Source organism: Bufo gargarizans, chromosome 4 (genome assembly GCF_014858855.1).
Source record: "Bufo gargarizans isolate SCDJY-AF-19 chromosome 4, ASM1485885v1, whole genome shotgun sequence".
NCBI classification, from domain to species: domain Eukaryota; kingdom Metazoa; phylum Chordata; class Amphibia; order Anura; family Bufonidae; genus Bufo; species Bufo gargarizans.
The window spans coordinates 421080701-421152789 of NC_058083.1; the positions used below are offsets into that span (position 1 = coordinate 421080701).

The 72089-nt window shown below is 45.1% G+C and overlaps 1 protein-coding gene across 1 annotated transcript; it reads left to right on the plus strand.

Annotated features, from left to right (window-relative positions):
- Positions 1-3659: 3659 nt before the first annotated feature.
- Positions 3660-58449, plus strand: SOD2 (superoxide dismutase 2). Its single transcript, XM_044291721.1, has 5 exons — positions 3660-3790; positions 7730-7923; positions 50020-50136; positions 52253-52432; positions 57622-58449. Exons 1-5 carry the CDS (start codon positions 3762-3764, stop codon positions 57765-57767), a joined length of 666 nt encoding a protein of 221 aa, XP_044147656.1. The 5' UTR covers positions 3660-3761; the 3' UTR covers positions 57768-58449.
- Positions 58450-72089: the final 13640 nt, after the last annotated feature.

Consider the following 72089-nt stretch of genomic DNA (forward strand, 5'->3'; position numbering starts at 1 on the left):
AGAAACGGCCCTGCATTGCCATATGTAGAATATGTGGGCAGAAGGTAAAGCGTGGCCAGTCTGGCAATGTTGGCATCACAGCCCTGCGTCAACATATGCAGCGTCACCATATGTGGTAACCTGATGCTGCTACTGCCATCTCCACAATATGTCACCTTGCCACTCTGTGGTATCCTCCTGATGCTGCTCCTGCCGCCACTTTAAATGGTGGTGCATCATGTGATTGGACCATGTGATATGACGTCACCACAGGTCCTTTAGCCGGCAGCTCATGATTAAAGAAGAGACCGGCAGCTACACGATCAAGAGGAGAAGGTGAGTTGATTATTTTTTTATTTTTTAACCCTCAATTGACCACCTACTATGCATTCTGTATTAAAGAATGCTATTATTTTCCCTTATAACCATGTTATAAGGGAAAATAATACAGTGAATAGACTGTCATCTTAGCAACCATGCGTGAAAATGTCACCACATCCGCACTTGATTGCGGATGCTTGCGATTTTTACTCAGCCCCATTCACCTTGCGTTGCGTGATAAACGCACAATATAGAGCATGCTGCGATTTTCACGCAACACATAAGTGATGCGTGAAAAACACAGCTCATGTGCACAACCCTATAGGAGTTAATGGGTCCAGATTCAGTGTGGGTGCAATGCGTTCAATCTCGCCCAAACTCAGCCTTAGGCCTCTTTCAGACGGGCGTCCCGGGAAACCTGCCCGAGTGCGCAAACGATTTCAGCCAGTTTTGACTGCGATTGCGTTGTTTAGTTTTTATCGCACGGGTGCAATGCGTTTTGCACACACGTGAAAAAAAACTGAATGTGGTACCCAGACCCGAACTTCTTCACTGAAGTTCAGGTTTGATGTTGTGTAGATGTAATTATTTTCCCTTATAACATGTTTATAAGGGAAAATAAAAAGCATTCTTAATACAGAATGCTTACTAAAATGTGTCATGAAGGGTCAAAAAAGAAAAAAAATAACTCCCCTCATCCACTTGATCGCGCTGTCAGCATCATCTTCTTTTTTCTTCTTTGAGGACCTACAAAAGGACCTTTAATGACGTAATCCTTCTATTTTCATTCAGCAGGACCTGCTCTGACGTCACAGCGTCCACCACGTGGTGAGAGCCATTACGTCATCAAGGGTCCTTTTGTAGGTCCTCAAAGAAGAAGAAATAAGATGATGCCGGCTGCGTGATCAAGTGGATGAGGTGAGTTAATTTTTATTTTATTTTTTAACCCCTCAAGCAACATTTTACTAAGCATTCTGTATTAAAGGGAGTCTTTCACCTAATCTGAGCATTTTAGACCGGTTATAGACTCTTTGACCCTCATTACAAATGTTACCTTTGTTTTATGTGTCCCTCGTCCAGATATTGAAAAAAAAAACACTTTTTAAACGTATGCAAATGAGCTTCTGAAGGTGCCCAGGGGCGGCGTTACTGTCAACCAAAGACAGCCAACCGGCGCATGCGCAATATGAAAAGCTGTTTTTCTGCCCATTATGGGCAGAGCAGTGTGCAGGTGCGGGCCAATTCTCTGACTTCTTCTCTTGCCGCTTGTGACATCCGCCCGCTGGTGGCAGAGGAGGCGGTAATAATAAGACAGAAGAGCGGCGGGCCAGAGGGCTGAAAGAGGTGTGTTTTTCTGAGCACATCGCCCAGTAACGCCCCTGGGCACCTTCAGAAGCTCATTTGCATACGTTTAAAAAGTGTTTTTTTTCAATATCTGGATGAGGGACACATAAAACAAAGGTAATATTGTAATGAGGGTCAAAGAGTCTATAACCTGATCTGAGCGGTCTAAAACGCTCAGATTAGGTGAAAGACTCCCTTTAAGAATGCTATTATTTTCCTTTATAACCATGTTATAAGGGAAAATAATACAGTAAATTGACTTTAATCAATTTACTAACTTCATCTCCTAGCAACCATGCATGAAAATCACATTGCATCCGCACTTGCTTGCGATTTTCACGCAGCCCCATTCATTTCTATGGGGCCTGCGTTGCGTGAAAAACGCAGAATATAGAACATGCCGCGATTTTCACGCAACGCACAAGTGATGCGTGAAAATCACCACTCATCAGCACAGCCCCATAGAAATGAATGGGTTCGGATTCAGTGCGGGTGCAATGTATTCACCTCACGCATTGCACCCGCGCGGAATTCTCGCGCGTGTGAAAGGGGCCTTAGGCCTCTTTCACACTTGCGTTGTCCGGATCCGGCGTGTACTCCACTTGCCGGAATTACACGCCGGATCCGGAAAAACGCAAGTGTACTGAAAGCATTTGAAGACGGATCCGTCTTCAAAATGCTTTCAGTGTTACTATGGCAGCCAGGACGCTATTAAAGTCCTGGTTGCCATAGTAGGAGCGGTGAGCGGTATACTTACAGTCCGTGCGGCTCCCGGGGCGCTCCAGAATGACGTCAGAGCGCCCCATGCGCATGGATGACGTGCCATGTGATCACGTCATCCATGCGCCTGGGGCGCCCTGACGTCACTCTGGAGCGCCCCGGGAGCCGCACGGACGGTAAGTATACTGCTCTCCCGCTCCCCACTACACTTTACCATGGCTGCCAGGAATTTAGCGTCCTGGCAGCCATGGCAACCATTCAGAAAAAGCTAAACATCGGATCCGGCAATGCGCCGAAACGACGTTTAGCTTAAGGCCGGATCCGGATCAATGCCTTTCAATGGGCATTTATTCCGGATCCGGCCTTGCGGCAAGTGTTCAGGATTTTTGGCCGGAGCAAAAAGCGCAGCATGCTGCGGTATTTTCTCCGGCCAAAAAACGTTCCGGTCCTGAACTGAAGAAATCCTGATGCATCCTGAACGGATTTCTCTCCATTCAGAATGCATGGGGATAATTCTGATCAGGATTCTTCCGGCATAGAGCCCCGACGACGGAACTCTATGCCGGAAGAAAAGAACGCAGGTGTGAAAGAGCCCTTACCTATAACCTTATTCTACAATACAATTGAACTTTTTGTTTTTCCAGGATTTTTATTTCCATGTTGTAGTGTCAGCCACATACACCCACCTCCTTCCTCACTTCGCATGTGATACAATTATACAGATGTGGTATATAAGGCTTTTTAGCCCCAGTCATGAGTAAGGATCATATTATGATATCTTGTTTTTATTTAATTTTTTTTACATATATGGACTATAATCTTACTGAACCATAGAATAATGTGTCTTTTTCAGAACATAAAAAACGCCACCATGTAAGGCTAGGGCTACACGACGAAATGTGTGGCGCAACACATTAAACACAACTGCGCTGCAACACATGTCGCACAACAATTTTTATAACGATAGTCTGTGGTGTCGCAGAGAAATCTATCTTGGATGGATTTTTTGCCACTGTCCTGTCGCAGTCACAGCATGTCGCAGTGCGACTGCGACACCATAGACTATCATTATAAAAATGTCATCGTGTAGCCCTAGCCTAATACTAGATGGCCCCTGAGACAACCCCTTTGATCTAGGCTGCACAAGGCATGTAGTGGCAGTTAAAATGACATCATACACATTATGCACTACTAGTTAATGCAGCTACAGACACGATAGTCTCAGACTCTCCGTCCGAATTGTACACATTACTGCGCCTGCGCCAAACGTGAAGAGAGAAAGGGGCGTGGTTTCCGCACGGCCCGGAACTATATTCCGTCCAGTGGGAGGGGCCGCGGCAAGGACAGACTGTCCCGCTGACACAAGCAGTGAGGAGCCGCGTCTTACAGTAGTAGTCATGTTGTGTAGGCTTAGCGTGTGCGCCAGGTGAGTGACCCCGTGCTGTGCGCCAGCTTCTCGCTCCACAGACGTCGTGCCTCTTACGCCCCTCAGGGCTGTCTGCCTGTACTGAGGCACTGCTGGCAGTTATGTAAGTGTGGACCTGTGCCCCTCTGCAGTCAACCTGATTGTGGTGGGGGAGGTTTCCTGTGACAGGAGTGCAGGATTTTCCTCGTGCACGGCACGTGACTGCTGTGCCAAAAGAGCCACAGTGAAGACCTGTTCTTGCCTGTCTTCTGTCATGTTTTGCACATTATGGAGGTTGCCCACCATGATCCAGCCTGGGGACCCGGCTCCTACATGTATGGAGGGATCGTCTAGAGGTGGTATCGTCCCACCCTGGCTGCTGATTTGCTAAGCTGGCATTCTGGAGAGTAGTTGGAATGGTGGTGGGGTGGATCAGTGAGGTTGGCTTCTATGACTGTGAGCCAAGTATAGAAAAAACAAATACCACTGGACAACCCCTCTAAATACATGGTCATTCATTTCATCAGTGGTGGCGTCTGGGGTAATGAGCAGCCCACGGTAACTCTGGGAAAATTGACAGTTTGCTCCAGATCTCAAAAGCCAGATTAAGTGTACTTTCACACTTGCGTTGTGAAGATCCTTCTGGAAAAACGGATCTGGTATTTTTTTTTTTTTTCATTTTTAAAGGTATGCGCAGACTGGAAAACCGGATCCATTTTGCCAGAACACTTGGTGCCGGATCCGGCATTAATGCATTTCAATGGAAAAGAATGCCAAGTCCGGCAAGTGTTTGGAATTTTGGCCAAATACCGTACAGTGACTAACCTGATGCATACTGATCGGATTGCTCTCCATTCAGAATGCATTAGGATAAAACTGATCAGTTCTTTTCCGGTATAGAGCCCCTAGGACGGAACTTGATACCGGACACTTTGTCCTTAAATTTTAAAGGGGGTTGTCTATAGTGAGATGATCCCTTTATTGCTAGAACCTGGATCTAAGTACATTGATTAATCGCCCCCAATAGCTGCACGTTGGGCTTGTATGTACACCGAGGGCCTGGACACTGCTGCCGATAGTGGGACTATAGATGGGTGATTTCAATGAACCTGCAAAGAAAAGGGGGTTAGTTAGCACATCCCAATGCGCAGGTGCACGATACCATGGCTAAAAACAGAAAAAAAGACAATGCAACAGCACTCTGCAAACCAGATAAAGTACCATAAAAAATGTTATAGTGCTAAGGCTACGCTTAATTATAAAGTGAGATGCTTGGCAAATGCATTTTGTACAAAACCATCTGAGCCCGTCTGCCGTACGTCAAGGCGAACTTGTAAGACAGGTCCTAACACTAAATACTACCTGTTATGCGCCATAATGGCCACCATAAAATTCAGGAAGTGTTGGTTCCACATGCATGCTTGATCCACTCTGCCTTTTACCATTTTTGGTGCCAAAATGGCCTCCATTACTTCCAAGGGATGCAGGTTACAACATGCATGCTGAGTCCTGCACTCCTGATTAGCCTGTCTGCCCCATAGACTGATTTTAATTAGTTTCAGTATAAAGCTGTAGCCTGCTCTTACTACATTCATTGCATGTTGGTACCTGCATTTTGGCACCAAAAACGGTAAAAGTCAGAGTGGATTAGGGTTGTTGCAGGTATCGACATTTCGATACCCATTTCATACTTTTGTCCCGGTGATTTCCATTTTTTTTCGATAAACACTAAACATAAGCGTGCTGCTATCTGCGCGCTCATGTTCCCTCCACAGCACAGGGGAGAAGGAAGCAGGCTCCCTCCCCCTGTGCCGCTGCCACCAATAAAAGGAGGATTTTAAATGGGTCCGGACTTTAAGTTACCAGGCTACATAGAGCGGTGCCCAGGGATCTCCCTGCACTTACTATTATTCCTGGCCTCCGCTCCGTTCGTCCCGCTGTGCCCCATTACTGTCTCCTGCTCCGTATAATAATTACTACTATTGAAGCAATGGGCAGGAGACATCAGCATCTCTCCCTGAGCGTTCCTTCTCCCTGCTGTAGCGCTGTCCAATCGCAGCTCAGGATGTCACAGCCAGGGAGAAGGAACGCCCAGGGAGAGAAGCTGATGTCTCCTGCCCATTGCTTCGAAAGTAGTAATTAGCATACGGAGCAGGAGACAGTAATGGGGCACAGCGGGCGAACGGAGCCGTGCCCAGGAATAATAGTAAGTGCAGGGAGATCCCTGGGCATTGCTCTATGTAGCCTGCTCATGAAAGGTTGTCTTTAACTTTTAATACAGGAGGCAGGTGTCGGCAGCAAAATCACATAGCCGACACCCTGCCTCTGACGGAGAGCTGCGATCAGCGGCAGTTAACCTCTCAGGTGCGGCACCTGAGGGGTTAACTGCTGCATGCACCTGCCTCCTGTATTGAAGGTTAATTATCATTGGTGGTGCAGTGCGCCCCCCTCAACACCCCCAGTATTAAAGTCATTGGTGGCAGTGGCCACAGGGTCCCCTCTCCTCCTCATTGGTGGCAGTTTCTGATCGGAGCCCCAGCTGTGTAATCCTGGGGCTCCGGTTACCATGGCAGCCAGGACGCTACTGAAGCCCTGGCTGCCATAGTAAGCTACCTGCTGCTGTGTGTACTATGCACTGGGGAGCAGGGAGAGTGTGAAGTCCTATTCACCCTGATAGCACTCTATCACGGTGAATAGGACAAGGGATTAAAAGATCCCAGGTTCTAGCCCCTAAGGGGGGGAAATGGTTATTAAATAAACTGTTAAAAAAAAAACTAAAAAACACTACAAAGTATAAATCGCCCCCTTTCCCAATTTTACATATAAAATATATAAACAATAAATAAGCATATCACATATCGCCATGTGCAAAAAGTCCAAACTATTAAAATATTTAAAAAAATTATGCGGAGAATGCCGGAACAGGAAAAAAAAACTCAGCGATTCGACATATTTTTTAAAATGCGGAATGCACGTGGCTTTTTTGGTGTTTTATTTTTTTCGCGTGGTATCACAATACTTTTTTTATGGTATCGAAACTGAATCAAAAATTTGGTATCGCAACAACTCTAGAGTGGATCCAGCATGCATGTGGAACCAACACTTCCTGAATTTTATGGTGGCCATTATGGCGCATAACAGGTAGTATTTAGTGTTATGACCCGTCTTATAGAGATCGCCTTGACGTTTGGCAGACGGGGTCAGATGGTTTTGTGCAAAATGCATTTGCCAAGCATCTCATTTTATAAATAAGCGTAGCATTAGCACTATAACATTTTTTGCGACTATGGCATCATTGTACTTTATCTGGTTTGCAGAGTGCCGGTGCATTATTTATAATGTCAGCGTGATGCTTAACCCCTTCAATACATGGTGACCTTCCCTTTTTAAAATTTTTTTTTTTTTTTTTTTTTTTTTTCTCCCTGCCTTCGCAGACACATAAATTATTATTATTTTTTTCTAGTCTCAGACAGCTAACAGTATGCCTATGACCTCTACAGTGATGGAAAATCTGAATTCCATAATCCTTTGCAGGGAAATGTAGTAATTCCTTGCAAACTCCCTAAATTACAGCATCTTTTCTTGGAATTTTGCATTATACTGCTCCTCTGTTATTCCTTTTGGAAATGTCGATAATTTGAAATTCGGGGGACACTATACCCCTTGTCAGGGGTGTGCGCGCCACTATAGTGTCCAGTCAGAAAGAGCTTGCAGTGTCTGGGCATGGGGGGCACCCTCTGCTGACAAGGGGAATGGAAGCACAGCGTTGTATGAATTCATTTTTTTAGGAGGAGTAACAGTGCACTGTCACATCTCAGAGCACTCCTGAAGAAACGGACGCCAAAGTAATGCACGGACTGACAAGTCGTTGTGTGCCCTCCTTCCTCACCCCTAGTGTGTACATGGGGTTGCCTTTATGATGCTGTAATCTTAATACTGAGCTGTGTGGTTTCCTTATAGGACCAGTCTTAGACTTGCACCTGCTTTGGCCTCAAGACAGAAGCATACGTTGCCAGACTTGCCCTATGATTATGGTGCACTGCAGCCCCATATCAGTGCTGAGATCATGCAGCTTCACCACAGCAAACATCATGCCGCCTACGTGAACAACCTAAACATTGCAGAGGAGAAATATGCCGAGGCCCTGGCAAAAGGTAAGAGGCCTAGGCCAACCCTAGACCTCGAAATGTGGTGATGCTGAGAATCGCCACAGCGAAAATTGTGGTTAAGGCTACTTTCACACTAGCGTTTTAGTTTCCGGTATTGAGATCCATCATAGGGGTTCAATCAGGGGTCAAGTCCTGGGAAAAAGTGTGGGAACTCACCCAAGATCCACTGCAACCCCCCCCCCCCCCCTCCAAAAAAAAAAAAAAAGCACAGAAAATCTAGCACACTGTAATTTGTGTAGCTGCGGACTGAGCCAAATATACACATTGTGATCAAAACACAATATCATAGTGCCATCCTCTCCCCCTGTCCCCTAATGTGCCAGTATCAAGTTCCTCTCTCCTACCCCCTTCATGTGCCAGTATCATGGCGCCAATAGCCCGCCTCCCCCGTGGCAGTAAAGTAACAGTCCGGTATTTAAAAAAAAAAAAAAAAAAAAAAAAACACTTTTAGAAAAGTTTGTCATGGGATTCGAACTCATGACCCCTACACATCAGAGGCAAGGCATATGCCCTCACAGCTATGAAAGCTGTCTAGCTAATAACTTAAAAAAAAATATATAAGACTTCCCACTGTGTATGGATGTAGCAGAGCTGGGTGTGTTGGGGCAGCTGTCATGTGTATGGTTGTACACTAGGTATCAGTACACTAGGTATCAGTAGGAGTCTTAAAAAAAAAAACACTTTTAGAAAAGTTTGTCCTGGGATTCGAACTCATGACCTCTACACATCAGAGGAAAGGCATTTACCCCCACAGCCATGAAAGCTGTGTAGGTAGTTGCTTAAAAAAAAAAAATAAGACTTCTACTCATACCTAGTGTACTGATACCTAGTGTACAACCATACACATGACAGCTGCCCCAACACACCCAGCTCTGCTACATCCATACACAGTGGGCAGCTGTCATGTGTATGGTTGTACACTAGGTATCAGTACACTAGGTATAAGTAGAAGTCTTATATTTTTTTTTTTTTTTAAGCAACTACCTAGACAGCATTCATGGCTGTGAGGGTAAATGCCTTGCCTCTGATGTGTAGAGGTCGTGAGTTCGAATCCCAGGGACAAACTTTTCTTAAAGACATTCTAAATGATCTCAGCTGACTGAACATACTCGCAGCGTATTAGGCCGACAGAAGAAGTGAAGGAGATGATGTCAGTAGGGGGCGGGGCGGGGCGCCATGAGAGGAGTCACAGACAGCAGCAGCACTGCACAGACAGCTGTGAAGCCGCTTAGCCTGCCCTGCACAGTGCGCTTCACCCCCTGATTTCAGCCGCGTTCTCCTGACTTGAGGCTTGAAAGGGAACGGCGTTCCTGCCATGAAAAAAGTGCAGGAACGCCGTTCCCACGCGTTCCCCCTCCACTCGACCCCTGGGTTCAATACCGGAAAAAAATGCTTGTTTTGTCTTCAATTATTGTCAATTGGGACAAAACTTAACGGAATGCTCCAAAATGCATTCTGTTTTGTTTAGTTGCGTTCCCATACAGAAGTGCCTTCATGGGATCTGGCATGACCCCCAATGCAAGTCAATAGGACGGATCTGTTTTCTTTGACACAATCTGCCACAATAGAAAATTGCTCCGTCCCCCGTTGACTTTCAATGGAGTTCATGATGGCTCCGTCTTGGCAATGTTAAAGATAATGCAACTCGATCCGTACATAACAGACGCAGATGGTTGTATTATCAGTAACGGAAGCGTTTTTGCTGAACCCTGCCGGATCCAGTAAAAACAATAGTGTCAAAGTAGCCTAAGCCGCATGTTGGTGACAATTTTTTCTTCTAGCCAGGTGTCATTTGCTTGCATCCTAATGTAGGATTATAGGGTATGTGTTATCAGACTGGCCATGTAATGGTACTGACCCTATGAAGTATGGAATCACCACGACAGGGCCCAAAACAATGGGGTGATTTACTAAGTGAAATGCGCCAAAATTCTTACTTGATATGCGCTAAAAACTCACTGTACATAGTTACACCACTTTTTATTATGCTTTTTAGACACTTTTTTTGTGTCTTGCTCAACAGGAGGTATGGAAAGAGTGGCTTAAGATGTACCGTTTTGGTGCAAAATCTTGATGCAACATAAGCCAGCTAACAGGTGGAGTAAAATTAGACAAAATTGTTCAAAGATGCACCAAATATGTCATCCAGCATCATCCACTGTGATAAATCTGGAACCTCTTTAGGGCCCATGCACATGGCCGTAGCCGCTTTTGTGGTCTGCAAATTGTGGGTTCGCAAAACAATGCTACCGACTGCTTGCCGTCTGCATTTTGCGGAACAGATTGTCCTACCCTCTAGAGAACTGTCCTATTCTTGTCCGGAAAACGGGCAAGAATAGGATGTTTTCTATATTTTTACGGATGCACGGAATGGAGGTACGCATGCAGACAGCACTGTCTTTTGCGGCCACATTGAAGTGAATGGGTCGGCATCTGACCCACAAAAAATGTGGATCGGATGCGGACAAAAAATACGTTTGTGTGCATGAGCCCTTAGTTTTCCTCAATGTTTAATGGCTGGCATTGTGAAACATACCTCAAACAAGTGAATGTAAATTATTTTAATTAACCACTTAAGGACCACAGGTTTATACCCCCCTAGTGACCAGGCCCTTTTTTACAAATCGGCACTCCACAACTTTAGCGGTTTATTGCTCGGTCATGCAACTTACCACCCAAATTAATTTTACCTCCTTTTCTTCTCACTAATAGAGCTTTCATTTGGTGGTATTTCATTGCTGCTGACATTTTTACTTTTCTGTTATTAATCGAAATTTAACGATTTTTTTTGCAAAAAAATGACATTTTTCACTTTCAGTTGTAAAATTTTGCAAAAAAAACGACATCCATATATAAATTTTTCGCTAAATTTATTGTTCTACATGTCCTTGATTAAAAAAAAATGTTTGGGTAAAAAAAAAATGGTTTGGGTAAAAGTTATAGCGTTTACAAACTATGGTACAAAAATGTGAATTTCCGCTTTTTGAAGCAGCTCTGACTTTCTGAGCACCTGTCATGTTTCCTGAGGTTCTACAATGCCCAGACAGTAGAAACCCCCCACAAATGACCCCATTTCGGAAAGTAGACACCCTAAGGTATTCGCTGATGGGCATAGTGAGTTCATAGAACTTTTTATTTTTTGTCACAAGTTAGCGGAAAATGATTATTTATTTATTTTTATTTTTTCTTACAAAGTCTCATATTCCACTAACTTGTGACAAAAAATAAAAACTTCCATGAACTCACTATGCCCATCACGAAATACCTTGGGGTGTCTTCTTTCCAAAATGAGGTCACTTGTGGGGAAGTTATACTGCCCTGGCATTCTAGGGCCCCTAATATGTGGTTAGTAGTTTGAAATCAAAATGTGTAAAAAATGGCCTGTGAAATCCGAAAGGTGCTCTTTGGAATGTGTGCCCCTTTGCCCACCTAGGCGGCAAAAAAGTGACACACATCTGGTATCGCCGTACTCAGGAGAAGTTGGGGAAAATGTTTTGGGGTGTCATTTTACATATACCCATGCTGGGTGAGAGAAATATCTTGGCAAAAGACAACTTTTCCCATTTCTTTTATACAAAGTTGGCATTTGACCAAGATATTTATCTCACCCAGCATGGGTATATGTAAAATGACACCCCAAAACACATTGCCCAACTTCTCCTGAGTACGGCGATACCAGATGTGTGACACTTTTTTGCAGCCTAGGTGGGCAAAGGGGCCCACATTCCAAAGAGCACCTTTAGGATTTCACCGGCCATTTTTTACAGATTTTGATTTCAAACTACTTCGCACACATTAGGGCCCCTAAATTGCCAGGGCAGTATAACTACCTCACAAGTGACCCCATTTTGGAAAGAAGACACCCCAAGGTATTCCGTGAGGGGCATGGCGAGTTCCTGGAATTTTTTATTTTTTGTCGCAAGTTAGTGGAATATGAGACTTTGTAAGAAGAAAAAAAAAAATAAAATCATCATTTTCCGCTAACTTGTGACAAAAAAATAAAAAATTATAGGAACTCGCCATGCCCCTCACGGAATACCTTGGGGTGTCTTCTTTCCAAAATGGGGTCACTTGTGGGGTAGTTATACTGCCCTGGCATTCTAGGGGCCCTAATGTGTTTTAAGTAGTTTGAAATCAAAATGTGTAAAAAATTACCTGTGAAATCCGAAAGGTGCTCTTTGTAATGTGTGCCCCTTTGCCCACCTAGGCGGCAAAAAAGTGACACACATCTGGTATCGCCGTACTCAGGAGAAGTTGGGGAATGTGTTTTGGGGTGTCATTTTACATATACCCATGCTGGGTGAGAGAAATATCTCTGCAAGACAACTTTTTCCATTTTTTTATACAAAGTTGGCATTTGACCAAGATATTTATCTCACCCAGCATGGGTATATGTAAAATGACACCCCAACACACATTGCCCAACTTCTCCCGAGTACGGCGATACCAGATGTGTGACACTTTTTTGCAGCCTAGATGCGCAAAGGGGCCCAAATTCCTTTTAGGGGGGCATTTTTAGACATTTGGATCCCAGACTTCTTCTCACGGTTTCAGGCCCCTAAAATGCCAGGGCAGTATAAATACCCCACATGTGACCCCATTTTGGAAAGAAGACACCCCAAGGTATTCAATGAGGGGCATGGCGATTTCATAGAAATTTTTTTTTGGGGCACAAGTTTGCGGAATTTTTTATTTTTATTTTTTTCTCACAAAGTCTCCCTTTCCGCTAACTTGGGACAAAAATGTCAATCTTTCATGGACTCAATATGCCCCTCACGGAATACCTTGGGGTGTCTTCTTTCCGAAATGGGGTCACATGTGGGGTATTTATACTGCCCTGGCATTTTAGGGGCCCTAAAGCGTGAGAAGTCTGGAATATAAATGTCTAAAAATGTTTACGCATTTGGATTCCGTGAGGGGTATGGTGAGTTCATGTGAGATTTTATTTTTTGACACAAGTTAGTGGAATATGAGACTTTGTAAGAGAAAAAAAGAAAAAAATATTTCCGCTAACTTGGGCCAAAAAAAATTCTGAATGGAGCCTTACAGGGGGGCGATCAATGACAGGGGGGTGATCAGGGAGTGTATATGGGGTGATCACCCCCCTGTCACTGATCACCCCTCTGTCATTGATCACCCCTCTGAAAGGCTCCATTCAGACGTCCATATGTTTTTTACGGATCCACGGATCCATAGATCGGAACTGCAAAACACATACGGACGTCTGAATGGAGCCTTACATGGGGGTGATCAATGACAGGGGGGTGATCAGGGAGTGTATATGGGGTGATCACCCCCCTGTTAGGCTCCATTCAGACGTCCGTATGCGTTTTGCGGATCCGATCCATGGATGCGTGGATCCGTAAAACACATGCAGACGTCTGAATGGAGCCTTACAGGGGGGTGATCAATGACAGGGGGGTGATCAGGGAGTGTATATGGGGTGATCACCCCCCTGTCACTGATCACCCCCCTGTAAGGCTCCATTCAGACGTCCATATGCGTTTTGCGGATCCGATCCATGGATGCGTGAATCCGTAAAACACATGCAGACGTCTGAATGGAGCCTTACAGGGGGGTGATCATCCCATATAGACTCCCTGATCACCCCCCTGTAAGGCTCCATTCAGACGTCCATATGCGTTTTGCGGATCCGATCCATGGATCCGTAAAACACATGCAGACGTCTGAATGGAGCCTTACAGGGGGGTGATCAATGACAGGGGGGTGATCAATGACAGGGGGGTGATCAATGACAGGGGGGTGATCAATGACAGGGGGGTGATCAATGACAGGGGGGTGATCAATGACAGGGGGGTGATGACCCCATATAGACTTCCTGATCACCCCCCTGTCATTGATCACCCCCCTGTAAGGCTCCATTCAGACGTCCGTATGCGTTTTACGGATCCGATCCATGGATGTGTGGATCCGTAAAACACATACGGACGTCTGAATGGAGCCTTACAGGGGGGTGATCAATGACAGGGGGTGATCAGGAAGTCTATATGGGTGATCACCCCCCAGTCATTGATCACCCCCCCTGTAAGACTCCATTCAGACGTCCGTATGCGTTTTGCGGATCCGATCCATGGATGCGTGAATCCGTAAAACACATGCAGACGTCTGAATGGAGCCTTACAGGGGGGTGATCATCCCATATAGACTCCCTGATCACCCCCCTGTAAGGCTCCATTCAGACGTCCATATGCGTTTTGCGGATCCGATCCATGTATCCGTGGATCCGTAAAAATCATACGGACCTCTGAATGGAGCCTTACAGGGGGGTGATCAATGACAGGGGGTTGATCAGGGAGTCTATATGGGCTGATCAGTGGTTTATAAAGGGTTAATAAGTGACGGGGGGGGTGTAGTGTAGTGTAGATGTGTTTGGTGCTACTTTACTGACCTACCTGAGTCCTCTGGTGGTCGATCCTAACAAAAGTGACCACCAGAGGACCAGGTAGCAGGTATATTAGACGCTGTTATCAAAACAGCGTCTAATATACCTGTTAGGGGTTAAAAAAAATCAGATCTCCAGCCTGCCAGCGAGCGATCGCCGCTGGCAGGCTGGAGATCCACTCGCTTACCTTCCGTTCCTGTCGGCTCACGCGAGATGACGCCTATTGGCGTTAGCGTAGCCTGGGAGAGCCGCCGCAATGACGCCTTTCGGTGTTAGCACGGCGGCAAGTGGTTAATGACATGTTTTCAGTTCAACTTGAGCTAAAAAACAACGTATTTTTCGATTTATAAGACGCACTTTTTTCTCCCTAAAGTGGGAGGGAAATGTCAGTGCGTCTTATAAAGAGAAGGATACATCGCCGGCTGCTATGTATCAGAGCTCTATCACGTGGGGTGGGAGGAGGCACTGGAGGCTGGCAACTGCTGTTTCACTCATGGCGGGGCCTGGTGCAGTCACTGTACCCCTTTACACTGGGCCCCGCTCACAGCAGTCTTCATATGTAAAGATTAATAATCCTCAAGTGGCTCAGCTTTGTTAAATTACCTTAAAGGGGTTGTCCCACTTCATTAAATAGGTTTTATCTAATTTATTTACCCCCACAGAACATATCTTCCTATCTATGTCATAATCAAAAAGCTACCTTTCTTACAAAAAAATCCTGTTATGCGATCCCTTTGTTGATTTCGGTATCCCATGAATACGGCCTCTTTCGTCCGGCCGCATCGCTGTGCCGCGCCTGCGCACAACAGCTGAGCAAGTTATCGGGCCGCCTCTCCATTCCTACGAGTACGCGCACGTCCGCATGCGCAGATACAGGAGGCGGGTGCCGGAATCAAATAGCCGGCACCCGACCTCCTATGACAGGGAGCGGCACCTTAGGGGTTAACTGCCGCTGATCGCAGCCCCCTATCATAGAGGTCGGGTGCCGGCTATTTCACTCCGGCACCCACCTCCTGCATTTGTATTAACATTGGTGGCGCAGTGCGCCCCCCCCCCCCCCCAACACCCCGGTATAATAAACATTGAGTACGGCGCCCCCCCCCCCCCCCCAGTATAATAAACATTGGTGGCGCAGTGGGAAGTGCCAATGAGGGTTAAAAAAATAAAAATAAATTAACTCACCTCCACCAATTGATCGCGCAGCTGCCGGTCTCCTGTTCTTGCTTCAGGACCTGTGGTGACGTCACTGAGCTAATCACATGGTCCATTACCATGGTGATGGATCATATGATGTACCATGTGATGACCACAGTGATATCACCACAGGTCCTTTGACAGGTCCTAAAGAAAGAGCAGGAGACCGGCAGCTGCGCGATCAATTGGTGGGGGTGAGTTAATTTTTTTATTTATTTTTTTAACCCTCATTGGCACTTCCCACTGCGCCACCAATGTTTATTATACTAGGGGGGGGGCCGCACTCAATGTATATTATACTGGGGGTGGGGTGGGGGGCCGCACTCAATGTATATTATACTGGGGGTGGGGTGGGGGGCCGCACTCAATGTATATTATACTGGGGGGGGGGGCGCACTCAATGTATATTATACTGGGGGGGGGGGCCGCACTCAATGTATATTATACTGGGGGGGGGGGCCGCACTCAATGTATATTATACTGGGGGGGGGGCCGCACTCAATGTATATTATACTGGGGGGGGGGCCCGCACTCAATGTATATTATACTGGGGGTGGGGGGGGGGGCCGCACTCAATGTATATTATTACGGGGGATGGGGGGCGCACTCAATGTATATTATACTGGGGGGGGGCCCCGCACTCAATGTATATTATACTGGGGGGGGCCCCGCACTCAATGTATATTATACTGGGGGGGGCCCCGCACTCAATGTATATTATACTGGGGGGGGCCCCGCACTCAATGTATATTATACTGGGGGGGGGGCCGCACTCAATGTATATTATACTGGGGGGGGGGGGGCCCGCACTCAATGTATATTATACTGGGGGTGGGGGGGGGGCCGCACTCAATGTATATTATTACGGGGGATGGGGGGGGGGGGGCGCACTCAATGTATATTATACTGGGGGTGGGGGGGGGGCCGCACTCAATGTATATTATACTGGGGGGGCCCCGCACTCAATGTATATTATACTGGGGGGGGCCCCGCACTCAATGTATATTATACTGGGGGGGCCCCGCACTCAATGTATATTATACTGGGGGGGGCCCCGCACTCAATGTATATTATACTGGGGGGGGCCCCGCACTCAATGTATATTATACTGGGGGGGGCCCCGCACTCAATGTATATTATACTGGGGGGGGCCCCGCACTCAATGTATATTATACTGGGGGGGGGGGGGCCTCACATATATTGTCGGCTCAGGATGACTCATCCACATGAACGAGCACGCAAGGACTGAGCTCTCGGGGTGAGGCATGAGGAGGCGTGGCCGGCCTTCACTCAACTACAGGAGCCAAACCAGGAAGTTATCAGGACATCTACTGCTGGTAAGATTGAAAAAGCAAAGTGGGACAACCCCTTTAATTGTCTGTAGTAGTACTCACTATCAAGCTAGCCAGGTGTCATTTGCTTGCATCCTAACGTAGACTGAGGTTACACTGCCTGCCTGCTAGCTTGATAGTGAGTACTACTACACACGATTAAGGTAGTTTAACAAAGCTGAGCCACTTGTTAAGGATTACATGACTAATCTTTACATATGAAGACTGCTGTGAGCGGGGCCCAATGTAATGGGGGTCATTATTTACACAGGGACATGAGAAGACAGAGGGGACCAGCATAAAATACTATATACCCTCTGTGTCATCCACATATCCCCCCCCCATAGCAGTAACCTGCACAGATCCCTCATAAGAGTGCGTCATGCACAGATCCCTCATAAGAGTGCGTCATGCACAGATCCCTCATAAGAGTGCGTCATGCACAGATCCCTCATAAGAGTGCGTCATGCACAGATCCCTCATAAGAGTGCGTCATGCACAGATCCCTCATAAGAGTGCGTCATGCACAGATCCCTCATAAGAGTGCGTCATGCACAGATCCCTCATAAGAGTGCGTCATGCACAGATCCCTCATAAGAGTGCGTCATGCACAGATCCCTCATAAGAGTGCGTCATGCACAGATCCCTCATAAGAGTGCGTCATGCACAGATCCCTCATAAGAGTGCGTCATGCACAGATCCCTCATAAGAGTGCGTCATGCACAGATCCCTCATAAGAGTGCGTCATGCACAGATCCCTCATAAGAGTGCGTCATGCACAGATCCCTCATAAGAGTGCGTCATGCACAGATCCCTCATAAGAGTGCGTCATGCACAGATCCCTCATTAGTTCAAAAGCACACCTATTTGGTTAAAACATTTTTTCCAGGACGTCCCTCCATGACAGTACCCACTGGAGGATGTCCTATTGGATCTCTGTAGGGACAGGAAGCGTGAGAGGTTAAAAGGCCCCTCCCCTACCCTCCCACCAGTGTTCTTCCTGTCCCTACAGGGATAGGAGGCAGTGAGTGGATCCCTGCTAAATGTAGGGAGCGAACACTAGGCCGAGGCTGGTCGGGGGGCTCTTGCCTCTCCTCTTCAGCCTCCGTGGGGCCTAAAAGCCAGCACCCCTCTGGGAAGGGGTCCCCTAGCTTGTCCGGTACCTTTTTTTCCTGAGCAGGCCGCAGGTACCTGGACGCTGAGCGGCTTCTCCGACGGAGCTCTGCGCTCAGCAGCGGCTCCGCCCTCCTCTATGACGCGATCGGCGTCACTTCCTGTGCGACCCGGAAGTGACGCGTCCAAGATGGCGGCGCGCATACATGCTGGAGGCCTCGATTTGGGGCCTCGCATGTGGGGTGGATTTTTCTATGGAAGAGTCCCCCAGAAGAGGAGGCGGTCCCGGCGGCGATGAGGGGAGGGCCTGTAAGGTAGGAACCTTATTTAAATGCTATGATGTGTGCTTATGTGGCGGTTGCATCATGGAGGCCCAAGGTGTGAGCAAGCTAGATGCGGTTGCTGACCCCCTCGTCCAGGGTAATGTAAGTAGTATCCGGCTGGCAGGTGTATAGTTCCCCCTAGGCTGGTTCTTATATCTCCTTCTCCCCCTATTAAGGTGGAAAAGGAGGCGGGACATAGACCGCATGGAGACACTAAGAAAAAAGCTAAGAAGTGTGCGACATGCACAAAAAAGCTGTCTGAATCGTATAGAAAGGCCCTCTGCATGGATTGCTTAGCAAGAATCCTGAAGGAAGAACAACCATCCTTTCTGGAAGAGCTGAGAACCATCGTCAGGGAGGAAGTACAGGCGGCCGGAATGAATCAGCCCCCTTCTCTTCCAGTTCCCGCTTCCCCTCCGTCCAAGCGTACCAGGGTACACTTAGTATCGGATTCAGAGGAAGAAACCGGGTACCCTTCAGACGATCTGGAGGATCAGATCCCCCCGTCGGTGTCAGAGGAGCCTAGGAAATACCTGTTTTCCTCGGATCAGCTGGACTCGCTCCTTACTGCAGTAAGGCAGACCATGGCAGTGGAGGAGGAGGAGCTGAAACGTTCTATACAGGACGAGATGTTCGGCGGATTAAGGGCCAGGAAAAGAAAGATTTTCCCGGTGAATTCTTACCTTCAAGATCTGATCAAAGAGGAATGGGAAGAAGGTGACAAAAAACTCTATATTCCCAGAGAATTCAAGAGCAGACTGGCCTTCAATCCAGAGGAGACTAAACTTTGGGATGAAATTCCAAAAGTCGACATCCAGGTGGCCAAGGTGGTGAAGAAGACATCTATTCCATTCGAGGATTCTTCACAATTAAAAGATCCCATGGACCGGAAAATGGATGGACTCCTGAAGAAGGCCTGGGAATCCTCAGCGGCCACTATTAATGCTAACATTTCAGCAACCTCAGTGGCTCGAGCAATGTGCTTATGGCTGGAGCAACTGGAGGAGCATCTCAAGATAAAGACCTCCAGGGAGGAAATTCTTGAGTCCTTACCCTTATTAAAATTTGCTGCATCCTTCATGGCGGACGCCTCAGCAGAGTCCATTCGTTTCGCTGCCAGGAACGACGCTCTTACGAACACCGCAAGACGGGCCCTCTGGCTCAAATCCTGGACGGGAGACATTGCCTCTAAAAACAAATTATGCGCAATTCCCTTCACCGGAACATACCTTTTCGGCCAGGTCCTCGATTCCATTCTGGAAAGCGCAGCCGATAAAAAGAAAGGGTTTCCAGAGGAAAAAGCAAAAAAACCTGTGCAGCCCTTTCGTAAGACCTCCAAACAGTATACACCCTCAGAGAGAGGGAAAGGTAAAACAGGTAGATGGAGCTACCCTAAAGGAGGGAGAGGTAGGGGTTTCCTCTTCAATCCCAGCTCAGGCCCAAATAAGCAATGACATCAGGCCAGTAGGGGGCAGGCTCCGCTTATTTTGGGAATCCTGGACTCGGATTACCCAAAACCAGTGGATCCTAAAGACCATCCGAGAAGGGGTAAAATTAGATTTCCGTGGTCCTCCCCCGGAAAGATTCCTGGTTACAAAAGTCCATTCAGTGAGTCAGCAGAATCAATTAGGTCTGGACGTGCAGAAACTACTAAAATTAAATGCTATCGTCCAGGTTCCGGAAAATCAGAAATTTCTAGGTCACTACTCAAGTCTCTTTCTAATAAAGAAACCAGACGGATCCTTCAGGACAATTATCAATTTGAAGTCCCTGAACAAATCAATAACCTATCAAAAATTCAAGATGGAATCCATAAAGTCGGCAATTCCGTTGATTTCAGAGGGAGACCTCCTATGCACCTTGGACCTGAAGGATGCGTATTACCACATCCCGATTCACCCCCTACACCAGAAATATCTCAGGTTTGCAGTCATTCAGGAGGGGACGGTTCTTCATTATCAATTCCAGTGTCTCCCCTTTGGAATCTCTTCAGCCCCTCGAATCTTTACAAAAGTCATCACGGAAATTGTGGCACATTTGAGAAAGCAGCAAATAAGGATTGTTCCATATTTGGACGATTTTCTTCTTATAGCCAACACGAAACAAGATCTAGAGGACAGTATTCATCAGACCTTAGCCCTCTTCAAGGATCTAGGTTGGGTGATAAATTACCCCAAATCCGACCTGGTACCAAACACCAAAAAACAGTTCTTAGGGGTTCTCCTGGACACAGAAAGTCAGTTCTCCTTCCTTCCAGAATCCAAACAGGAGACAATAAGGAGAAAGATATTGGCCTTCCAGAAACAGAAGCGTCATACTTTAAGGGAGGCAATGAAGATCCTTGGCTTAATGACTTCATGCATCTCAGTGATCCCGTGGGCCCAGTTCCATTCCAGGAGCCTACAGTCCGCAGTGCTGGCAGCTTGGGACAGGGATCATCAGTCCTTGGACTCGGAGGTAACACTTACAGAGCGGTGTCTAGATTCTCTATCCTGGTGGACCAATCCCGGAAACCTAAAGGGGGTTGCCTGGAACCTTTCTCCTTCTATAATCATCACCACGGATGCAAGCCAGTGGGGTTGGGGGGCCCATCTGGAAGGACATGTCTTCCAGGGCAAATGGTCCACCCTGGACAGCCGCAGATCATCAAACTACAGGGAGCTGAAGGCGGTATGGAAGACACTAACGTCAGCCGAATATATTCTCTCCAACCACCACATCAGAGTGCTGTCAGACAACATAACCACCGTATGTTACCTGAAGCGTCAGGGGGGTACCAGGAACCCTCTACTTCTGGAGTTATCCGAAAAAATATTTCACTGGGCAGAAAGGAAAGTCCTCTCGGTGACAGCGGTCCACTTAAAGGGGGCAGAGAACTCCGCGGCAGATTTTCTGAGCAGACACTGTCTAGATGCAGGCGAATGGTGTCTAAACCGAGAAGTTTTTTCCTTCAAATATGCCATCAATGGGGGTTCCCACAGATAGACCTATTTGCCTCCAGAAGGAACACCCAGGTAGATCAATTCTTCTCCCTGAACCCCAGAGACAATCCGAGGGGTGTAGACGCCTTATCCCAGAAATGGGACATGGAATTAGCTTATGCCTTTCCTCCGTTTCCTTTAATTCCGCTGGTCCTGAAAAAACTAAAGGCTTGCTCAGCGACCCTTATCCTGATCGCCCCAGCCTGGCCAAAGAGAGCCTGGTTTCCGCTCCTGACGGACTTACTCCTAGAAGACCCAATAACCCTTCCAGCGAGGAAGGACCTTCTCGTTCAGGGGCCCCTGGAACACCCGAATCTCGAGAAGTTAATGCTAACAGCCTGGATCCTGAAAGGCAGATCCTGAGAAGAAAAGGCCTTTCGGATAAGGTAATCTCAACCTTACAGCAGAGCCGAAAACCGGTAACCTCTGCCATATACTTAAAGATATGGAAAAGGTTTTTATCATGGCTCGCAGGCACTCATCCAGGAATCTCGGCCCCATCTATAGGCTGCATTCTGGACTTTTTACAGGCAGGGTTCGACCTGGGCCTAAAGCCCAGTACCCTTAAGGTCCAGATTTCGGCTTTGAGTAGTTTTCTTGACACCCCTCTGGCCGACCACAGGTGGATTAGGAGGTTTGTTAAATCGATTTCCAGGTTAAGACCCACTGTTAGACAGACGGTTCCCCCATGGGACTTGAATGTAGTCCTAGAGAGTCTTTGTAGGTCCCCCTTTGAACCTATTGACCAATTATCAGATAAAATGCTTTCCCTTAAAGCAGTCTTCTTACTAGCTATTACCACAGCTCGTAGAATTGGGGAGATTCAGGCCCTCTCCATCAGAGAACCATTCTTGAGAATTCTGGATGACAGAGTCATTCTGAAATTAGACCCATCTTTCTTGCCAAAAGTGGTATCACCGTTTCACAGAGAGCAGGAAATAATTCTTCCCTCCTTTTGTACCTCCCCTAAGAATGCGAAAGAAGAAAAGTTCCATTGCCTCGACGTAAGAAGAACCATTCTCGCTTACCTCCAAAGGACGGAGCCGTGGAGAAGATCACAGAACCTCTTTGTTTCCTTTGGGGGAAAGAACAGAGGCAACAAGGCCTCGAAACAAACTCTAGCCCGCTGGATCAGAGACTTGATTCGAGAGACTTACTCACAGAAAGGACTTCCTTGTCCGTTCCCCTTAAGAGCCCACTCCACCAGAGCAGTCGCATCATCGTGGGCAGAGAAAGCAGATGCTTCTGTAGAGCAGATTTGCAAGGCCGCAACCTGGTCCAGTTTCTCTACATTCATTAAGCACTATAGATTAGATTCCCTGGCCAACCAGGATCTGGCATTTGGTCGCAAGGTCCTTCAGGCTGTGGTCCCCCCCTAGTGGTTGAGCTGGTAGTTCTCCAGTGGGTACTGTCATGGAGGGACGTCCTGGAAACGAAGGTTTAGTCTTACCGGTAAACGGTTTTCCAGGAGTCCGACATGACAGTACCCGTTATTTTCCCCCCCATAATTCTTTTCGGTTATTGCCAGGATCCTTAAAATTATCTTTCCGATGTGTGTCTAACATGGAAGTTTAATAAATACGTTGGATCCTATCTGGTGTAGTAATTGGAAAGAACACTGGTGGGAGGGTAGGGGAGGGGCCTTTTAACCTCTCACGCTTCCTGTCCCTACAGAGATCCAATAGGACATCCTCCAGTGGGTACTGTCATGTCGGACTCCTGGAAAACCGTTTACCGGTAAGACTAAACCTTCGTTTTCTTATTTTCCTCCTTAAAACCTAATAAAGCGTCTTATAAAGCGAAAAATATGGTATATCGTGAAAAAATTGGATAATCAACAAAAAAATTCCAGATAATACTTTGCTGCTCTTCCTCAGGCTTTTACGATGGCCTGAGTTCTTTGTGGCATGGATTTCACTTTTGTTTGCAGATTTTCCATTTTAATCCATTTTTACCTGTAACACAGCAAGGGTTAGCAGCCAAAGAAAACTCTATTTATTAACATGATTCTGTAGTTTACAGAAACACCCCATATGTGGTCGCAAACTGCTGTATGGGTATAGAGGGAAAGGAGCGCCATATGGATTTGGGAGGGCAGATGCCGCTGGGATAATTTTAAGTTGCCATGTCACATTTGAAGACCCCCTGATGCACCCGTAGAGTAGAAACTTCCGTCCTCGGATCACTCCCAGGATGAGCAACTGGCAGGGAGACCTCTGTTCCTTCCAGAGAACATTAATTCCCTAGTCGGGATCGTCAGGGCAACTATGTGACTTGATGATCAGGCAGAACCCCAGTCCATGAGGGATTCTATGTTTGAGGGCCTAGGTCCTAGGAGGCTGAAGTGTTTTGATGTACATGAAAACATAACTTCGGTCCTTAAGAATGAATGGAGTAGGCCGGATAGAATTTTTTTTTGTGCCTTCTGCCCTAAAAAGGAAGTATCCCTTCGAAGACAAAGCCTCAGCTGATTGGGATAGAGCCCCGAAACTAGATGCTCCGGTAGCGAAGATCTCTAAGAGAGCAGCCCTCCCGTTTGAAGACTCGGGAACTCTTAAAGATCCAATGGGTAGAAGAGCCGAGGTCTATTTAAAGAAGAACTGGGAAGTGACGGCTGGCTCATTCAGGCCCGCTATAGCCACCACTTCTGTTGCCAGGTCTTTAACCGCTTTAAGTCCGCCCATAGGATATAAACGTCCTATGGGTGGACCTCTATTTCTGAAAGCACGTTTTAAAACGTCCTTTCCGAAATAGCAGCTGCACGCTAATCGTGCAGCTGCTGATCGGGTTGCCCGCTGTCAGTGACAGCAGGGCAACCCAGAGAGAAGGCAGGGACAGTGCCCAGGTGTCCCTGCCTTCCGGATCGCTGCAGACACAGCGCTCACCGAGCGCTGTGTCTGCAGAGCAGGAAGCGCTGTGCGCTTCCTGTTCCGGCCCGGCGGTCATGTGACCGCCGGGACCGGAGCGTGCAGGAGCTGTGTGAGGTCTTACAGAGACCTCGATCAGCCCTGCTCTGAGGCTGTACAGCGCAGAATCACGCTGTACAGCCTCTCTGGGGGGTGCATTTCTTCTGTAACTGGGGCTACTATGTCAGCCCCAGTTACAGGAGAAATCAACAGTGAAAAAAAAAAGAAAAAGTGAAGCAAATGTCCCCCAGAGGTCTTGTATGACCTTATGGGGGATGAAAAGTGTAAAAAAAAAATAAAAGGTTGAAAAAAATAAAATAAAGTTTCACATGTAAAAAAAAAAAAGGTCCCCAAGTAAGGAATAAAAAAAAAAAATAGAAAAAATAAAATAGACATATTTGGTATTGCCACGTCCGTAAAAACCAGCTCTATAAAAATATCACATGAGCTAACCCCTCAGGTGAACACCGTAAAAAAAAAACAAAAAAAACTGTCGAAACAAGCAATTTTTGTCACCTTGCATCACAAAAGGTGCAACACCAAGTGATAAAAAATGCGTATGTCCCACAAAATGGTTCCAATAAAACCGTCGCCTCATCCCGCAAAAAATGAGCCCCTACATAAGAAAATCTCTCAAAAAAAAAAAAAAACTATAGCTCTTAGAACATGGAGACACTAAAACATTATTTTCCATTACGCCCCATGACAGCACCTGTGAGAGATCCTCCTCCCTCCGGACAGGAAACAGGAACTTCCCAGATCTTTAAATTGGTCCCGTGCCTTCTACCTTCAGTTCTTTCCTGTTTCCTGTCCAGGGACAGGAGGATTTCTTTCCAGGTCTATTTCTTGGCTGCAGGACCTCTAGGGTTAAAACCGAAACCTAGTGGAGGTACCTGTCGGCGTAAGTCTCCACTAGGAGCCGCTGAGAAGCCCGGCGTCTGCATTTCATTCCCTTCTTCGGAGCCATGGGGGATGCCTGGGCTGCCTCGTGTCCCTGCCTGCCGGCGAAGTCGCGGCATGAGGGGGGAGGTGCGTCTTCCCCTCTCATTGAGGCTGGCTGTGCTGGACGTGCGCGTCGCACCGGAAGTGACGCGTGCGTTCCATCGGCCGGAAGGGGAGGAGCTTAACATGGGGGCGCTGCGCGGCCCATTTGAAAAAGGGAACGCCGGCCAGCCAGCGTGGTGGTGAGTAGCAGCAGGAGATCGATCGGGACACAAGCGGCATCTACAGCCCTCAATTGGCCCCCCTTTACGCAGCATTATGATGCAAGAAGTAGGGGATGTACAACAGCGCACCGACTGACAGGAGCAGCTTTTGGAACCAAGCATGGTACTCCTGGGGGTAAGAGGGGTTAACCCCCACCATCTCCCTTTGGGGAGTTGATTGTTTTTATGGTCAGGTTAAGCTGATGGGTTGTTTTATTAAATGCAGGCTAAAGAGCACCCAAAGAAAGCTTCCCACAAAAGAGCTAAGGAGTGTGGAATTTGCAAGAGGAAGCTGGATCCATCTTACTCCAAGACATGTTGTCAACCATGTCTGGATAAGTTAGTGGCCGAGGAGTCGCCATCTTTATTACAGAGTATCCAGAATTTAGTAAAAAATGAAGTCCGTTCGTCAGTAGAGGAGCTTAAAAAATCCCTGCCTAGCTCATCCAGGCATAAGAGGCCCCAGGCGGTAGCGGAGGATGCTGTGGACTCTGGGTCTGAGGAAGGCGCTATTGCAGACTCGGATTCCTCTTCTGAGGATTTGACAGGGAAGCCGTTGTTTAGAGCAGAAGATACGGACCTGTTATTGAAGGCGGTTAGATCTACGATGGAGCTTGAGGCGGAAAAGGAGTCCAGGTCTAGACCAGAGCTAATGTTTGAGAGCCTAAAGCCTAAAAAGTCTAGGGTTTTCCCCATTCAGGACTGTATCAAGGATCTGATTAAACGTGAATGGGAGAAGCCCGATAAAAAATTCTTTATCCCTAGAGCGGTCAAGAGAAAGTACCCCTTTGATGATCAGGAAGTGTCAGCTTGGCAGGAGGTACCGAGGGTAGACGCTCCCGTAGGGGGATCAAAAGAAAAGGAGGGAGTGGAGATCTGATAAATCAAAAAGTGTGCTGTTTAAATCCAGACCTCAAACATCAAGTTCCACTCAACAATGACGCCAGACCCCAGGTGGGCGGTCGTCTTTCTTTATTTTTTCCAGCCTGGCGAAATATTACCGCAAGCGCTTGGGTAAAGGATATTATAAAGGAAGGCTATCGCCTAGACTTCAAGAGACTACCGCCCAGGACTTTCAAAGTTACTTCATTAAACCAAAATTCTCCAAAACAGGTGGCACTTTTGGAGGAAATAAACAGCCTCCTGGAAAAGGCAGTCCTTGTTCCAGTCCCAAAGGACGAACAAGGAGAGGGATTTTATTCAACCCTATTTCTGGTCCCCAAGCCCAACGGTACGTTCAGACTGATTATAAATTTGAAGGGTCTCAACCAGTATCTGTCCTATCAGAAATTCAGGATGGAGTCCATCTCCTCCACGGTCCTCCATCTGTTCCCCAACTGTGTGATGGCCTCAATAGACATAAAAGATGCCTACTACCACGTGCCCATCCATCCCTTGTCCCAAAGATACCTGAGGGTGGCAGTGAAGATAGGGGAATCAATTGTTCATTTACAGTTCAGAGCTCTTCCTTTTGGGGTATCACAGGCGCCGAGGCTCTTCACAAAGCTGATGGCGGAGGTAATGGCAGAAGTAAGGAGGTCGGACATCATTATAGTCTCATACCTGGACGACCTTCTCTTGGTAGGGCAGTCCCCAGAGCAGCTGAAATCTCACATACAGAAGGTCCTGGGGATCCTGACGAGCCTGGGCTGGCTAATAAATTGGGACAAATCATCCCTGATTCCAACATCCAGATGTGTTTTCCTAGGCATCCTGTTAGACTCTCAGACTCAGAAATCTTATCTTCCAGCAGACAAGAAAGAGGGGATTCAGCAAAAGATCAGGTCTTTCAGCAAGATCAAGGAAGTCCCCTTAAGAAAAGCGATGTCTATTCTGGGTCTGATGACGGCCTGTATTCCAGCAGTGAGGTGGGCCCAATTCAGGTCCAGAATACTGCAATGGCTCATTCTGTCCAAATGGGATGGGAGGTCGCTATCCCTAGATCACAAGATTGTGGTCCCGGGGTCAGTAACCCGATCCCTAGCTTGGTGGCTAAAGGCTTCAAACCTCGATCAGGGGGTAGAGTGGGTGAGACACGACCCATTAATAATAACCACCGATGCAAGCCCTTGGGGATGGGGGGCCCATTCAGTTTTGGGGTTTTTCCAAGGTCCTTGGTCAAAAGACCAGAGTGCTCAGTCCCAAAATGCCAGGGAGTTAAGAGCGGTCCTGTGCGCACTAGAGAAGAGTCTCCCCTTTTTGTCTCAAAAACATGTCAGGATCCTATCAGACAACGCCTCGGTGGTGGCTTATATAAACAAACAAGGGGGGACAAGATCCTATCAACTAATGGAGCTGGCATCCAGGATTTTCTTGTTAATGCAGGGGAAAGCTCTGTCTCTCTCGGCGGTTCATCTGAAAGGCTCAGAATCACCAGGCGGACTTTCTCAGCAGACACAGATTCAGTCAGGCGAATTGGTGTCTGAATCAAGAAGTGTTTCACCAAATACAGGCCCTATGGGGATCTCCTACGATAGATCTATTCACCTCGGTGGAAAACAAAAAGTGCAAAAAGTTCTTTTCTCTCAGCAGGGAGGATCAGTCGATAGGCACAGATGCGCTCTCACAGACGTGGGGGAAGGGCCTAGTCTATGCGTTTCCTCCCATCAGCCTATTGCCCAGAGTGATCCAAGGATCAGGGGGGAGCAGGCGACTGTGATTCTAATAGCACCTTTTTGGCCAAGAAGAGTCTGGTTTGCTTGGTTGAGGAGACTATCGATAGCAGATCCCTGGGTGCTTCCAGAAAGACAGGACCTATTATATCAGGGCCCTCTACATCATCCGGAAGTCAAGAATCTCCACCTGACAGCTTGGATTTTGAGAGGTCGGTCTTCAGGTCTAGGGGCCTATCAGAACAGGTCATCGGGACTCTCCTAGCTAGTAGGAAAAAAGTCACCTCCGATATCTATCTGAGGGTATGGAAAGCCTTCCTTCGGTTTGCAGGTCCAGGCTTAGACTTGAACTCGCCCAACATCCCGTTAATTTTGAACTTTTTGCAGGAAGGCCTGAACAAAAAGCTTAAACCCAGCACTCTCAAGGTGCAGGTCTCGGCACTGAGTGTCCTGTTTGACTTTCGTTTGGCTACTCATCCTTGGGTCAAAAGGTTCATTAGGGGGTCCTCTAGACTTTGTCCTGTAGTTAGATCTAAGTCAGCCCCATGGGACCTTAACCTGGTTCTTTCTGCTCTAACCAAGGCTCCGTTCGAGCCTCTGGGGGACATCCCCTTAAAGATGCTGTCCTATAAGACTGTATTTTTAGTGGCCATTACATCTGCCAGACGTGTTGGAGAGCTGTCCTCTTTGTCCTCTTCCCCTCCATATACCCAGATTCTGGAGGATAGGATTGTTTTCAGACCAGACCCTGCGTTCCTGCCCAAAGTAGTGTCGGTGTTTCATAGGTCTCAGGAGATAGTTCTCCCTTCCTTTTGTCAGGACCCAAAGAATGAAGGAGAGAAATCCTTTCATACTTTAGATGTTAGAAGGTGTGTCTGTGAGTATTTAGAATCTACGAAGGACTTTAGAAAGACCCCCGCAACTCTTTGTTCAGTTTCAGGGTCAGAACAGGGGCTCCAAGGTTACAAGCCGTACCTTAGCCAGATGGATCAAGAGAGCGATAGGTTTGGCATATTCACTATCAGATTGTCAGGTCCCTTCAGATTTTTCAGCCCATTCCACCAGGGCAGTAGCCTCTTCCTGGGCAGAAAAAGGGTGCGCTACCATAGAACAGATCTGTAGGGCTGCAACGTGGAGTTCCCCCTCTACGTTTTACAAACACTACAGGTTGGACCTTTCATCTGTGCAGGATATGTCCTTTGGGAGAAAGGTGCTGCAGTCCCTCCCTAATAGTTATCTAGTCTAGCCTCTCACAGGTGCTGTCATGGGGCGTAATGGAAATACTTCAATTACTCTTACCGGTAATATATTTTCCATGAGCCCATGACAGCACCTACATAATTCCCTCCCTTAATTAAAAAAAAAAAAAAAAAAAAAAAAAAAAATTATTCTTTTATATATAAAGAATAATGGGAAAAAAGAGAAGTCTACTCTTTAGTATGGTGCCAAAGAAGAGATATGCCTGGCATATATTTGGCGCAGAGTTTTTGTCTATTATGTTTTCTCGCCTATGTTAGTTCTCACTATATATAGGTGCGTTGCTGGTCCCAGGAATCTTGTCAAATACTGAAGGTAGAAGGCACGGGACCAATTTAAAGATCTGGGAAGTTCCTGTTTCCTGTCCGGAGGGAGGAGGATCTCTCACAGGTGCTGTCATGGGCTCATGGAAAACATATTATCGGTAAGAGTAATTGAAGTATTTTTGTTTTCAAAAATGCTATTATTGTGTTAAAGTGAAACAAATAAAAAAAAGTATACATATTAGGTATTGCCGCGTCCGTAAAAACCAGCTCTATAAAAATATCACATGAGCTAACCCCTCAGATGTATGAAGTTCAGTGGTCACTGGGACCGAAGTGTGACTTTTTCTCACCTCACTGACTAGTTTTTTTTAAATAAAACATACATTTTAATGGTTCATTTTAAAATATTTATTTATTACCACTCTAAATTTTAAAATTCCTCAAATATTGGAGAGATGGGAATTATATATAGTACTGACAGTGCGGACTTGTTGGGGTGCCTGATATCTTCTCAGGACTGTCTCCCTTCTCTTTATATATCCTACTCCTATCTGTCAGTCTATTTGATATCTCGGCTCTTATTTTACTATATGCACTCTCTCCCCTGTTGGGGTTCCCTACTCTCCAATATTGAACTAAAAATCAATGTCACTCCTGCATCCCTACATGTTTCGCCGTACAAACTGCTTCTTCAGGGGATGGCGTGCAGGTAACAGCGTGTGTGAGGCTATTCCAAGGCTTTATGCCTTCTCTTAGTGTGGGCGGGTGTCACCTAGCCAATCGCTGCAAGATTCAGCTTGATTGGCACTCCTCGCGGTCAATAGATGTTTATTTCCGGTATTCCGAGTTGACGTCATCAGTCCTCCTTTGATGACTTAGCGTCGCCTACCCGTGACGTTTCTGCTCTGCGTCGCGGGTCCTTCTCTGATGACGTGTACTTGCTCTTTCGGTTTGCCTTGGTTCTTGCTTCGCGCATGCGTCAAGACTTAGAGATTTTTTCACCGTTACGAGCGGTTTCTCTCCCCGACTGCCTTACCTGCGCTTGCGCCCGAACTCTTTCATTTTCTAAAGGAGAAGGTAAGAAATAGAGGTGGAGGAAGAAATGAGAGAGAACCATTGGGAGGACCTAGTTTTGACATTGCCTCCATTTTTGCTACTTCAGGGGGAATATCTCATGTGTTGATTATTATTTTTTTATGTCTATATAGGGAAATTTTTTATATCTTTAATCCATGTTATTCATTGTTTATTAATGTTATTTCCAAATTCATTTCCTTCCTATATTAATTCTTAGGAGGATAAAGGGGGCAATATTGTCTTAATGAAACAGGAATATTACATCAATATGGTAAATAGATTATTAAGGGATGGGAAAACATATAAAAAATTAGAACTAAATCCTACAGAGAAATTCAAAAAAGAACTTGAAACCCTTTTGAAAAATGCCAAAAAAGAGAACCTGATTTCGAAAGAAGAATTCAAAATGTTGTTCAATCCATACCCCACAATAGCAACTTTTTACGCCTTACCCAAGGTACACAAAAAAAGAGACCCCTTACCTGGCAGACCGATAGTCTCCGGAAACGACAATCTGTGTGAAGGCATCAGTACATACGTGGATATAATGATTAGACCATTCGTTGCAATGTCTTCCATCCTATATTAAAGATGCATTAGATCTGGTCAGGAAATTGAAAGATATCGAAGTAAGCCCCAACACCTTAATAGCGAGCCTCGATGTTGAGGCGCTATATACAAGTATAAGTCATGAGTTAGGAATAGAAGCAGTTCGAAAATATCTATACACTAAAGGGATCCACTTTCACAATCATAATGAGCTTGTAATAGAAATGTTACAATTTCTTCTCACTCACAATTATTTTATTTTTGACGGCACTTATTATTTGCAGACACACGGGACCGCAATGGGCACGGTTTGTGCACCAAGTTTTGCGAATTTATTTCTAGGGTGGTGGGAAGATGAGCACGTTTTCACAGAAACTAATACTAAATACACGGATTCAATATTATTTTAGGGAAGATTTATAGATGATATTTTAATTTTCTGGGAAGGGACCAAAACAGAATTCATTCAGTTCACGGAGGAATTAAATACTAACAGTCTAGGCCTCAAATTTACTATGGAGATCCAAGAGCATAGCATTGGCTTTTTAGATCTAAAAATCATGATGGATGAGAGAGGCAAAATACAAACTGAGATATATAGGAAATCTACATCAACGAACAGTTTCCTACACTGGCAGAGCTTCCATCCAGAACCATTAAGGAAAGGAATCCCCATAGGACAATATCTTAGGGCAAGACGGAACTGTACTGACACTGAGGCCTTCACCAGAGAAAGTGAAATCCTATATTCCAGATTCAGAACAAGAGGCTACCCGAAGAAAGTGCTGCACCAGGCATACAATAGAGCAAAAAGTACGGATAGAGATGACCTTCTGAGGGAAAAAAGGAGAAATACTGACAAGATGATCAGATGCATAGGGACATTTGATGTACAGAATAGACAGGTGTACAATATTCTGAAAAAACATTGGCATGTCTTGAAATCAGACAGAGACTTGGTACAGATACTTCCAAAAAATCCAAGTATCACATACAGACGTGGGACAAATTTAAAGGAAATGTTGGTGAAAAGCCATTTTCAAAAAACTATCAGAAAAAAAGAAACTTGGTTGAGAACGAAAGGCTCATACCCATGCGGAGCATGCAGCTTCTGCAAATATATGGCACCCAAGAAGGAATTTGTAAATCCTGTCGATGGTAAAATTTACCAGATTAGGGAATACATAAATTGCAGAAGCACGGGTATTGTATATGGAATACAATGCGAGTGCAACAAGTTATACGTAGGAAAAACCATTCAAGAATTTAGAAGAAGAATTTCTAAACATTTTAGTGTCCTAAATACAACGGAAGAGACACCTTTATCCAGACACTTGCAGAGATTCCATAAGGGCCAAACCACAGGCCTAAAGATCTGGGGGATACAGAAAATAAAGACAAACCCCAGACAAGGGAGCATAGACAAGAAACTCCAACAAGAGGAGACGAGGTGGATATACCGCCTCCATGCACTAGCACCGAATGGCCTGAATGAAGGATTCACCTTTTCTTCCTTTTTATAATAATATAATCTTTGAGTTAACGGCAATATAATTCTCAACAAACAAAAGTGAAAAAAGATGAACAGGAAAAGTAAAATCAAATAAGGAACTCTAATTGAGATCATTGTGAGAGGCTTCCGGAAGCTTAAACAATAAATATAATATTAAATATTACAAATGGTAAAAATCGTGGACAGAGAAATGTCATCTATCCAATCGGACGGTATGAATAACAATGATAAATGAGGTACTAACCTATAATTCTTGCTCCTGACAGGCATTCTAGGGAGAAAGATATCCGAGGAAAGGAGGAAAAAGGAACCTATAGAAAAATAATAATGAAATAATTATAAGTAGACATTATAGTATGAATAAGAGTAAATAACTAAAAAAAAGGAGGGGGTAAAGAGATAAAAAGAAGGAAAAAGAACAAAAGGAGAGAGAAAATAATAAAACAAATAAAAATTCATCAAAAACTTAAACAACAATAATATTAAAATAAAAAATAATAAATAAAAAACAGACAAAAAGATAAAAATTTGGAAAAGGAATAAAAGAAAAGAAAACATCAAAAAATAACATAAAATAAATTAAAAATAAAAAATAAATACAAAAAATAAACAATAGGATTAAGATGTTAGATAATTCAATAGGGATTAATAAAGAAAATATATATAGGACACATAAAAGAATACGACTCTCTCTATGTAAACAATAACAAAGAGTGATACAAATGTGCAGTATAAGTATCATAAAATAAGCTTAGTTATCTTCCCTCCTCCTAAGAATTAATATAGGAAGGAAATGAATTTGGAAATAACATATTAATAAACAATGAATAACATGGATTAAAGATATAAAAAATTTCCCTATATAGACATAAAAAAATAATAATCAACACCTGAGATATTCCCCCTGAAGTAGCAAAAATGGAGGCAATGTCAAAACTAGGTCCTCCCAATGGTTCTCTCTCATTTCTTCCTCCACCTCTATTTCTTACCTTCTCCTTTAGAAAATGAAAGAGTTCGGGCGCAAGCGCAGGTAAGGCAGTCGGGGAGAGAAACCGCTCGTAACGGTGAAAAAATCTCTAAGTCTTGACGCATGCGCGAAGCAAGAACCAAGGCAAACCGAAAGAGCAAGTACACGTCATCAGAGAAGGACCCGCGACGCAGAGCAGAAACGTCACGGGTAGGCGACGCTAAGTCATCAAAGGAGGACTGATGACGTCAACTCGGAATACCGGAAATAAACATCTATTGACCGCGAGGAGTGCCAATCAAGCTGAATCTTGCAGCGATTGGCTAGGTGACACCCGCCCACACTAAGAGAAGGCATAAAGCCTTGGAATAGCCTCACACACGCTGTTACCTGCACGCCATCCCCTGAAGAAGCCGTTTGTACGGCGAAACATGTAGGGATGCAGGAGTGACATTGATTTTTAGTTCAATATTGGAGAGTAGGGAACCCCAACAGGGGAGAGAGTGCATATAGTAAAATAAGAGCCGAGATATCAAATAGACTGACAGATAGGAGTAGGATATATAAAGAGAAGGGAGACAGTCCTGAGAAGATATCAGGCACCCCAACAAGTCCGCACTGTCAGTACTATATATAATTCCCATCTCTCCAATATTTGAGGAATTTTAAAATTTAGAGTGGTAATAAATAAATATTTTAAAATGAACCATTAAAATGTATGTTTTATTTAAAAAAAACTAGTCAGTGAGGTGAGAAAAAGTCACACTTCGGTCCCAGTGACCACTGAACTTCATATATATATATATAGAAATATAGTGTGACCACCTCCTGAAGGACCCAAAAGTCTGTTGAATAAACCCCTCAGATGAACACCGTAAAAAAAACAAAAAAAAATAAAAAACTGTGTCAAAACAAGCAATTTTTGTCACCTTGCATCACAAAAGGTGCAACACCAAGTGATCAAAAACGCGTATGTCCCACAAAATGGTACCAATAAAACCGTCGCCTCATCCCGCAAAAAATGAGCCCCTACATAAGAAAATCTCTCAAATAAAAAAAACTATAGCTATCAGAACATGGACACATTAAAACATAATTTTTTTGTTTCAAAAATGCTATTATTGTGTAAAACTTTAATAAATGAGAAAAAGTATACATATTAGGTATCGCCACGTCCGTAACAATCTGCTCTATAAAAATGTCACTTGACTGAACCCCTCAGGTGAACGCTGTAAAAATAAATAAATCGAAACTGTGCTAAAACAACCAATTTTTTGGTCACCTTGCCCCATAAAGTGTTATAATGAATGATCAAAAAATCATATGTACCCAAAAATAGTACTAATAAAACTGGCACCTTATCCCCTAATTTCCAAAATGGGGTCACTTCTTGGGAGTTTCTACTGTAAGGGTGCATCAGGGGGCTTCAAATGGGACATGGCATCGAAAAACCATGTGGAGTTCCTTTTCTTTTGCGCCCTGCCGTGTGCCCATACAGCAGTTTATGACCACATGTGGGGTGTTTCTGTAAACCGCAGAATCTGGGTAATAAATATTGAGTTTTGTTTGGCTGTTAACCATCGATGTGTTACAGAAAAAAATTGATTAAAATGGAAAATCTGCCCAAAAAGTGAAATTTAAAAATTTGATCTCCATTTTCCTTTAATTCTTGTGGAACGCATAAAGGGTTAACAAAGTTTGTAAAATCAGTTTTGAGTAACTTGAGGGGTGTAGTTTCTACAATGGGGTCATTTATGGGGGTATCCACTGTGTAGGCCCCACAAAGTGACTTCAGACCTGAACTGGTCCTTATAAAGTGGGTTTTGGCAATTTTCTTAAAAATTTGAAGAATTTCTTCTAAACTTCTAAGCCTTCTAACGTCCTAAAAAAATAAAATGACATTTCCAAAATGATGCCAACATAAAGTAGACATATGGGGAATGTTAAATAATAAATATTTTATGAGGTATCACTTTCTGTTTTAAAAGCAGAGAAATTGAAATTTAGAAAATTGCGAATTTTTCAAATTTTTGGGTAAATTTGGGATGTTTTCATAAATAAAGGTGAAATATTTTGACTCAAATTTATGACTATCATGAAGTACAATGTGTCACGAGAAAATAATCTCTGAATGACTTGGATAAATAAAGGCGTTCCAAAGTTATTACCACATGAAGTGAGATATGTCAGTTTTGCAAAATTAGGCCTGGTCAGGAAGGGGGCAAATGGCCCAGATGGGAAGTGGTTAAAGGTCTGGATGAAAGAGATGGAAGAGCAAATAAAGAAGGGAGCGCCCAATGGAACAATTGCCCTCGTCATTTCCAACTCTGTATAGTGCCATTGATTTTTTTTTATTTTTTTAAAGCAGATGCCTTAGTGGACTCCGAGGCTGTCAGCGAGAGCCGCAGCTCTTTCAAATTCCGCCAGCAGAGCGATTTGGCTAAAGGATTGCAGGGCTGTGGAGTCGGAGTCAATTTTGGGTACCTGGAGTCGGAGTCGGCAAAAAATGAACCGACTCAGACTCCTACTAAATTTAAATTGGAATTAAAAAAAGCAAGTTTAAATGTCCGAATTCATAAACAGTTATAATTAATGACTTCTCTACTGTAAGAATAAAGGCCAATGCATGCAGTGCCTCACGTAACCGCAAAACAAACGCGTTCAGTGATGTGAAGAAGATTAATATAAACCATTTCTAGGTTTTACAGATTTTGTTTTTGGTTCATATAGATGAGCTTTGTTTTTGTTCTAAAACAACCAAATAATGTGGTTTGTATTTTTTAACTTGTAAAGTTCTTGATGTTTACGCCTGCTGCTACTATCCAGCCACTTGATTAAAAAAAATGAATAAAACTGTTGTTTTCATTGTGTTTGTCTTTTGCTTAAACTGTTCAATACAGTAGACTGTTGGCTTCCCAGCCAGTAGTCATTTGGTAATGACATGTATGTTTCCTTTCTTTCCTTCAAGGAATGTATAAAATACATTCGCATATTAAATACAGAGGAGTCGCATTTGGAAGTACAAAAAACTGAGGAGTATGAGTCGGAGCATTTATCTACCGACTCCACAGCCCTGAAGGATTGGAAAGGAGATGCAGGTTCAAAGGCGAAATTCTGTGCTATTCCTTGTCAGGGGGAATTCCTCTTCGGGCCCACGTTAGACGATCTGCTGGAAAAAGCTTCTGACAGAAAAAAGGTTTTCCCTTCTATACATCAGCAGCCTCCTAAGAATCCCTTTCGCTCTCAGACATCCAGATTTAACTTCAAGAGAAGAGAAACTCCCAGACAGTCCGGTAATGCGGCCAGAAGGAACAAAGGATTTCTTTTTTCAGGTGGAGAGGCCTCTAAAAAGCCTCCGCAATGACGCCAGATCCCCGGTTGGAGGTCGTCTCTCCCTCTTCGCAGAGCAATGGCGGAAGATCTCGAACAGCCCCTGGATTCTTTCAATCATTTCAGAGGGCTATTGCCTGAACTTCCTAAGAACTCCTCCAGAAAGGTTCGTCTTGACGGACTATCGCTCCAGCCCAGAGAAGCTAGAGGCATTACGTCTGGAGATTTCGGATTTGCTGAAGAAAAAGGTCCTGCAGGAGGTTCCAGCTCAAGAGAGGGAGACGGGCTATTATTCAACGCTTTTCCTTGTAAAGAAGCCGAATGCGACCTTCCGTACTATAATAAATCTGAAGCTGCTCAACAAATACCTGGTGTACAAGAGATTTCGTATTGAAACTATCAGTTCCATAATCCCAAATTTATTCCCGGGCTACTACATGGCGACCCTGGATCTCAGGGACGCTTATTGCCACGTTCCAATCCATCCCAGTCACCAGAGGTACCTAAGAGTAGCAGTTCAATTCCCGGACAGACTCCTACATGTACAGTTTCGGGCCCTGCCGTTTGGGTTGTCTCAGGCACCCAGGCTTTTCACAAAGATTGTAGCAGAGATGATGGCATATCTGAGAGAGAAGGCTCTGATTGTCATTCCCCATCTAGACTATTTCCACCTTCTCTCTCGGGAACCGGGCCAGTTAATCGATCGGATTTCCTGGTTCAGGGAGGTGCTGGTGAAGTTGGGTTGGGAGTTAAATCTCCAAAAATCCAAACTTGTGCCAAGCCAGATATGCACCTTTCTGGGGCTACTCCTGGACTCCCAGAAACAAATGTGTTTTCTGCCGACACAAAAAAATATCTCTGCTAGTTTCCAGGGTTCAAGATATTGTAGCTCGCCACTCCAGCTCTCTACGAGAAGCTATATCAGTTCTAGGCCTAATGACGGCCGCAATCCCGGGGGTGGAATGGGCCCACTTCCACTCAAGGTCACTTCATTTGCAGATTCTGGGACAAAGATCCCCAATCCTTGGATTCTCTCTTTTCCCTTTCAACCCAAACGTTAAAAGATCTAGAATGGTGGATGGTACCTTCCAACCTTCAAAAAGGAGTCCCTTGGTCAAGGAAGGATCCCCTTACTCTGACTACAGATGCAAGCCCTTGGGGTTGGGGAGCTCACACAGATTCTCTTCTGCAGGGACAGTGGAATCAGGAGATAGTTCCGAAATCTCACAACTTCAAGGAACTTCTAGCGATCCTCATGGCCTTGAAGAGCTCTTAAAAGGCAGAAATATTTTGATCTACTCAGACAACATGACGGTGGTAGCTCATATCAATCGTCGGGGGGACCAGGTCTCCAGACCTAATGTCTCTCGCCAAAGAGATTTTCGAGCTAGCAGAGGGTTTCCTTCCATCGATCAGAGCAGTACACTTAAAGGGAAAGGAGAATGTAACGGCAGATTTTCTGAGCAGGCATTGTGTTCGGCAGGGGGAATGGTCCCTGGATCAACAGGTCTTCAACGACATTGTGGCTCTTTGGGGTCTCCCGGTGGTAGATCTCTTTGCCACAAGGGAAAACAGAAAAGTGAAAAGATTCTTCTCTCTATCCCCATTAGAGCAGCCCTCGGCAGTGGACGCGTTGGCCCAATCATGGAGAGTAGGCCTCCTGTACGCCTTCCCTCCTATAAAACTACTCCCGAGAGTCCTGAAGAAGATTCGGGAGGAGAAGGTCCTAGTAATTACTATAGCCCCCTTTTGGCCCAGGAGGGTCTGGTTTTCCTGGCTAAGGAGGATGTCAGTAGCAGATCCCTGGGTACTTCCTGTCTTCCCGGGGCTACTAGTGCAGGGGCCGATACTTCATCCACAGTTAGAGAGCCTGCACTTGACAGCTTGGCTGTTGAGAGGCAGATCTTAGAAATGAATGGTCTTTCTGGGGAAGTGATAAACAAACACCCTTTTGTCCAGTAGGAAAGCTGTTACTTCTAAGATCTATTTGAGGGTTTGGAGGGCCTTCCTTAGATTTGCAAATAAGCCAGTTAATGTCTTGGAACCCCCGGAGTTGCCTCTAGTCCTTAGCTTCCTCCAGGAGGGCTGGAATATAGAACTGAGGCCTAGTACTTTAAAGGTCCATATCTCTGCCTTGAGCGCTCTCTTTGAGTATAAACTAGCAGACAACCCTTGGATTAAAAGATTTGTCATTGCAATTTCTAAACTTGCTCCTGTCCAGAAGTCCAGAGTTCCTCCCTGGGATTTAAATCTAGTCTTGTCTGCCTTGACCGGGGATCCCTTTGAGCCCATTGATGATATCCCAATAAAGATCTTAAACTATAAATTTAGTTTTTTTTACTAGCCATTACTTCTGCTAGAAGAGTGAGCGAGACATCGGCCTTCTCAATCGAAAAACCATATCTTAATATTTTAGAAGATAGGGTTATTTTATCTCCTGACCCTGCCTTCCTTCCAAAGGTTTCATCATCCTTTCACCGGTCTCAGGATGTAGTTTTACCTTCCTTCTGCCCCTCACCCAGGAATCAGAAGGAAAGGGAATTCCATTGCCTCGATGTTAGAAGGTGTCTAATTCAATACCTCTCCGCCACTCAGGACTGGAGGTCTTCCTCTAAACTTGTGGTCTCCTTTCAGGGACAGAAGAAGGGCTCCCCTGCTTCCTCTCAGTCTATTGCCAGATATATTAAACAGGCCATTTATCTTGCATATTCCTCTAAAGGGGTTCCTCCTCCTGCCGGGTTTGAAGCACACTCAACGAGAGCGGTGTCTACATCCTGGGCAGAAAGAGCTTCCGCTTCTATTGACCAGATTTGCAGAGCTGCTACATGGAGTTCTTCTCATACCTTCTTTAAGCACTATAGACCCGCCTTATACCCTCCCAAATTAATATAATTTTATATTATATATATATATATATATATATATATATATATATATATATATATATATATATATATATATATATATATATATATAGAGAGAGATATACGTGTGTGTGTTTGTATGTACTTCTATATACACACGGATATAGGCGTTTGTTCTGTTGTAGACTTGTTGTGGTGTAGTCTGGTTTTTGTCTCCTTAGTTCTTGGAATAGGACTGGCATGATGGGGGTTGTACCTCCCTTTTGAAGAGGCTGTGTTTCGTTTCCTGTCCTGAGGAAGGGGGCGGATGTTATCCATGGGTGCTGTTATAGGCTCAAGGAAAAATGATTACTGGTAAGTGTAATCCCATATTTTCTGCTGATCGTCTTGTGTAGGGGCTCCTTTTTTTTTTTTTTCCCCCCCAGGAAGAGCTAAAAAAAAATTGTACCATTTTTGGGTACCTATAATTTTTGGATAATTCAATATGACCCTTTGGGCAAGATGACCAAAAAATTGCTATTTTCGCGCAGTTTTTATTTTTAACAGCGTTCACCTGAGGGGGTGTAGATCATGTGATATTTTTATAGAGCAGGTCATTACGGACGTAGCAATACCTAACGTCTATTTTTTTTTTTTTCGATTGTGTACAATAAAAGCATTTGGAAAGAGAAATTTTTGTTGTCACCATTTTCTGAAAGCTATATTTTTTATTTTTTTTATTTTTTCTGCTGATAGTCTTGTATAGGGGCAAATTTTTTTTGTGGAAAGAGTTAACTTTTTTTATAGGTACCATTTTTGGGTACATATGTTTATTTTTTTTTTTATCGTTCAATAAACACTTTGTGGCAAAGTGAACACAATTTGGTTGTCTTGGTTATTTTTTTTTATTTTTTTTTATGGAATTCAACTTGGGGGTTAGCTCATGTAATATTTTTGTACAGCAGGTTATTACAGACGCGGTGATGCCTAATGTCAACTTTTTTTTAATGTATTTCTGTTATACACAATAAAAGCATTTTTGAAGAAAAAAATCATGTTTTAGCATCCATTTTCTAAAAGCAATTTTTTTTTTTTTTAGCTTTTAGACAATTGTCTTAGGTAGGATCTCATTTTTTGCGGGAAGAGATGACTGTTTGATGGGTACTATATTGGGATACATATGTCTTTTTGATCGCTTGGAATTACACTTTCTCGTGCGTGGCATTGGGGGACACAGCACCATGGGTATATGCCCAGCTGCCACTAGGAGGCTGACACTAGAAACAAAAAAGTGTTGGCTCCACCCAGGTGGGCTATACCCCTCTGCTAGAGCCAGAACAACTCAGTCTAGTTCTAGTGTCCGTAGGAGGCAGACATGACCTGCTAGCAGGTCCTTTTTCTGCTAATTTTTTATCTTTTATTTTTATTTTTATTTCTTTTAATTTTTTCCTCTACAGGTAGCAGGGGCGGCTCCATCGTGTTCCACCTTAGTTGTCCCCCTGCGGGCGCGTACTCGGTACCTTGCAGCCACCCAGTCCCCAACGTGACCTGCTTCCGCAGTGGATTCCGGCGGACCCACGGTTTCCGTGTTGAGTCCGCCGAGGGGGTGGTCATGCTGCGCCTGAACTAATCGGAGGGTGAGTATGTGCTTCAGCCCCAACCCCCTCCCCCACCCCCCCACCTCCACTTAGTAAGCTGGGCCTTTGGGGGGGGCACCTCTCCTTCTTGGGGTCTCCCCCGCTCTCCTCTCAGGGGGGTCGCCATTCTGGAGCCTTTTTTAATGGTGTCGGCCCCTTTAAGACGGCCGGTTTCGGCCCTCGCTCTCCCTACCTCGGTGGCTGTGTCCCCTCCTCTGCCTTCCCTCGGCGCTGGCTGTTTGTTAGCCGCTTCCGCCTCCTGCGCTGGCGGGCGGGGGCCTGCCGGCGGCGGCGCTTTTCTCCTCCGGCGGCACCCTGGCATACTAGAGGCCGCGGCTTTTGCCTGGCCTAGGCCGCGGTCACGTGGGCGGGCGTCGTCTCCGCCTCCTGGGCTTCCCGGGCTTCCTCTCTGCCTCTCCCCTTGTGGGCGTTCCTCCGGAGGCCTCTCTTCTTTCCGCCCAATCCTGCGCCAGCGCGGGCTGCTAGGGGGGCGGTTCTTCTGCCGGACGCTCTCTCTCTCTCCTTCTGCCTGAGCTGTGCGGCCGCGTGCGTCCTCACTCTGTGCGCTCCGGATCCTCCAGCTTCGGTTTTTTCTGGGACACAGCACCATTGGTCGTGGTAGGCAGCCTCTGGCTGACTCCTTCCTCTTCTTTTCAGGTTCCACCACCGAGAGGCCATCATGTCTTCCTCTGGTCAGGCCCCCACTCCCCCTGCCGCCATTTCCACTCATTACGCCTGCTCTGTGTGTAGCAGGAAGTTCCCATGCGGCCAGCCTACGTCCCTCTGTGTGCAGTGCCTCACCCCCGGGCCCGCCCAGTCCGCTCCCGCGGCCTCTACCTTGTCGGTTCTCCCGGAATGGGCTGCTACCCTGTCCCAGGCCATAGGTAGCCTTGCTAGCCTCTCCCAATCCCTGGCGCAGTCTCTGGACAGTCTCCCTGCCCAGATTGCGGCCGCCTCTGGCAGGGCCTCTACCGCTGGTGATACGCCTGGCGACAGTTCCCAGCCTCGCTCCGGCTCTCGGTCCCGCAAACGACCACGTACGGTCTCGGCTGGGTCTCACTCCTCCTCAGTTTCCCCGGATCACTCCCCGGCTAGGTCTGAGTCCGGTGAGATTTCTTCTTCAGCCGCTTCCGCCGCTCCTGGGGACTCCTCCGCTTCAGATTCTGAATCTGAGCGGTGTTCGGCGATGTCGGCAGCAGTGCAGGATCTCATCAGAGCCGTGCGGGACGCACTCCACGTGCAGGATGTCCCCTCGTCCTCCTCCATGGAGGCAGTGTCCTTCCGACGCTCTAAGCGGTCCACTGTGGTTTTTCCCAATCACGAGGATCTGGACGCTCTCCTTGCCAGGGAATGGCGTCACCCTGATCGGCGCCTTCATCTCACCAAGGCTTCTGATGTTCCTTATCCTTTCTCTGAGGATTCGGTCAATCTCTGGACGATGCCCCCCCTGGTGGATCCTCAGGTCGCTCGTCTGGCGAAGGCTACTACGCTTCCCCTGGCTGATGCGGCTTCCTTGTCGGATCCCGCTGATAAACGGGTCGACTCCTTGGCCAAGTCCGTTTTCATCGCAGCGGGCGCCGCCATCCGTCCTGCGTTTGCCGCCTCTTGGGTCGCCAAGGCATGCGCCGTTTGGGCAAAGCAGCTTCTCCGTGCTTTACCTGCTGACTCTGAGCAGGGGGACTTGGCAGTGCTTGCCTCCCAGATCTATCAGGCCTCCAAGTTTCTTTGTGACGCCTCTATGGAATCGGCTCGCCGCTCTGGGCGCGCGGCCGCCAACTCTGTGGCTATCCGCCGCACCATCTGGCTTCGTTCCTGGGCGGCGGACGCCGCCTCTAAGAAGGCTCTTATCTCTCTTCCCTTTCTTGGTGGAAAGCTCTTTGGGAAACGCTTAGAGGAGCTCATCTCCGAGGCCACTGGAGGTAAGAGTTCTCTTCTTCCTCAGAATCAGCCTCGCCGCCGTCGTTTCCCCGGATCGTCCTCCCGGACGCAGTCCTTTCGGTCCTTTCGGGCCCCTCCTGCCCGATCTGACAAGAAGCCTTCCAGGCCTTCCTTCAAGTCCAGGCCCTCTTGGCACGCCAAACCCAAGCCCGCTCGTCCCCAGCCCACTAAGCCTCCTTCAGCATGACTCGATCCCCGTCATGGTGGGAGGGCGCCTGCTCGTCTTTCGGGATGTTTGGCGGGCAAACGTAGAAGACGCTTGGGTTCTCGAGGTGGTCTCTTCGGGGTACAAAATCGAATTCACCGACCTCCCACCCAGTCGGTTCTTCTTGACGTCCCCCCCCATGTCTCCCGCCCGGGCAGACAGTTTTTTTCAGGCCATTCATTCCCTGCGCGCTCTGGGGGTCATCGTTCCGGTTCCAGAGTCAGAACGTTTTCGGGGCTTCTACTCGAACCTGTTCACCGTCCCCAAAAAGGACGGCTCACTCCGTCCTATCCTGGATCTGAAGGCGCTCAATCGGTTTGTCCAGGTCCGTCATTTCCGCATGGAGTCCCTCCGGTCCGTGATCGCCTCCCTGGAGTTGGGCGAGTTCCTGTCGTCGGTCGACATTCAGGATGCCTATCTCCACGTTCCCATCGCCCTCTCCCATCAAAGGTTCCTTCGCTTCGCGGTGGGTTCGCTTCATTTCCAATTTGTAGCCCTTCCCTTCGGTCTGGCCTCCGCACCAAGGGTTTTCACCAAGGTGTTAGCTCCCCTAGTGGCTCTTCTTCGTGCCAGGGGGGTCGCCCTGGTGCCTTACCTGGACGACCTTCTGATTCGGGCCCCGTCTCCCGAGGACAATCTGTCCAGCCTGAGCATCACCCTCTCGGCTCTTGCTCGGTTCGGGTGGCTTGTCAACCACTCCAAGTCCTCCCTTGTCCCACGCCAGAAGATGCTCTTTCTGGGAATGCTGTTCGATACTCGCCTCGGGCGGGTGTTCCTTCCCCCGGAGAAGGTGTCTTCTCTTCATGCGGGGGTACATCTTCTCCGCAGGCCGTCCTCTCTGACCATCAGGACGTGTATGCGCGTCCTGGGGAGGATGGTGGCCTCATTCGAAGCCATTCCTTATTCCCAATTCCACTCTCGGGACCTGCAGATGTTCATCCTGTCCAGGTGGGACAAGTCCCCGGAGGGTCTCGAGCGCCTCGTTCGTCTCCCTCCTCAGGTTTGTCTGGATCTCTCCTGGTGGTTGCTTCCCCGGACGGTGTCCCTGGGCCGGTCCTTCCTCCCCCCCAGTTGGCGCGTGATCACGACCGATGCCAGCCTCTCGGGATGGGGAGCGGTGTTCGAGTCCCTCACGGTTCAGGGTCTGTGGTCTGTTCAGGAATCTTCCCTGCAGATCAACGTTCTCGAACTCAGGGCGATTTTCTTAGCACTGTCGCACTGGACTTCCCGTCTGCGCGGCCTCCCGATCCGGATTCAAACGGACAACTCCACCGCCGTGGCTTATCTGAATCATCAGGGGGGCACCAGGAGCGTGATGGCCCTGCGAGAGGCCTCTCAGATCCTGCGATGGGCGGAGGAACACGTTCCCGTTCTCTCCGCCGTCCACATTCCCGGGGTCGACAATTGGACGGCAGACTTTCTCAGTCGTCAGCTCGTCGACCCGGGCGAATGGTCTCTCCACCCGGAAGTGTTTCATCAACTGTGTCTCCGGTGGGGAGTTCCGGACGTGGATCTCTTCGCGTCTCGCCTGAATCACAGACTTCCGCGCTATGTTGCGCGGTCCAGGGATCCGCAAGCTCTTGCGGTCGATGCCCTGGTTCTGCCTTGGTCCCAGTTCGACCTTCTGTATCTCTTTCCGCCCATCCCTCTTCTGCCTCGAGTGCTCAAGCGTCTCAAGGCGGCCCGGGTGCCGGCGATTCTGGTGGCCCCAGATTGGCCCCGCAGGGCGTGGTACGCAGATCTCGTGTTCCTGCTCGCCGACGTTCCATGGCGTCTTCCCCTGCGTCGCGATCTCCTTTCGCAGGGCCCTCTGTTCCACCCGAATTTACCGCAGCTTCGTTTGACGGCGTGGCTGTTGAGACCGCGATCCTGAAGGCCCGTGGTCTCTCGGACTCTGTCGTTCAGACGATGCTTCGCGCTCGGAAGCCCCAGTCGGCCCGTATTTACTATCGGACCTGGAGGGCGTATTTTGCTTGGTGCGAGTCCGCACGTTCTCGTCCTCTCCTTTTTTCGGTCCCTAATATTCTGGCCTTTCTTCAGGCTGGTTTTGATAAGGGGCTTCGCCTGGCTTCTCTCAGGGGGCAGATTTCTGCCCTTTCGGTCCTTTTTCAACGTTCTGTGGCCACGCGGGCTCAGGTTAAGACTTTTCTGCAGGGTGTCGCTCGCCGAGCCCCTCCTTTTCGTCCTCCGGTGGAGCCGTGGGACCTGAATCTTGTTCTTGATGCTCTTCAGTCCTCTCCTTTTGAGCCCTTGGCAGACATCTCTCTGTCGTTTGTGTCATTTAAGGTTGCCTTCCTTGTGGCTATCACCTCTATCCGTCGGGTTTCCGAACTGGCGGCGCTTTCCTGCCGGTCGCCTTTTCTGGTGTTCCATCGGGACAAGGTCGTTTTGCGTCCCGTTCCTTCTTTTCTCCCTAAGGTTGTCACCCCGTTTCACATCAATGAGGAGATTATCCTTCCTTCCTTCTGCCCTAATCCTTCTCACCCTCGGGAGAAGTCTCTCCATTGCCTGGATGTTGTTCGGGCTCTCCGCTGGTACCTTCGCCTCACGGAACCCTTCCGTCGTTCGGATTCTCTTTTCCTGGTTCCGGCGGGTCCTCGTAAAGGTCTGCCTGCCTCCAAGGCCACCATCTCTCGCTGGGTTCGGTCGGCTGTCAAGGAGGCCTACGCCGCGAAGGGTCGCGCTCCCCCTTCCAGGTTGACCGCTCATTCGACTAGGGCAGTCGGAGCTTCCTGGGCGGTGCGTCATCAGGCTTCGGCTGCCCAGCTTTGCCGGGCCGCCACCTGGGCGTCAGTTCACACTTTTGCTAAATTCTACCACATTCATTCCCTGGCTTCTGCTGATGCCAGCCTGGGGCGTAAGGTTCTGCAGGCAGCGGTGCTTTAGGTTGCCGTCTGGCGATCTTCTTCCCTCCCTCAGGGACTGCTTTGGGACGTCCCATGGTGCTGTGTCCCCCAATGCCACGCACGAGAAAAATGGATTTTTTGTACTCACCGTAAAATCCTTTTCTCGTAGTAGGCATTGGGGGACACAGATCCCTCCCTTTCCTTGGAGCATTTGTTCTTGTTCGTGGTTCCGGCGTTTGCTTGTGGTTGTCGGGTTCCCCAGTTCAAGACTTGTTGGCACTCCGTTTCTTTTTGGTTCAGGTGTGGCGTTCCTACTGCTTTTGGTACTGACTGAGTTGTTCTGGCTCTAGCAGAGGGGTATAGCCCACCTGGGTGGAGCCAACACTTTTTTGTTTCTAGTGTCAGCCTCCTAGTGGCAGCTGGGCATATACCCATGGTGCTGTGTCCCCCAATGCCTACTACGAGAAAAGGATTTTACGGTGAGTACAAAAAATCCATTTTTTTGTGATGTAAGGTGACAAAAAAAATTGCATCTTTTTGCTCAGTTTTAATTTATAAAAATCTTTACGGCGTTCACCTGAGGTGGTAGATTATGTGACATTTTTATAGTGCACGTCATTATGGACGCGACAATCCCATTTTATTTATTTATTTCTTTATTTTTAACACTTTTATGGTGAGGGGGCTTTTTTTTTTTTTTGGGTCCTACTATGGGACTTCACCTTTTATAGGGTTCGATCCCTCTTTCAATTCAGTACAATACATTCTGTATTAAATTGAACTGTCAGCGTCTTACACAGTAAGACGCTGACAGTTGCCTAGGACACCCAGCCTGCAAGCTGGATCTTCTGGGCTTCCGTAGCTGGCAGGCTCCGATGCCTGTGCAACCATCGGCACCCTGTCAGCACAACGTGGGGGCCTATGGAGTCAGAGGGAGACCCCTCCCTCTGCAAACCCTGCACATGCCGCGGTCAGCGCTGACCGCTGCATGTTGAAAGGGTTTATCCGCCGGCATCGCAGCGATACAGCAGGGGCCCGGCTATCAGTAACAGTCGGGCCTGTGCTGCTGATCACATCAAGTTCATGCACCTGAGGATGCAGCAAGAGGCTGCATTCCCTCACGTACATATACGTGACAATGGGGTTAAGGTGGTTGTCTCACAGTAGAAAATAGCATTTATTATGTAGTGGAAGTTAACCCCTTAAGGACCTTGCCATTTTTCACCTTAAGGACCAGGCCTTTTTTTTGCAAATCTGACATGTCACTATGTGGTGATAACTTTAAAACGCTTTTACATATCCAGGCCATTCTGAGATTGTTTGTTTTTTCGTCACATATTGTACTTCGAGACAGTGGTAAATTTGAATCAAAATATTTAATTTTTATTTAGAAAAAAAAAAAAATCACCAAAAATGTAGAATTTTCTAAATTTTCTATTTCTCTACTTTTATAATAGTGATACCTCATAAGAGTTATTACTTTACACTTCACATATGTCTACTTCATGTTTGGATCATTTTGTAAATGACAATTTGACAATTTTTATTTTTTGGGGATGTTAGAAGGCTTAGAAGTTTAGAAGCAAATCTTAACATTTTTAGAAAATTTCCAAAACCTACTTTTTAAGGACCAGTTCAGGTCTGAAGTCACTGTGAGGCTTACATAATAGAAACCACCCATAAATGGCCTCATTTTAGAAACTACATCACTACAGTACAAGCGTCATAGACTTTTTCCAGGGAGTAAAATGACCTGAACAGGTGTCTAAGGCGTACCGATACACCTTTGACTTTTCCCTGCCATTCTTCAGCGCTATGAGCGGCACAGTCAGCGCAGCGAAGCAATGCTGCTGCTGCCTGAAACAACCAATCACAAAGCTCTTTACATTAAGGAGCTTAGTGATTGGTCAGTTTGAGCGGGCTGCAGCAGCTTATGGCACGCTGCTCTGAAGTGAGGAAGTCGGTGCACGATAGTCACTGGCGGGGTAAGTGGCCTTGCTGTGTAGTAAAATGTAGCGGGGATCCCAGATCTGAGCACCTTGTTTTTCTCTACAATAAGGCCAGTGTGCGGCTCCCCCCCCCCCCCCCCCCTTCCCGATCATTGGTGGCAGCGGAGAGTTCCGATCGGAGTCCCAGTTTAATCGCTGGGGCTCTGATCGGTAACCATGGCAACCAGGACGGTACTGCAGTCCTGGTTGCCATGGTTACTTAGCAATATTAGAAGCATCATACTTACCTGCTGCGCTGTCTGTGACCGGCCGGCCGCTCCTCCTACTGGTAAGTGACAGATCATTAAGCAATGGCCGCACAGACCTGTCACTTACCAGTAGGAGGAGCGCCCGGCCGGTCACAGACAGCGCAGCAGGTAAGTATGATGCTTGACATGGTTACCAATCGGAGCCCCAGCGATTAAACTGGGACTCCGATCGGAACTCTCCGCTGCCACCAATGATCGGGGGGGGGGGGGGGTGTTAATTATGGGGTTAATTATGCTGATCACAGCCCCCTGTAAGAGATCAGGTGCTGCCAGGCAGCAGGGGGCAGTCATGTACACAGTTTAGTATATTCTAACTTGAAGCGTCCCCATCACCATGGGAACGCCTCTGTTAGAATATACTGTCGAATCTGAGTTTCACAATCTAACTCATAACCGACAGTATATTCTAACATAGAGGCGTTCCCATGGTGATGGGGACGCTTCAAGTTAAAATATACCATCGGATATGAGAAAACTCCGATCCGATGGTATAAAAGGGACTCCTGACTTTACATTGAAAGTTAATGGGGGATGGATCCGTTTGCAATTGCACCATATTGTGTCAACGTGAAACGGATCCGTCCCCATTGACTTGCATTCTAAGTCAGGACGGATCCGTTTGGATCCGCAGGGCCAGGCGGACACCAAAACTATTTTTTTTCTTCATGTCCGTGCGTCCTCCAAAAATCAAGGAAGACCTACCTGTTTTTGCGGACCTTTAAAAAAAAAAAAAAAAAAAAGTGTGCATGAGGTCTAACCCAGATTTTTAAACTGGTTAAAAAATGATGTTGGCAGATGTGTAATCACGATCTGGCAGCAAACAACTAGTCAGTATGGAGGCGAGCGATGGCATAGCGATCATTCCTTCCCATTCTGGGGAGGAGATCACTGCATGTAATATCAGCGGTCTCCTCTGCTAACGAGCAGGCGATTGTCGGGAAGGAACGCTTCTCTCCTAAAAACCACCTGCTGTCTTGCCTTTACATTGACTCCCATTAGTTTGTCATTTTTATTCTGCATCTTCTATTGTCAAGGAATGTTATTGGTTTGAGTTTACTATCCTAGCGTCCTCGTTTGTCCAACTGTATGTTTTCATTTTGTAACGAAGTTTATTTTTAACCCTTTGTGGCCCTTTTTTTTTTTTATTAAAATTTGTTTCCCACTGGGAAACTACTGTATTTTATTGTTGCATTTATTCCATGGCGCTGTACATATGAGAAGGGGTACACATACATAATACAGACAATTGCAATAAGTATGAATAAGATGAGTTACAAACTACTACAGCAGGAGAGAGGTATATGACTTTCTTTGTAATTGATTTGTAGGTGATGTGACTGCGCAAGTAGCTCTTCAGCCTGCACTTAAATTTAATGGCGGTGGACATCTAAATCATGCAATTTTCTGGACAAATCTTTCTCCCAACGGTGGTGGAGAACCTCAAGGTCAGTATACATGTGCTTTGTTTAAAATAAAATATTGCTTCTTCATGTACATTAAGGCTACATGCACCTGACACTGAAAAAAGTCAATTCAGTTTTTCATGGCCATGTTGCATCAGTGTGTGCATCCATTTTCTGGCTGTGTCTGTTTTTTATTGTCAGTTTTGCATCAGTTTTTCATGTCTGTTAAAAATTGACATGAAAAATTGATCAATTTGATTGGCAGTTATTTCTAGACCCACCCTTCTGACAACACCCACAGGATAGTAGGCCCCCAGCTAAAATAATGTCCCCCATAGTGTAGGAATTATTTTTTTGCTGCTCCCAGCTTTAATAATGCCCCCTATTTTGGCCCCAACTAAAATAATGTCTCCCACGGTGTAAACATTTCTTTTATAGTGCCCCCAGCAAAAATAATGTCCCCCATAGTATAGGAATTTTATTTTTTACTTTTTTTATTTTTTTTCTGTCACCAGCTTTAATAATCTTTCCCATGTAGGTCCCCTAGTAAAATAATGTCACCCATAGTGTGCGAGTTTTATTTTATTTTTTTTACCCCCCCCAGCTTTAATAATGCCCCCAATGTAGGCCCCATCTTAAATAATTTCTCCCATGGTTTAAACAATGGCCCACCGCAGACTGATTTAATTTATTTATTTTGGTTGATTTTACAAAACAATCGCAGGTCCTGCTCGATGAAGAGAGAACAGACTGCCGCAGCGTGAGCAAGTTTTTTTTTTTTACCCCTAAATGGCCATATAGATGAAGTGTACCCGTTTTTAACGGCCGTTAGATGGGTTCACTTCTGTCAATCGGCCGTTAAAAACTGTCCCATTGATTTCAATGGGGTCCGTCTGGCCGTGGAAACGCCCAAAAATAGGACCTGTCCTATTTTTGGGCGGATTCTATTCACTGGCCGTTAAAAGACGGCCATGTGAATAGCTCCATAGACTTTGGTGCTAAAAATGGCTGTGTGACCGCCGTTACCTAAACTGACGTCACACAGCCATTATTCACTGTCATGTGCATGAGGCCTAAGGCTAGGGAAACAGTGATTTTGGGCGTAGCATGTGTCAAGTGGCTGAGGATCACAGTGCCGCCATAGAAGTTAATGGGGTAGCAGTGTGACTTGCATGTTTACTACGACCACAGAATTGCAAAAAATCGAGCAGGATTTTTTATTTTTTTTTGTGATTCTGAGGTCCTTAAACTTGGGGGTTGAGACATGTCCCCATTCATTTCTATCGTTTCACTGTGATGCTCGGTTGCGCTACGTGTCCCCATGTTTTTTTTTTTTTTCCTGTTGTGTGCAAGTTCTTCATGTAGCTACTGCTGAGACTGATATGCATCTGCCATAGCACTGCTCCTGCTAGCTCTCTGCTCCTCTCTGCTCCTCTTCTCTGTGTTAAAATAGCAGCAGTAACGTGAAGGAGCTTGTACGTGGCAGATGTGTGGAGAGGGGAAGAGGATCCTAGATGGGCAGCTTACACCGGCTGTAGATGGGGAGGAAAATGCTCACAATACAGTATGCAAGGGGTAAAGATGGCAGTATCCTGAATACAACGTGTACAAAACACGAAAAATAGCAGTATCCTGGATACAACATGTACGAAACACGAAAAATTAGAATATTGTGCAAAAGTCCATTTATTTCGGTAATGCAAATTAAAAGGAATTGCATTAATGCAGCTTAAAATTAGAATTTTGTGAAAAGGTTCAATATTCTAGGCTCAAAGTGTGACACTCTAGTCAGCTAATGAATCCATACCCCCTGAGCAAAGGGGACCTGAAAAATGAGACTTTAGGGTTTCATAGGCTGTAAGCCATAATCATCCAAATTATAACAAAGGCTTGCAATATCTCGCTTTGCATGTAATCAGTCTATCTCATATGTTAGTTTCACCTTTTAAGTTGCATTACTGAAATAAATGAACTTAACACAATATTCTAATGTTTTGAGTTTCACCTGTATTTCTAGGAGGGAGACATGCACATGAGGAAATTGTGAAACTGGGATCAGGTTGCTAGCTTATCTAATAAAAATTCTTCTATATCCAGGTTATAAATAACCTTTAAAATTGTGCAACTTTCCACCAATATCGAATTGTGTTCCTGTCAGGTGACCTGTTGGAGGCAATTAAACGTGACTTTGGCTCCTTTGAGATGTTTAAGGAGAAGCTGACCACTGCATCAGTTGCAGTCCAGGGATCAGGATGGGGCTGGCTAGGTTACAACAAAGAATCGAATCGCCTGCAACTTGCTGCTTGTGCCAATCAGGACCCTCTACAAGGAACAACAGGTGAGAGAGAACTTTCCCAGCTTTCCTAAATGTAGAAAGCCTTTGTAGTAATTGTTGTGAGACTTGCAGAAAAGTTTTTCACCCCATTGTTAATATATTTGTTGTCTAAAGGTCCCTTTACACGGGAACACACAGCAGGCAATTGTTGGCAAGGAAGCATTCCTTCTCAGCAGTTGCCTGCTGTCTGGGGAGGAGACCGCAGCGATCTCCTCCCCAGTATGGGGAGGAGCGATCACTAATGTCATCACTCATCCCCATACAGACTCAATGTTTGCCAGCAGCGGATGCTGTTTACACAGCACAATCTGCTGCCAGAAAACAATCATTTTTGTGACTGCATGAATGATCCATTACCTGAATGAGCGGTTATCTGCGGGATGCTCTGCCCGTGTAAAGGGCCCTTTTAGTGTCACATGAAAATCTCATAAAACACTACTCCAACTCTCCCCAAGATGTCTACTTGTCATTGGTTATGATATTGAGTTACTGAGTGTACTTACCTTGTGTACCACCAGGTGCAGTAACTGTATGGTGCATGGTCCTGGGCTTTTAACTAGGGATTGTCGGTTTTGCCGATATTCAGTATTTTGACCGTTATCGGAATCTATTTTGCCGATAATGTATTGGGAACAAGGATCGCACTGCTGACAGCGCTCTGTGTTCCCTCAGCAGCACAGGGAGAAGAAAGCAGTGTCTCCCTCCCCCTGTGATGCCGCTGCCGCCATTGAGAGGGAGGAGGACAAGAGAAGGGCAGGGGCTGTGGCCACTGCGCCACCAATGAAGATAACTCATTCATTAATTCATATACAGCAGGCGGGAGCTGGCTGCAGAATCACATAGCCGGCTCCCGACCTCTATGAGCAATAGCTGCAATCTGCGGTAGTTAACCCCTCAGGTGCCGCGGATCGCAGCTACCGCTCAGAGGTCGGGAGCAGGCTATGATATGTATTAATGAGAGATTTCTCTTCATTGGTGGCACAGTGCGCCCCCCAGTATTAATCATTGGTGGCAGTGGCCACAGGATCCCCTCTTCCCAGCTCCTCCGATTGGAGCCCCAGCAGTGTAAGCCTGGGGCTCCGCTCTGTTACCATGGCAGCCAGGAAGTTATTGAAGCCCTGTCTGCCATGGTAAGCTCCATGCTGCTGTGTGCACAAAGCACAGAGCAGCAGGGACAGTGTGAGCTCCTAGAGATCTATCAGGGTGACTAGGACAAGGGTTCTAGTCCCTAAGGGGGCTAAAAGTTATTAAAAAATAAACACCAAAATATTAAGTATAAATGAAAGAAATTTACAAAAAAAATACACGTTAACAATAAACATATTTATTTTCAGCAGATTTGTGTAGGTTTCATTTAAAAAATAAAAAATAATAATTTATACAGATATTCTGGGAATTTTATCAGCTATCGGCCTGAAAGTTCACAAAGTATCGGTATCGGCCCTAAAAAATCTATATCGGTCAATCCCTACTTCTAACCTGCACCACTGTAGAGGTACACCATTGGTTTAAAGCTCCTGCAGTCTAAAAGGTCGGGTCCTCAGAAATCAGCTTATTGCAGACTACACAGTGAGAAGTGCCGCTCCTTACTGGCTACAGTGACCACATAATTGCTGGTTTGTCCTTTGCATGGCATAGCTCCTGGGTCTTAGCAGACCAAGATCAGCTCTGCCAGTGAGAACTGTCAAGAGGACATTCTCACCTTTAATTGGGGCTGATGAATATATATACAGGATATATGGTGTATTTATATACAGTGCTCCCTCAGGATACAATGGTTTCAACATACAATGGTCATCCTGGAACCATTTAATATTGTAACTTGAGGGACCACTGTTCAAAAAAAAATTATATATATCTCTCTCAATCCATCAACTTAGGTGTTTGCCATGGCACCCAGAAGCCTTAGGGGATGTTCACACAGTGTCTTAATAAGCGGGAATTTCGCTGAAAACCCGACGGCCGCTGTCTGTCTCCTTTCTTGCTGCTGCAGCTCCGTGATCGCCAGTGCTACCTCCCATTGAGATGTATGTGAGGCATAGAGGACACAACCTCTGACTGGTTTTCAGCGAAATTTTGGTGTGGCTGTTTGCTGTGTGAACGTCTTCTCTCAGAGGCCTCCAGACCTGCCATGTACAGAAGCTGGACCTCATAGGCAACTGTTAGTGGGGCTAAACAAAAAAAAAAATTAAGTTTAAAAGTGTAAAAAAAAAAAAAAAGAGACCTATTGGGTATCGCTTCTTCTGGAACAACCGGCTCTATAAAATTATCACATGAAGGAAGAATTCGCAAGAAGAGCCATTTTTTTTGATCACTTTGCCACGTCAAGAAGTTGTATGTACCCTAAAAGGTTTGTTTCATCAATGTCTGAGAGTTTATTTTTTTTATATATTTTTCTTATTTTGCAAATTCATGTCTCTTACTGAGGAGAGGCTTCTTTCTGGACATTCCGCCATGAAGGCCTAATTGGTGGAGTGCTACAGTGATGGTTGACCTTCTGGAAGTTTCTCCCATCTGCACACAGGATCTTTGGAGCTCATCCAGAGTGACAATTGGGTTTCTTGAAGGAAAAAAAAAAAAACAATTTCGCCAGCACTCTGCAAACACAAAGTACAACAATGCCATAGTTGTAGAAAATATTTTGGTACTAATGCTACTCTTTTATAAATTTGAGATTCTTGGCAAATACATTTTGTACAAAATTTGGGCCCGTCTGCTGGCGTCAGGGCGATCTATATCAGACAGACTTAACACTAAATACTGCCTGTTATGTGCCATATTGGCCATCATAAAATACAGGAAATGCAGATTCCACATGCATGCTGGGTCCACTTTACCTTTTACTGTTTTTATTGCCATAATGGCCTCCATTAAAGGGTTTCTGTTATCAGAAAAATAGTTATGTAGCTGGCTGACATTAGCGATGTGCTAATGTCAGCAGAACATAACTGTATGACTTGTATCTCCCTGCCTGCTGCCGTTCACGCTAAATAATGACTTTTATAATATGCAAATGAGCCTCTAGGAGGAGACCGAGGATGTCGATCACAAGGGCATGCCAAACGGTGAGAGGACTGAGCCTCTAGGTGCTGCAGCAACGCTCCACTAGCCCCAAGAGGCTCATTTGCATATTATAAAAGTCTTTATTCAGTGCGAACGGCGGCAGGGAGATATGTCATACAGTTATGTTCTGCTGAGATTAGCGATGTGCTAATGTCAGCCAGCTACATAACTATTTTTCTGATGACAGAAACCCTTTAAATCTATGGAATGCAGGTACCAACATGCATGCCGAGCCGACTCTCTACCTTTCCTGGTGCCAGACGGCTTCAAATGAATGCTGGGAGAGCAGCCTACAGCTTTATACTAATTAAACTCAGCCTACAGGGCAGACAGGATGGTCAGGGGTGCAAGACCAACAGGAGTCAGCCACAGCTCCAGTACAACTGCTTGGTCACCTCTAACTAACGTTCTTCTATTCTTAGAAGAATCCTGGTTGTTCCAGACTTGTACCACTTAAGAATGATGCAGGCCACGGTACTCTAGGGAACTTTCACTGCAGCAGTAATTTTTTATATCCTTCTCTAGATCTGTGCCTCTACACAATCCTGTCTGAGCTCTACAGGCAGTTCTTGCCAATCAAAGTGTAGAAACATCTCAAAGATGATCAAGAGAAATAGAAATCACCCAGAGCTAAATTTTATTTATCATAGCAAAACAGTCGGAATACTTACCTTATTTTTCGCTTTTTAAGACGCACCCCAGGTTTAAGAGGAGGAAAATAAGAAAATATATTTCATCAGACCTCATATCACAGTGATGGCTAACCTTGGCACTCCAGCTGTGGTGAAACTACGACTCCCAGCATGCTCCATTTATTTCTATAGAGTTATGAGAGCAGCCAAGCAAGGGGGGTATCTTGGGAGTTGTGGTTTTACCACAGCTGGAGTGCCAAGGTTAGCCATCACTGTCATATCAGATCCTCAGATCAATGCTAGACCCCCATCAGACCTCAGATAAGCCCACATTGTCAGACCCCCATCAGACCTCAGATCGGCCCTCAATGTTGGACCCCATTAGTCCTCAGATCAGAATAAAATAAAAACCTCCTCTTGCCTGTCGTGCGCAGCGGCTCCTCTTCACCTCTGGCAGAAGTTGCCCTCCCCTGTCTTCCCGGCCTGAGCTGCTGTCACGTGACCTGTCGAGTCATAGTGCCCTCGCTACTGCCTGACGCTGTACACGGTCAAGACAGTGAAGCGCTGGCCCCAGCAAGGAAGACGGGGGGAGGGGGGAGTACTACAAGCGCTTGCTCTCGGCACCTAATTCATACTAGTGATCACTTCCATAATGGAAGTATTTGCAATCTCCCCCCCCCCCCCCCCCCTTTGGGTGAAAAAAGGGCATCTTATAAAGCGAAATACGGTATGTCAAGGCCAAATTTATTTTTTCATTTCTAATAAATTTGCACTTGTGTTTATTTTTTACATAGCACAAAGACATACTGATGAGGGTTTTAGATTGTGAGCCCCATTGGGGACAGTTGGTTGCTAATGTCTGTAAAGTGCTGCAGAATATAGTAGCGCTATATAAGGCTGCAACATAACATGTCAGGCTAATGAGACCACCTGCTATATTTTGCTATAGTGTGTGCGGTCCATCTAGGTATTACTGTTTTTCCCCTTATGAGGTCCCCTGAAGAACCTTCATGTTTAGGGGAAAAACTCATTGGAACAACTAGTTGGGGAACTTTGCAGTGTACCAGAGTGATTTTTCAGGACTGGTTTGTGCTTGTCAGGACGGGTGCTCTATGTGTTACAGCACTTAGGCAAAATATTAGGGCGATTGCATCTTTTGCCCATTTCCCCCTCCTTGTGCATTCTTGCCGAGTATCTGCTACTGACTTCCTGCATTAACACATTCACACCTGAGGGTGTATATTTGCTTTGGTGGACCCTGCTGTGCTTTTGGTTTTATTGCATATTTATTAATAAGTTTTATGTTTCATATGTGGCAAATGTATATTGGCAAGTTCTCTTCACTTTACTTTATAACCTTCAGAAATATAAGCTAGGAATCTGTGCAGGAAGATGTTTTGTGATGCAATGCATACATTTAGTTTTTGCATCTGTTTATAGAGTTATTTTATACCTTTTTCCGAACTTAAAATATTTGTCTTCTGCTTTGCTTTCCAGGTCTTATCCCTCTTCTGGGTATTGATGTTTGGGAGCATGCTTACTACCTGCAGTACAAGAATGTTCGACCTGACTATCTGAAAGCTATCTGGAATGTTGTTAACTGGGAGAATGTAGCAGAAAGATACCGAGCCTGCAAAAAATGAACTGAATTTTTATAATCTGCTACGTCCTTGATAAGCACTTAAACCCATTATACCTGTTGGTTGACTTCCATAGAAGTTTGTTAATTTTCTTGCATTAAAACATGTTATGCCTTAGCACTTGGGTATGGCCACATGTAGCGTAAATGCTGCAGATTTCCTTAAAGGGATTGCAGGCAAACAATCCACATACAATTACAGTAGCAGTTAAGCGGATACGATTTTCACAAATCTCAGCCAAACAATGTGTATCGTCTACACTGGAATTCACACAAAACATGTCATGTGGTGTGGATTTCAAATACACTGCATGTCAATTTAAAAAAACATTTCCCGAACTCTGGTTCGGTTCCAAGTGATATCTTGGAACTGAACCTGAGTTCGGGAAATGTTTTTTTACAGTACAAATTAATTTATGAAGTTATAACCTGAAGTCTCGCGAGAATTCGGGAAGCAATAACTTCGGCTCATCGGAGCGTATTTAAACAAAGTTTTATGCGAATGGACCTCGGATGTTTCATCCGAAGTCGATTCACTCATCCCTAATAAACACTGGAAAATTTGCTGTTGATCCTGTGTGTGGCAGTACCCTTATAATACTTACAACACCTGTTACATTTTCTGGAGACCTGTGAAGAACTTTGCTTGATTTCTGCTAACAATAAAAGTAGGCAATTGATCTCTATTTTTCCAGTGTTCCTTAATTTTGAGTACTCAATTTAGCACTTGGAAGAACATTGAAAGCCTAAATCTGGGAAATGGTCTGTGTATTACATTGTTGCTCTATCTTTTTAACACAGCCTTTATGATTAGATAACACAAATTTATAATGCGAAGTATGGCAACATTGGTGGTAGAGATCTATTGTAGGCAATACCAGAGCCTCTATCATGGTAAAAAAAAGCTATGTTTTCACATGATTGTTTCTGCTACGCTTTTGGTAACACATCCTTCTCACTTTCTAGAACAGGTTGCTTGTGGCCATCTTAAATCATTCCCAAGGAATTTTAGATTCTGCTGACCAATATTCAGGATATGTCATCAATATCAGATCAGTGGTGGTCTGCCAGCTCCCATTTCGGAAGACTGTCCACTATGGACTTTCCAGCATCGGCATGCTGCTGCTCAGCTCTTATTCATATTTTCAGGCAGGGTTTCCTATAAGTTGACGGCCATATAGCTTCTATAGTGCCACAGCTCAGGGCCTCTGTAGGCCCACTCGCAGCTACAAGCCTGGCCTTGGACTATTACTCGTAATGTCCTGATGCTAGTGTCAGAACATTCTGTGCCTGGCTCAAAGCTGGCGCTGCCTCCTTCCTCTTGCCATGCTACTGGTAGGACTAGGTCACAGCAGCATGGCAAGAAGGTGGTGCCATGCACAATGGACTGTAGGTACTGTCTACTACGTTTCCCTTATCTGTTAGGCCTCTTGCGATCCACAAAATACGAATGCAGTTTGTGTGCCACCGCATTATATTTTTTTTTAAAGGGGTTGATATATAATTTTTTTGTTCTTTTGTATGTTTCTAACTATGCAAATATAAGGGGTTTTCAATTCACTTAATCCCCTGACTCGGTCAGCTTCTTTCTCTGTTCTGAAAAAGTAAGCAGGTCTGCCTCTGCACAGAACGTCGCTGTGAAGGCTGGAAAGAAGGCCACGTTCACTGCACTGCCGATCTGCTTTCTGTCTGCCATGTGTCTTCTCTCGCACTGGATTCTTCAGCAAAGTTTAACCCCTTCCACCATCAGCAGCACAGACTGGGCTGGAGGCTCTTCCTCAGGTACTGAGCAGCTGCAAGGTTTTCTTTAATCCAGGCACTTAAGGGTACTTTCGCACTAGCGGTTTTCTTTTCCGGCACGGAGTTCCGTCATAGGGACTCAATACCGGAAAAGAACATATCAGTTTTATCCCCATGCATTCAGTTCAGTCACTGAATGCAGGATGTCTTTTAGTTCAGTCACTGAATGAGAAATGTAACAAAAAAAAATTTAAACTGATCCGTTTGTCCATATGACAAACAGAGGCGGATCCGTTCTTGCAATGCATTTGTGAGACTCATTCGGATCCGTCTACAAATGCTGTCCGTTTGCATGCAGATTGCTGGATCACTCTGCTGCAAGTGTGAAGATAGTCTAAGGCTGAGTTCACACTTAAAGGGGTTCTCCGAGAATTAAGAAAATGAAAATACTTACATATTACTTTCCATTGTCTGAACAGCCAGGTGGCCGACCATCCCCCATCACTGTCAGCATGGACCCCATTCAATACTGCTCAAAGTGACCAGTATCTAGTGAAGATCATTCTACTGGTTCTTATAGGTTTGAGATTATCTGCGAGACATTGCTACGGCTATTGTCAGTATACCGACAAGGCAGATATGCATGTCTTAAAAGCAGATATGTATCCAGAAAGGGATAGCGAAGCCACAGCAGAGGTATAATACAGGTCCTTCTAAAAATATTAGCATATTGTGATAAAGTTCATTATTTTCTGTACTGTACTGATAAACATTAGACTTTCATATATTTTAGATTCATTACACACAACTGAAGTAGTTCAAGCCTTTTATTGTTTTAATATTGATGATTTTGGCATACAGCTCATGAAAACCCAAAATTCCTATCTAAAAAAAATTAGCATATCATGAAAAGGTTCTCTAAACGAGCTATTAACCTAATCATCTGAATCAACTAATTAACTCTAAACACCTGCTAAAGATTCCTGAGGCTTTTAAAAACTCCCAGCCTGGTTCATTACTCAAAACCGCAATCATGGGTAAGACTGCTGACCTGACTGCTGTCCAGAAGGCCATCATTGACACCCTCAAGCAAGAGGGTAAGACACAGAAAGAAATTTCTGAACGAATAGGCTGATCCCAGAGTGCTGTATCAAGGCACCTCAGTGGGAAGGAAAAAGTGTGGCAGAAAACGCTGCACAACGAGAAGAGGTGACCGGACCCTGAGGAAGATTGTGGAGAAGGACCGATTCCAGACCTTGGGGGACCTGCGGAAGCAGTGGACTGAGTCTGGAGTAGAAACAGCCAGAGCCACCATGTACAGTGGTGTGCAGGAAATGGGCTACAGGTGCCGCATTCCCCAGGTCAAGCTTTTGAACCAGAAACAGCGCCTGACCTGGGCTACAGAGAAGCAGCACTGGACTGTTGCTCAGTGGTCCAAAGTACTTTTTCCGGATGAAAGCAAATTGTGCATGTCATTCGGAAATCAAGGTGCCAGAGTCTGGAGGAAGACTGGGGAGAGGGAAATGCCAAAATGCCTGAAGTCTAGTGTCAAGTACCCACAGTCGGTGATGGTCTGGGGTGCCATGTCAGCTGCTGGTGTTGGTCCACTGTGTTTTATCAAGGGCAGGGTCAATGCAGCTAGCTATCAGGAGATTTTGGAGCACTTCATGCTTCCATCTGCTGAAAAGCTTTATGGAGATGAAGATTTCATTTTTCAGCACGACTTGGCACCTGCTCACAGTGCCAAAACCACTGGTAAATGGTTTACTGACCATGGTATTGCTGTGCTCAATTGGCCTGCCAACTCTCCTGACCTGAACCCTATAGAGAATCTGTGGGATATTAGGAAGAGAAAGTTGAGAGACGCAAGACCCAACACTCTGGATGAGCTTAAGGCCGCTATCGAAGCATCCTGGGCCTCCATAACACCTCAGCAGTGCCACAGGCTGATTGCCTCCATGCCACGCCGCATTGAAGCAGTCATTTCTGCAAAAGGATTCCCGACCAAGTATTGAGTGCATAACTGAACATAATTATTTGAAGGTTGACTTTTTTTGTATTAAAAACACTTTTCTTTTATTGGTCGGATGAAATATGCAAAAAATTTTTAAATAGGAATTTTGGGTTTTCATGAGCTGTATGCCAAAATCATCAGTATTCAAACAATAAAAGGCTTGAACTACTTCAGTTGTGTGTAATGAATCTAAAATATATGAAAGTCTAATGTTTATCAGTACATTACAGAAAATAATGAAGGACCTGTATATATTTTAAAGGAAGGGTAAAATTCTACCAGTAACTGCCCAGCAAGAGGTATGCAAGAGTACCTCTGTTTAGACCCATAGGTTCAGCGTTTACGAAGGGAAGGACACTCTGATTGAACCCCCAAAATTCCCCCTGTCCTAGTAGTTAGTGGAAAGATAGTGTGCACCCACTGCTGGACCATTGTTACCACGTCTATGTGGTAACTTCTACACCTGCATGCGATTAGGTCCCTAAATTCCAGATGTATTGCAGCTTGCGGCACACTACTCCAAAATCAGAGAAGCCTTCCTAGGTCCCTGCTCAGGCAACCACTCATAAAGGGTCACAGCAGGGGGCAGGGGCTTTTCTCAATGTATGTTGTTGGTTAAGTACTGGATACCAGGGATGTCCTTGAACTGACCACAGTTCATGGGCACAGCAGCTCCCCTGCCCCTGTATGAGGTACCATGACTCCCAAGCCAGACTGCATCTTGGATTACAATAGCCTGGGAGGTGTTGATCTTTCAGCAGTGCCACTAGAAACCAAGGTGTGGTACAAAAAGCTGACTATTGTACAGATTGCACTGTATAAAGCTTGTGTGCTTATTTTCAAGAGTTGGTAATCAAGACCCTAATTTTTGGAAACCAGTACTTCTGGAAGTTATGATTGTGCCATTTTCCTTGTGCAGTCCTCCAAACAGCAAGCAAGGGAAGGGTCCAAAAATGATGCAGAATATGTTCCAATAGGAGATAAGAAAGCAAACCATTTATCATTGTGAAGCCTGGCCTCTGCCTGAATGATTGATTTAAAACATGGATGCCCAACATACGGCCCTCCAACTAAACTAAAACTAAAAACTCCCATTATAACCGGACAGCCTACAGCTATTGGCCTACTGCATGGCATGGTGGGAGTTGTAGTTTTACAACAGCTGGAGGGTCGCAGGTTGGGCATTCCTGCTTTAAAACATACTCATCCATGGATTACACTTTATTACACTCATATATTCCACACAGCTTACACATTCATTTCTGGGAAAACACATGAGTCAAAATGCTTACTAAACCCCTTGATAAATATCTTAAGGAGTGGGGGGCTATTTTTCAGTCTCATATTGAGAGCTTCTGCAATCGTTAGCCAGTACTGTGTAAATTACCATATTAAGCCTTAAAAATACATGGTGCACTATCACTTCGGAGCAGTGTCATATATTCAGTAAACAGTTAAGGGCAATATGTATGGTGTTTCTACAATCAGAAAACACTGTCTAATAATTAGATAGCTGACTTTTCACAGTGGCACAAGTTTTGGCACTATATAATGGCACTGAAATGGCATATCTGTGGAAAGATTCACATTCATTTTTGGAAAACATCTATGGGGTCAAAATGCTCATCTATGGGGTCAAAATGTGGATGTAGTTTCAAAAATAGGGTCATTTTGGGGGGGGATTTCTCTTGTGGGGGTACCTCCCATGGTCTCTTCAAATGCAACATGGTGCCTGAAAACCACTCCAGCGAAATCTGCCCAAAAGCCAAATGGCACTACTTCCCTTCGGAGCCCATACAGCAGTTTACAGCCACATATGGGGTGTTGCTGTATTTAGTAGAAAAAAGGTCGGAAATTGTGGGTTTCTTTTTCTTCTTGTGAAAATGAAAAATTTGGAGATAAAGCAAAATTTTATGGTAAAAATGTAATTTTCATTTTCACACCAAAGTGATTCTAAATTCCATGAAACGTCTGTTGGGTCAAAATGCTCACTACACCCCTCGAAAAATTCCTTGAGGAGTTTAGTTTACAAAATTTGTTAACTTTTTGGGGTGGTTTCACTTTCCAGTGTAGGGATACCTCAGGGTCTCTTCTATTATGACATGACCCCTGAAAACCATTCTAATGAGACCTGTCCTCAAAAAGCCATATGGTGCTCTTTCCCTAATGAGCCCTGCAGTGTGCCCATACATCAATTTACCACCTTGTATGGGGTGTTTCTGTAAACTGTAGAGTCAGGGTAATAAATATTGAGGTTTGTTTTGCTGTTAGCTCTTGCTATGATATAGGAAAAATCTGATTAAAATGGAAATTATGCAAACATATATATTTTTGCCCCTTCCTGATGCAGCGATTTTCAGTTTTTTGCTTTTCACTCCCTGCATTCCCAGAGCCATAACTTTTTTTTATTTTTCTGTTCACATAGCAATATGAGGGCTTGTTTTTTTTGCAGGACAAGTTTTACTTTATTTTTTAAAATTGTTTTTATTGGAGTTTTAAAAGTACATCAAAAGTTAACAGGTACAACATGCACAAGACATTGAGATTGCAGCCATATAATTACTACCGCGAATATGACCAATATCTCACAACTCGAAAGAGTAATCGGAATCGATGAGTGATAAAAATATACATCAATACAATCTTAAAGCAAAAAAGGAAAGACAGTCAGGGATAGGAAGGGAAAATAAAGAGGGGGGGAACAGATGTAGAGGGCAGCATGAAAATAATTCCAAATGGGGTGAAATTGGAAAAAAAATGCAATTCCGCCGCAGTTTTATGGGTTTTGTTTTCCTGGCTTTCACTATGCGGTAAAACTGTGCTGTTCATTCTCCAGGTCAGTACGATGCAACCGCAATGCTTGCCTGCCCCATTAAGTCAAATGGGGTCCGGACAGAGATGTCGTGAATTTTTCAAATCCATAACATTCATATTCTTGAGTGGAATAGTCATGTATTTTACCTGAAGAGTTCATCTAAAATGTTTGTCTCAAATATGCAATAAAAACCCTATCCTTGTACAACCACCAGGTGGTGCTACATACACACTCAAGCTATTTTGCCACATGTCTTCTTTGCTAAGGTGTAAAATTAAGTGGAAATATCCGTTACTTCCTCAATGGAACTTCTGTTTTTCTTTCATCCCAAGTTACCAAAGTATATAACAGCTTCTCTACTACAAATATTTAAAATTCCTCGCCAGTGAAGTTAGATTTTCTGAACCCAAATGTGTATATAATGGCCAACATTTGGGTAAATTAGTTGCCATGGATTTCAGATTTTTTTTTTATGTCACACAGACACAATCAGACATATGCCACTACACCCTGTCCATGAGTTCCAAATACATCAAAACCCAGTGAATCTTGTAATACTGTAAAATTCATAAATAAATAAATTCTTACATTTCTGACTAATCTTTAGCTAAGCACAGAAATATTTGATGTAGAAAACAGCACACAGTCCCTCTCTCTATATGTATGTATGTATGTGTGTGTGTTTTATATAATATATATATATCTATAAATTAAATTTTCACTAAAATTAAAATCCTGAATGTCAAGTTAAGAAAAAGTTGCCACTCTAAACCTGTTCATACTTATAAGGAGGTAGTGAAAATGACAGCTCTTAATAATGCGATCATTATATCAACGTTCTTCTTATAACAGAATAAATGAACAGCCTGGAGGTACAGTACAGTAGAAATCTGCTCTGACAGGTTTCGAAGGAAGATTACCAGTGCGGTGAACATTCCCTTAGAAGCACCGAGGTACCTTTTGTCCCTGGGCTGTCAGTTCATGAGAATTATTGTACTTTTGCTTACTTTTATGTGTCATTGCCAGCAGATATTTTCGTTGAACACCGACTCATACTAAATCTTTTACACAGAAACAGAGAATATTACTTGCTTGTAGACAATAACAGGTTAATCTACAGTAGTTGTCCACCTACCGATAGTTGTTGATTCATCTTCCAGCAGGTGGTGGTCTGAAATTGCTCAAAACCATTTTATGCCCTTTTATGCCTGGAGCCTATGCAGAAGTTACAGTAAGTGCACCTCAAGACTTATGGGCACTGTATGGCGCTACAGTATGTGGACACTAAGTTGGCATTGTATGTCACCTCTCTACAAAGTATGGTGCACCTGGTATTATATGACACTAATTAAACTCTAGGGTGACATAGCTGGAACTACTTACATGGTACTGTAGGACAATATTTGGTTATTGTATGACACCACTTGTTTGGATGTGGCGTGACTCTAAAGCCAGTTGTAAGTGTATTCAGGTGGCACCGCAATCATGAAGAATTTGACACTGTCTGACCCACCCAGTATGTGCTCCCTTATCTCTGTGGTGCGACTCTACCCAGTTCCAAGTTCTAGCTGCACTGATGCTAATGATAGTAATATGGTGCATCTAAACTTTTATCGCTAAGAAGAAAATAGCCCAGCTAATGCCAGCTCTTTGCATTCTGTAGCAAAGAGGAAAAGGGACCTGCTTGCATCACCTTTCTCCTTTATATTATATATCTGGAATCGGCAACCTCCGGCACTATAAATCTCAGAATCCTACTTTCATTTCTATGGGAGTTACAAGAACAGCTAAGAAAGTGTGCACGCTGGGAGTTGTAGTTTCACAACAGTTACCGTGACAGAGGTGGCTGATATACAGTATCTCACAAAAGTAAGTCCACCCCTCGCATTTTTGTACATATTTTATTATATCTTTTCATGGGACAACACTGAGGATATGACACTTTGACACAATGTAAAGTAGTCGGTGTACAGCTTGTCACTCACAGTAGTGGCGCAGCCTTTGCGTAGCTTTGCCTAGGCCACATGACATCACGTTCATCAATCACATGGCCTAGGTACAGCTCAGCCCTATTGAAATGAATGGGGCTGAGCTCTGATACCAAGCACAGCTGCCGTACAAGGTACGGTGTTGTCCTTGGTGAGCAGAGAGAAGGCTGCGGTGCTACTGCAAGTGCTGGTGCCTTCTCAAACAGCTCATCGGCGGGGTCCCAGGTGTCAGACCCCCACCGATCAGATACTGTTGACATTATAAAGAGTATAGGTCATCAATGTAAATGTCTAGGAAAACCCCTTTCACCCTCTCTCTGGTTCTCCCACTATCTACCCACAGAGAGCACTCCCCCAGGAGTCCTCCCCATTACAGTATGTGTGCACACTACAGAGTCCTCGCAATGCATTCCTCTGCCACTTTGCGTTCGCACTGCGGAAGAACCAGAGTGGGTACAAGGATAACAATTACTGAAGTGAAATCAGCAGCAAGTATACTATTTATATGCATTAGTGCCGCTGGACTGCCTGGCGTCCCTTTAACATATTATCATGTTGCATGTTGAAAGGCACAAAATTTTAAATATTAAAATCGATGGAGTAAATGCTGTTCTTTTACATTCCCCCCACCACCCCAAAAAAAATTTGGTGCTGCAAAATATTACTTGTCCAGGAAAAAAATGTCCTTCTGCAGCTATTGTGTGAGAAAAATAAAAACATTTTTTATAGACATTTGCGGCTGTGTACAATTCGTGACGTTTCGGCCACACATTGGCCTTCATCAGACTACAGCAAAGGGAAAATAAAAAATACCAACTCCTTGCTCCACCACGACAGCTTTCACCCACATAGTGTCGAAAGAGCTGTACCCCACGGACAATTCATTAGATTGAGGCGTATTAATAGTAAAAATAGCAGCTATCAAAGCCAGGCCCAAGATCTAAAAAAACGCCTAATGGAGAGGGGGTACCCCGAGGGACCTTTGAGTGAAGACATGAGGAGAGTAGAGGATTTCTCCCAGGAGACTTTACTTAGGAGTGGGAGTGGCAGAAATAAACGGTCACCCAGACGTTAAATCTACCAGGTTTGCATTCTCATTTAAATACAGTCCCATGGCAGAGCGTATTCGCTCCGTTATTTTTAAGAATTGGGACGTATTGAGGAGAGATGTGACCCTAAATGAGCTCACCAAGCAGAAACCACTTATCTCCTTCAGGAGGGCCCACACCGTAAAAGACAGACTTGTCAGAAGTAGGTTTCAGCCCAGTAGGAGTAAAAACTGGCTTAAAAGTAATCTACCCAAAGGAAATTTTAGATGTGGTAGTTGCTCATTTTGCCACCATAACTCCCTTAAAAAATGCATTGAATTTGCAGGGATCCAGCACAGGGTCAACACCTTTATCAACTGCAGGAGCACATATGTGGTGTATTTACTACTGTGCCCCTGCGGACGATTGGTAAGACCATAAGGTGTCTCTTTGAAAGATTTAGGGAACACTTGAACTCAGTCAAAACAAGGAAGGGGTGTCCAAGGTTTATTCAGCATGTCAGAGAGGCTCATGGTGGCGACATTAGCTGTATTTCATTCTCCGGTTTAGAGACCGTACCTGCTCCTCTGCAGGGGGGGGATAGACATCGCCTCCTCCTGCAGAGGGAAGCTAGGTGGATTATACGTACACAAGCCCTGGGAGAACTGGGATTAAATGACAGAAATGACCTTAGCCCATTCCTGTGAATAGATTCTTAGTATCATGTTTATTTATGTGTGTTTTTTTGTATTTGTACTTGTCCCTAATCAGTTGCTTGTTCATTGTTTTTATATGTTGAACACACCTCCTTTGGCACGGGTGCGGTCTGATTTGTCCATTTCCATGATGACAGCCCACACCAGAGTTTAAAAGGAATGCTGGTGCAAGCACACATTGACGCACAGCCTGATGAAGCGCATGTAGCGCGAAACGGACGCCGCTGTTCGATGCGTGCTCTTGAATTGTCCGCCCCCTGCCTTACTTCACTTTGAATAAAGCTGCCGCTTTCGATCGCATATGGGTGAGTGCCACTGTTCACTTTCTTCGCATCAGTAAAAAATAAAATGAACAAACAAAGGTTGCTAGATGTCTCTAGCGAATGCGCGAGCCAATACTTGGCTTTCTCACTGGGACATGGGGCTACGAAATATTCTATTTCCCAACTATATCTTGTCATGAGAGAATCAATAGATAACAAAGTGAAAGCCGGTCTCTTTAAGAAATGGGGTAGGAAGTTACAGGTCCCGTTGGTGGTGGAGGAGGTCCTGACGGGGTGGGAGAGGGTTTGCAAGGCAGTACCCTGCGAAAAGTGGAGGGAGTCGCATTTCCGTCTCATGCATTCGGCAATATTTGCGTTTAATGTTTCGAGACGTTCACCCAAAATGGGGTACTTGACAGCCTGCCCGAAATGTGGTACTGAGCATGCGGACCTATTGCATTGTGTGTGGGAGTGTGGCTTCGTCCAAACATTTTGGAAGGAGGTGGTGGTGTGGATAAGGGAGACTTGGGGTCTGACGCTGGTACACAGCCCCACTGTTCTGCTCTTTCATGTTTTTGAGGATGCATCCAAACCTCGAGGGATAATTGATGTGGCCTTATTGGTGTCTCTCCGTGGTCTTCTGAATTGTTGGTTGAAACCCAATACTCCTCAAATTGGTGAGTTGATCTCTCAGATGTCTCACTTCATGTATATAGATAAATTAGACACGGAACATCAGAAAGAGAGAAAGACCAAAAATTTCTTTCGCAAATGGCAAACATTTATTGAGAAGCATATTCCGCGGGGAGATATCAATGAGCTGATAGCATCATTCAAATATACAGAATGGTACTCTAATGCAGTGTTAACTGGGAGATTGACGACATTGAGGGTAGACAACGGAGGGTTGTAGCTTGACTATAATATCTGAAATTATGGTAGGGGAGGGGATTGTAGGGTTGGACATCCTGGAAAGTGGGAAGGGAGGGAGGGGGGAGTTGAGCCATTATGATATTATTTCACTGCTTTGTTTTATGTTGTATCTATAAAAGCAATAAAATGTGATGTGTTGAATGCATATTTTTGTGACATGCTGAGGAAATGACATGTACTATTGATGCATCACGAATAAAAAATATGTTTTAAAAAAAAAAAAAAAAAAAAATGAACAATGTAATATCATCTTACATATAAATATTTGCATAGTGTGTCATGGCAAGTGACATGGAATAAGACACAGGTATAAAGTAATAATTGAAGTCCAGAGGGTTCTGTAATCTTGTCCACCTGTCGGTCAGTGAACATGTTAAGGGGTATAATGTCCATATAAACTGAAGTCCATAGTGTATTTAAATAATCCGTGAGCATCAGCAGCGTTAGGCTACTTTCACACTTGCGTTCGTCGGTCCGCTCGTGAGCTCCGTTTGAAGGAGCTCACGAGCGGACCCGAACGCCTCCGTCCAGCCCTGATGCAGTCTGAATGGAGCGGATCCGCTCAGACTGCATCAGTCTGGCGGCGTTCAGCCTCCGCTCCGCTCGCCTCCGCACGGCCAGGCGGACAGCTGAACGCTGCTTGCAGCGTTCAGCTGTCCGCCTGGCCGTGCGGAGGCGAGCGGATCCGTTCAGACTTACAATGTAAGTCAATGGGAACGGATCCGCTTGAAGATGACACCATATGGCTCAATCTTCAAGCGGATCCGTCCCCCATTGACTTTACATTGAAAGTCTGAACGGATCCGCTCAGGCATCTTGCGCACTTGCAAATTTTTCTAAGTTATTAATGCAGACGGATCCGTACTGAATGGAGCCTCCGTCTGCATTAATATGATCAGATCCGTTCAGAACGGATCCGATCAAGCGCAAGTGTAAAAGTAGCCTTACAGGAGTGAAGAGCATGCATTTTCATGATAAAATGGTTCAGGTAGAACTCAGGTTAGATATCACTATGTTAAAATGGAAGACACGTGTATGGAACAGCTGGGGGCAAGTACACAGGGAAGATTGTATTATAGTCACCTGCCTATAGACAGGTATATATAGCTTACACTATAGAGCTGGATTATATCCCTGTGTAATTGGTACATATGACTATTAGCCAAACTATATAAACTATGTATCCTCATCACCCCATTCCCTCCCTGTTCTCTCCCTCTTCCCCCCTCCCAATCCTTCTCATTTATCCATGGATCTGCCCCTAGCTGTTCCATACACGTGTCTTCCATTTTAACATAGTGATATCTAACCTGAGTTCTACCTGAACCATTTTATCATGAAAAAGCATGCTCTTCACTCCTGTAATGCTGCTGATGCTCACGGATTATTTAAATACACTATGGACTTCTGTTTATATGGACATTATACCCCTTAACATGTTCTCATTCGAGATGGGACCTGACCACAGTACCTGCACCAAGGATATACCCGGCCACTGACCGACAGGTGGATAAGATTACAGAACCCTCTTATACCTGTGTCTTATTCCATGTCACTTGCCATGGTGTCATAAACTCCATTGTAACCAATTTATCAACTTACTTCCAATAAATACAACACTCAAAGTAATATTAATCATTTTTATTTATTTTCTTTCTTTTATTCGTTGGATAAAATTAGCCACGGTGTTACTTACGTTACTTAATAAATATTTAAACAGAAATAAATCTGCTAAACCAATTCAATAAATATTAACTCCACCTAGTCCACTCAAAGAGTGACTATTACTCCATATAAATAATTAAAACCAACTAGTCCACTCAAAGAGTGACTATTACCCCAAAGCTAACACCGTGACATATATATAAAAAGGGGGATGGGGGGAGGGGGTTTCTTTGCTTGCTGCTCACCAACTGACAATTAACCGTGCGATCCTTTCCTTTTATAGTTACTCACGTGAGGACCGTTGAACTATTCTCCAATCAGGAAAAGGTTTTCATACAAGTCCAGATCGCACGAGGCATCTGTTACCAGCAAAGACTCAGATCGCAATAGCATCTGTTACCAGGTAAGAATATAAATAATATTAATTGCACATGCATTTAAAGGTGTCATGACACCATGTCACCCCTAATTGCATGCACAATCAGGTTTGTCCATGGTGTCATAAACTCCATTGTAACCAATTTATCAACTTACTTCCAATAAATACAACACTCAAAGTAATATTAATCATTTTTATTTATTTTCTTTCTTTTATTCGTTGGATAAAATTGGCCACGGTGTTACTTACGTTACTTAATAAATATTTAAACAGAAATAAATCTGCTAAACCAATTCAATAAATATTAACTCCACCTAGTCCACTCAAAGAGTGACTATTACTCCATATAAATAATTAAAACCAACTAGTCCACTCAAAGAGTGACTATTACCCCACACCGCCAAATAGCGAAGCTAGATGGCTAATTAACACCGCAGCCTTTTTCAACCAAATTTTGCAATCCAACATTGAAAATGTCTAGTCCCAGATCAGACAATGAATCTTTTTCTAAATTGTATAATCCTGCCGTAAACCCTTCTAATTCAATATGTCTATAAGATAACTTATTATGTGACTGCATATACTTTTCAATATTCCTATTGATACGTATTCTTATCTTTTCCATAAAGGATAATTGAGTCGAATTCCAATCCCAATTAGGAATAATTTCTGAGAACGCTATCTGGGAGTATGGTAAAAAAAGTTTGAATTTTACTAAATGTATCCTGCATATCCTTTAATAATAAATGAGTGCTTGTTCTGCCCAAGTCATCCGTACCTATATG

What these genes read in the sequence shown, in the direction of transcription:
- SOD2 (XM_044291721.1), top strand. Translation starts at nt 3,762, where the DNA reads ATGTTGTGTAGGCTTAGCGTGTGCGCCAG. An exon ending in AGGCTTAGCGTGTGCGCCAG is followed by an intron (nt 3,791 to 7,729) that starts GTGAGTGACCCC and finishes GTTTCCTTATAG; the next exon opens with GACCAGTCTTAGACTTGCAC. An exon ending in CGGTGGTGGAGAACCTCAAG is followed by an intron (nt 50,137 to 52,252) that starts GTCAGTATACAT and finishes TGTTCCTGTCAG; the next exon opens with GTGACCTGTTGGAGGCAATT.